At 43.3% G+C, this 60,854-nt stretch overlaps 1 protein-coding gene across 1 annotated transcript; it reads left to right on the plus strand.

Moving 5' to 3' along the window:
• Nucleotides 1-33,407: 33,407 nt before the first annotated feature.
• On the plus strand, nt 33,408-58,571 carry LOC147895402 (defective in cullin neddylation protein (DUF298)). Its single transcript, XM_087383807.1, has 9 exons — nt 33,408-33,657; nt 33,866-33,956; nt 34,111-34,185; nt 34,275-34,311; nt 36,461-36,544; nt 36,722-36,782; nt 37,039-37,139; nt 57,697-57,762; nt 57,930-58,571. Exons 1-9 carry the CDS (start codon nt 33,606-33,608, stop codon nt 58,023-58,025), a joined length of 663 nt encoding a protein of 220 aa, XP_087239933.1. The 5' UTR covers nt 33,408-33,605; the 3' UTR covers nt 58,026-58,571.
• The last annotated feature ends 2,283 nt before the right edge of the window (nt 58,572-60,854 follow it).

The following is a 60,854-nucleotide window of genomic DNA, read 5'->3' on the forward strand; positions in this document are numbered from 1 at the left end:
GTTGGATTCTCTTACGCATTGCATATATCAGGTGTCCAGGATAAGATGCTTATGATTACTAAGCAGCCATTAGTTAGTTTATGGTATGCCAGACTTGGACATATGTCTACTGTAGGTATGGAAGCCCTTACAACATTAAGATACATTCCTGTTATGGATGTCTCTCAAATTTTATGTCATGATTGTGATAATGGTCAACAGTCAAGATCCTCTTTTGTGAGGAAGATAGTCAGTGAGAGGTATGTTGAGCCATTGCAGTTGGTTCATAGTGTAGTTTGTGGGCCTATGCCTACCGTTTCACTAGGTGGTGCCTCTCACTTTGTGACATTTATTGATGCTACTACAAAGTACATATGGGTATATATGATTCGACAGAAGCATCATGTATATGATACATTTCAGTGCTTCTTGGGTAATGCTAAAAATCAATCAGGAAAAAAGCTATTGAGCTTGATGACTGATGGTGATGCAGAGTTTACCTCTTCTAGATTTCAGCATCTATGTGATACACTTGGTATCAAGAGGGTGTTGACCACTCCTCATCTTTCTGCTCACAATGCCTTGGCAGAGGGCATAAATCAGATTCTATTGGATAAGATTGGTAGCATGCTACGGTATGCAAGTCTTACCGAATGCTATTGGGCTGAGGCATGTAACATAGCTGCATACTTGCTTAACAGGTCACTCAGGAGATCTCTAAATGGTAGAGTGCCATTTGACTTCTTGACAGCCAGGCTACCATGTTATGAGCATTTACGTGTGTTTGGCTACGAGGCTTATGCTCATGGTTCACGATCGAGGAGGTGTATCTTCCTTGAATACAGTGAGTCCAGTAGGGACTACAGGTTATGGGATTCTTCAACTAGATTTGATACATAGCCATAATATCTATTTCAGAGAGGATGCTATGTTTAGATAGCCCAGGACTGTGGATAGCAGGAGAGTGGTGCTCTAGGAGGGTGTAAGTGCACTGATACCTCCGAATTCTATGCAGGGACAGCCCATATCCCTTGGAGTGGGAGGTTTTTCCCATGGTGAGCAAGTTATAAAGTTGGGACAACCACAATTACTTCCTGATTTTGGTTAGAGACAGTCAGATGTCTCGAGTATTCCACAGGTTTATACTCCTATGGAGATTGTTGATGCATCTTCTATGGATAGTTACAGTTTACTCCCAAGATGCAGAGTGCCTCTTGTAGATGAGGATGAGGCTATGCATGGTGAGGAGGATACCTTGTCTAATGATGCCCAGTATGATCCATTGGCTAGTTATGCCAGGACAGATGTGGTTTCTGCAGTTATTGACTCGGGTCATATTGCACATGGGTAGGAATCATTGATGTGTTTGCTTTGTAAGTGCCTCCATGAATAGAAGCAGTCCCCTCAAGCTTGGCTTCATAGGTTTGATACCGTTATGAGAGCTCAGGATGTGATGCATAGTGAGACAAGTTATGGTCTTACTATTCAAGAGGTTGCTATCCTTCTGAGGTTACTTGCCATATGGTTCTTTATGGACAGGGATGCTTTGCAGTGGGAGCTGCATGGTCTTGATGATGTTTGTCAGATACTTGGTTGTTTCAGTATGGAGAGGAAGAAGTTACTGAGTACTCCATTGCCTGTATTGGCTCCATACTTGAAACACTGTAGGTTTGACGATCATAGATCAGTTGAGTAGCAAGTTATGGTTGATATGGTAGCCATAGTAGTTCATGCATCCATGACTGTGTTGAGACTTGGTTCTCACATGTTTGCCATTGGGGCTACACTTCCGGTTCTTGCTTCCATTGCAATGGGAGTTGGTAGCATGATTATGGCAAATTTTGGCAGTAGGGAAGCGGTTGTGGACATCAGGTCCTTATGCTTCCAGGAGCAGCATGCAGGTGATGTAGGTTGGGTAGACCAATAGAGGTCTATTGTAGGTCATGTGCTTATGGTCACAAGTGGTATAGAGACATTTTTTCTACACAGTGATAGTTCGAGTGCTATGGACTTAGCACAGGAGCACATGGTGGTGAGAGTTCACTCTCCCAGTGAGATCTAGCATGAGATCTTGGTTGACAGGCATCTACAGCTTGTCATTTTCTATCCTACAAACCTGATATCTACTAGCAGCTTATCCTCTATGCACTTTGCACATTGTAAAGTGCCGATGGGCATAGGATGAGGGTCTAGTTATCTTGTTTTTCAGCCTATGGCTAATTGTATTATGTGTACTATACTCCCTTAAAGGCACACTACCTTTAAGTGGGAGGTTTTTGGGGTAAAGGGTAGTGTGCCCACCCACTTATACAGTGCCCATGTATACTCATATATATATAAAGGAGGAATAAGCTAGAGTAGCTTTTGCTCCACCACTTTTGTTGTCTCCTTATCCCTTTGTGTGTGCTCTCCTCTCCCACACATTGATGGAATCATTAATGGTGTCTTCCATTGAAAACTCAAGGGAGATTAGAGGAACATGTGGTCTTGGGGGAGAGGAAGAGGTTATAGGGGAAAAGATTGAGGTCAAAGCAAGTAGTGAATTTGAGAAGGTAGAAGTAGGAATGTTGGTGGAAAGTGGAGGGAGAGTAGGGCAAATTGATTTAGCAACTTGATAATCCTCAACGGATGGATTGTCAAGTGTTGGAAAAAAGTTAGGTGTAACTGGATGATAGGAGTTAGATTCTTGGATTAGGCGATAGTGTTGAGAGGCATGGGCAAAGACGCATGGCAAGGAATATGGATTAGCATGGATTTCTAGAAAGGTATGGAGGATAGTACTGCAGTTAGGGAGGGATGTGAGGAGATTAAAATAGAGAGTGGCAAGATAGGGGAGATTAGATTGAAGGTAGACCACATATTCCTCTTGCAAATCCTTGTCACTTTTGGTAGGCATTGATAGCTTTAATTTTGGAACTTTGTGGGAGTTATATTTCATGGAAGTTGTTGGTGATTATTGCAGTAAAGGTAGGAGTCCGACTACTACCCAAAGAGGGGGGCTTCCCATCAAACATTCATATAGTAGTATTGCATTAGTTGTATGGCTTGGAATGTGCTATGGCCTTGCTTGTATTGGACATACAATTGACTCCCATGTGCCCATGTGGAATTTTGACCTATTTCTTGAACAACTGTCTGTTGTATGGTGCCACTAGAGACATTTGGGGGTTGTGACTCTAGAGTCGTGGAGTCATCTCAATGTTGGTGACTTGTGATTCTTAGAGAGGCATGCTATTTGGCTCTCTTGCAAAGTCATTATGTGGCATGGTATCCTCTTGGATTTCCGTGCTCAAGTCCTTCTGTTGCGAGAGCAAGACTGGAGCTGTAGTATTCTTTGGCAAAATTCCACATTGTCATTCTTTGGAATCTGTTCGGATTGTTGCCCTTCCATGCTATCCGCATTGAGAGTAGGTGGAGGGTCTAATTCCCATTCTGGCAACAATGTTTCAAAGTCCTCTATATCTTGTGTTAAGAGGGGTGTAGAGTCATCCTCTTGCTCTATTACAAACCCAATTATTATGGCCCCAATAGATGGGCAATATAACTTTTGCCATCATTATGTGTAGTGGATACATAATTGGTTAGCTACTGCTACTGCAAGGATATGTGTTGAGCCCAGTCTTGGAGTTTTGCTCTACCAAGGAGTGTAATAGTTTTTACTAACATATAGTTTTTTTTCACTCCTGTATGATTGAAAATGTCCTTTTACTGCTAACCTCTAGGTTGTTGGACCGTGTCCTTCTTCAGGTTGGTGATTTGAAGAGGGCTGTTGAGGTTGAGGCTTGGGCCGTTTGGCATGGTGTCGCTTTGCCAATGGCATTGTAGGCCTTATTGGACTGTCTTCACCCTAGCATTGCACACATGAATCACGTCCCAGTTTGATAGTGCCAATATAGTGCCATGTGCTAAGAGTGCATGTTTCTTTTGTGAGTGGCTAATGCATTTCACTCTTTTTGTGATGAGGGTACGTGTGTGTGGATCAAAACAAGTATCTCTTGCGGCTTTTATTTGTGCAATTTATTCGTGGTACTCAAAACGTGTGGGTGTCCTCCTATATGCTTAATTTGCTAAGGGAATCATAGGGCACCTCTGAGCCCTAGGTTGAAATTGATTGAGCCCTAGGTTGAAATTGATTGAAACTACCTATATGAGCTAGGACTCAATCATCACCTCTGAGCCCTAGGTTGAAATTGATTGAAACTACCTATATGTGCAAAGGCATACATATGCTAGTGAGTGCTCATGATACAATCTAGTCCTAACTATGGAAGACTTGGGGCCCCCAAATCTCCAATATTGTTGGGGATGGCTTGCATGTTGATGTTACAGCGCTTCAGTCGACTCCTGTTTATTGTTGTTGTGAACTGGACTCCATCTAGTGTTTCTAGCAGCAAAGCTCCGATGTGATTCATTTTTTTGACTCTATAAGGTCCTTGACCTAGAAATTTGAGCTTGCCCTTATGGACTTTGGTATTGTACAGCAAAACCAGGTCACCTTCCTTGATGTCTTTATCTTTGAGGTTTCTATCAAACCATGCCTTTCTTCTTCGTTTTTCTGTTGTCATGGCATGCTAGGCAACTAATCTGATCTCTGTAAGCTTCTCTAATTGGTAGAGTCTTTCTTTCAGCGATGCATGATCTCCCATATATATCCTTGTACTACTATGCGTAGACTAGGTATTACAAATTCTAGTGGGACCACAGCTTCAAGGCTGTACACCAATTGAAAAGGTGTATTTCTTGTACTGACCTTGAGTGTGGCTCTGTATGCCCATAAGGCTGCATTTAGTTTCTCTGCCCAATCATAACGCTTTGATTCTACTACCTTGGTGAGGACAATACATAGAATTTTTTTGGTGGATTCGGCTTGTCCATTCCCTTGGGGGTAGTAAGGTGTGCTCTTTCTATGGATCACCATAAAGCTAGACAAGAGTTCTTGGATGACCTCATTGACAAAATGTGTACCTCTATCTGACACAATTTCAATGGCACATCCAAATTGGGTGATCACATTCTTGTACAAGAACCTTGTTGTGATTCTGGCATCTACCTTTTTAAGACAGCATTAGCTTCAGCCCACTTAGTAAAGTAATCAGTGGCCACAATGATGTAGCATGCCTATGTTCGTTTTGTTGTTGGTGGATGGATGGGACCCACAAAATCAAACCCCCATTTTTCAAAGGGCTTCTCTGCAATGACTGTTATTAGGGGATTGAACTCTTTGTGTTGTGGTTTAATAGTCTATTTTGGCATACATCACAGCTTTTGACATATTCATAGGCATCTGACCAAAGTGTTGGCTAGCACTATCCTACAAGAAGGACTTTCCTTGCTGTTGCTCCCCTTGGAAATGTCACCTTGCAATTCCTTCATGTGCTTCACTGAGGATTGGAATGATATCATGTGACATAATACATCTCCTTAAAACTTGGTCCTTGTCCATCTTGTATAGTGTCATACAATGAGTTGATAGGGTGCAGCTTTTAGAATTAGCATCCACTACTTTCATTCAAGAGGTGGTCTTCCTGCCATTAAGTACCCAATGATGTTTGCATGCCAATCAAGCATAGGGTCTATTTGAAATAATGAGGCATCTAGTAGGTCATCTTCTATTCCTTCTGGCTCTTCTTCTGTCCTCAATCGTGACATGTGATCGGCAATGAAATGTTGAGCTCCTTTTCTCACCATGATTTTGAAATTCAATTCTTGTAGCAGTAGAAGCCATCGAGTGATTTGGCCTATCGTACATGGCCAATTCACGAGATATAATAAGGCTTGATGATCTGTGTAGAATCCTTGTCTTGGCTGGTCCTTCATAAACTGGGGTATCCTCAATATTCTCTATTTCTTTGAGCTCTAATTTCATGACTGACCTAGGCATTGCTATTGTTGCTTCTCCTCTAGTGTAGTTTTTGAAGTAATCGATGCTTGCTTGGTTGCTAGATCCACTGGAAGATATTTGGTCCAATTCACATGTGTTGCCTTGTTCTTCTTTTTTGTTACTATTCACCATTTCACTCTTCATTTTCACATTGGGTTTGAACTTTCTAAGCTTTTTGCTTTGTGAGACTAGTGATGGATTTTCAATAGGAGTCTCACTCCCAAGGAGTGGTTCTTCGGCCATACAAACACCTTCAAGCCCTTTAGGATCCCATTTAAAATTTTGGGACTCAGGTGCTTTTGTGGGCTTAGTTAAGTACAATTCAACCACTCTGGTCTGCATTCTTTCAAATTCGTTGAAGTGCTCTATCTTGGCCATTTGGTGCTGTACACCCTCCTTTTTTTTCCTGGTCATTTTAAAAAATATGGCCTTCCAAGGTTGCATTATCAACTTTTGTTTCCAGATCCCAATCTATATCGGCACTGTAGCCTTCTATTATGGACTCTTTAAGGTCACTATCCCATTCAACACCTATCATGAAGATTGGCATTTCCACTACTTTTGATTCATCATCCCAGATTGGTGCTTCTAGTTGTATCATTTGGGCATCCACATCTGGAAACATTAGATGTGTTATTTTACAATTATCTATTGTAGCCAACGTTTGTATCCAATTATTGATGTCAATTTGTGTATCCCCCTTTATGGGCTTTAGTGCATTGGTAGGTACATGATTGTTGGCTATAGTGGAAGAAGTGTCTTCAACAAGGGATGCGCATTGGTAGGTATAGGGGATGCATGACTGGTGGCTGTAGTGGAAGAAGTGTCTAACATTTCTAGGAATAGTGGGTTTGATTTCCCATGTTCCTAGATTTATCTTGATAGCAGTTTCTCTATTTTGGATAGTGATTCTATCGATGCCCCAATCATGGAGTACCGATGCTTCTCGAGGCCATTGTCTGATATGCTGTGGCACCCTTGGGAAGATCCAAGATAGTAAACTAGAGCATGAATCTTACTCCATCAATTTTTGTTGACACATTGTCAATGACATGCAATGGCTTCATTTTTGTGTGGTCAGCTAGGCGGATGTTAAATGTGGCCTACTGCATTGGAGGTAGGCCCCATTCTTCATATAGCTCTCTCACCAGAATGTTTACTCTGGCTCCTCCATCCACTAATTCTGGGTATTGACCAAAGGCTTTATGCTCCAACAAGATGGTTACATTTTCTGTTTCATACTCATAATGAGGTTCTAGCTCTTCAGGTTGGAGTTGTTGCACCGAAACTACTGGAGCAAGATTGGGAGCCCATGGGTATTGCGAAGGATTTGGATTCCTCATTAGTTGAGGCACTTGTGTTCTCAGTGGGAGTGGGTTGAGACGTGGCACTTATGCAGTAGGTGCCAGTGCCAGTTGTCTGTACACTGGGATTGGCAGCTATTGGTATTGTTGTTGGCTAGGGTTGTGCTACCCTCATATTGTAGAAACAAGCATTTACATCATGCCCTACAGCATTACAAATGGGACACCATAATCGTGGGGGCTGAGCCACTTTTGGTGGGTTTAGTATGTTCCTCAAGATTGGGCATTCATTGGCTATATGGTTGGCCATACAGTGTGGGCATCAAACATTTTCTCTCCTTGGCTACTGTGGTGGGACTGAGAGACATGCAGCTTTTTCTCAATGGCCTGCATCATTTCATCTTTTACTCTTAGGGCCATGGCTTCCACTCTATCCTCGGTGGTGCGATCTTTGTTGGAAGTGCTTCCCTTCTTCGAAGATTTCTTGTCACATTGACTTGATTTATAGTAGCCATCACTGTCACTGTCAAAACGGTCATGCAGTCCTCAATGTCAATTATAGCTTCACGAGCGTCGTTGAAATGTGCATAGCTGCTGGTGAGCTACTAACTTTTATCATGTCCTTGTGAATGGATTTTTTCAAGCTAGAGATGAACCGTGCTATGAGGTACTTGTCCTCCGGATGGGAATCACACTTTGCTATTAATCTTTTCATTCTTCCTAAGTATGTTCTGACCTTTTCTTCCTTGCACATATCTATATTGCCTAGTTGTATAATGCGGGGTCATCTTGCAGCCTTTCTGTTTGGAATCTTCTTTTGAACTGGTCAAATAGCAGTGCCCATGTGGCTCTTTCTTCTATGAGAAGGTCGAGGTACCATTCCGAAGCCTCATCAGTTAGGGCCATCGGGAACCAAGCAGCTTTGGTTTCATTTGATTGGTCGCCTCCATCACAACATGCTGCATCGAAGAGTTAAAGGAACCTGGCGGGATCCCCTCGTCCATTGTACTTTGGCATTTCTAATTTACCAAAGTGTCATCTGCCATTGTTGTTGTTGCGATTACTTTGTTCTTGAAGGTGTTCTGAAGGATTTTGGTCGTCGCTACTTAGTGCTTCTTCGATTGTTATTTCCTCTATGCTGCTTGTCGATGGTGAGAGGTTGAATTCTTGAAGGGTGTTGAGGGCCAAATAAAGCTCACGAAAGTATGTAGGGGCTAGTCTTCATCCAAATCTGAGGTGCATACACAATGCTTAACTGTATCCTTCTGATAATGGTAAAAAATATGCAATCGACTAGCTGAAATCAGTGCCTATGTAATGGCAACTACCGAGTTTGAAAATGATGTAAAAAGACTTGAAAATTTCAGGGGGGTTAGAGATGCATTAGTCTTATAGTGACCACCATGTTAAAAACGTGCCTAGGATTATTCCACGTGAGTGGGAAAATGTGCCGATGCAGATGGTTTGTCAATCGGAGGTCACGGTGGAATCTTATGAGCGAAATAGTGCAAAAAAGAGGCCCACACAAGGGTGCAAATTGACAAGTGTTATGGATGCCTAAATAGTGTGGGATTGGTTGGAAAGAGTTATCGTAGCTCAATGTTTCGTGTGTGAAGTTGTTGTTCAATCCAATTCGGGTCCCAAATGAGCAAGATATGGAGGGTTAAATTGGGGTGAAATGTGGTCTTTTTTTAGGGAGTTTTGGGGGGGGGGGTCCCTTGGTCAAAACTTTGACGTGAATAGACTTAAAGTCAAACTGAAGGGGAGGAATTGACCCAGCTCAGTTGACCTAACTGGTTCAATCTAATTCTAACCAAATAATAGCTAACCTAACCTACCTCTAATTCTAACTAACTATAGTTAGTATACTAAGTGGGTTAGAATTAAATTTTCTATTTTTTTTAAATTATTTTTTAAGCGACGGAGGGGGGCGGGCGGTGGAGAAGGAGGGGGGGTGTTTTTTTTAAAAAAAGAGATGTAGCAAGCAAGGGGGGTGCTTAGTAGGAGGCCTTCAAGGCATTGGGTGGCTAAGGCGCCGAGCAAGCATGCCTGGTAAGCACCGTCACGTGGCGCACGGGCGATGCAGGTTGGCTGCCCATGTATAGCAAGGCCAAGGCCCTTAGGGCCTTGCCTTCTTAGGTAATGTTAGGGAGAGGGGGGTGAAAGGGGAGGGGGGGGTGAGAGAGAGAGAGAGAGAGAGAGAGAGAGAGAGAGAGGGAAGGGGGGAGAGAGAGAGAGAGAGAGAGAGAGAGAGAGAGAGAGGAGGGGCGTGGGGTGGGGTGGGGGACGGGAGGGAATGGGGGGTGGAGGTGGAGATGGGGGGGGGAAAGGGTAGGGGGGTGGTGGAGATGGGAGGGTGGTGGGGGTGGAAGGGGGGGAGGGGGAGATGGGAGATGGAGGTGGAGGTGGAGGTGGAGGGGGGGAAGGGAATGGTGAGAGTGCTCTCAACGAAAGCAAGAACGGAAGAGGTAGAGAGAGAAACAGAGAGCCACACAAGTTTTGGTGGGTGCAGAACACCCTAATCTTCTTTTTCATTCATTTATATATGTGTTTGAGTATTGTACATAACCGGGGTAAAGGCACAGTGACCTTTAACCCCCACAACCTCCCACTTAAAGGACAATGTGCCTTTAAGGGAGAACAACCAGTGAGCATACTATCCAATGCCCATCAATACATGACAATACTCAAACCACTAACTAGGTAGACTCTTCATCAGCATATCTGCAGGGTTATCATCTGTATGAACCTTAACAAGCTCTATGTGCTTGTCCTCAAGTACCTCCCTGATGAAATGGTACCTGTCAATGTGTTTGGTGTTTGCATGAAAGACCGGATTCCGTGCTAGCTGGATAGCACTCATGGAATCACTATGCAATGTCGGTACACCTGTATGAATCCCCAAATCTCCCACTAGCCGATCAAGCCATATAGCCTCCTTGCAACCCTCTGTGGCTGCAACATACTCAGCCTCTGTGGTAGACAAAGCAACACACTTTTGTGCGTGAGACATCCACGGCACTACACCACCTACAAAGGTGAACACATAACTAGAAGTGGATCTCCTACTATCCACATGCCCTGCATAGTCTGAATCTATGTACCCAAGTACATGCATGTCTCCTCTACTAAAGTAGATACACATCTCCTTGGTACCCTTCATGTACCTCATGATGCACTTAACTGCCTCCCAATGCCTCTTTCCTGGATTAGCCATATACCGGCTAACAACTCCCATTGCAAATGCAATGTTTGGTCTAGTAGCTATGATAGCATACATAAGACTCCCAACCACTGATGCATAAGGAACCTTGGCCATCATGGCCCTCTCCTCATCTGATTTGAGACTATCTATATGACTTAGTTTCACATATGGAGGCAATTGAGTACTCACTGCCTTCCCCCCCTCCATATTGAAATGCTGCAATACTTTTGTAACATACTCCTTTTGTGAAAGCCAAAGGAGTTTCCTACTCTGATCACACGTGATGCGCATACCAAGAATATGACCATGCAAGTCCCAAATCCTTCATATCAAAGGCCTCATGCAACTTGGCCTTTAATGCATCTAGCTCATAAGTATTCTTGCTAGCCAATAGCATATCATCCACATATAGTGCCAGGATTATCAAGCTATTATCCTTAGCCCTTTTAGTGTAGAGGCTTTGATCGATTTCACTCCTAAAACCTTGGGACCACCGGAATGAAAGCATCAAACTTTTGATACCATTCTCTAGGCACTTGCTTAAGCCCATAGAGACTCTTCTTCATCTTACAAACTAAATGCTCTTTGCCCTTTTCTTCAAAGCCTTCCGGCTGCACCATGTAAATTTCCTCATGCAAATCCCCATGCAAGAAAGTTGTCTTGACATCCATCTGCATAAGCTCCATATCCTCTGATGCCACTAGTCCAAGCATGCATCTAAGTGTGGTCATCTTCACAACCGGAGAGAATACCTCATCAAAGTCCACACCCTTCTCTTGCTTGAAGCCTCTAGCAACCAAATGGGCGTTGTACCTAGGCACATCATCACCTGTGATTTTCATCTTGTAGACCCATTTACACGGCAATGCTTTCTTTCCATGTGGCAAAGAAACCAAGTCCAAAGTCTTATTCTTCATAAGTGAACTCATCTTTGATTACATAGCATACGCCCACTTGCATTGATCCTCGCGCATCATAGCTTCTTTGTAGCAAGAAGGCTCCCCGTAATCAGTAAGCATCACATAGTCTACCCCTAGAACAAACCTATCAGGTGGTCTAGACACTCTAGATGATCTTCTCAAAGGCATTTCAGCTTGTTGTCCCACCTGCATATCAGCCACATTTGGCTCATCATTTCCACCAATAGATGATCCATCATCTACCCTTGATTGTATACCTGTGGGAGTATTTGTTGGTACCATTTCTTGCACATTTGGTGCATGGACAGCTTGCTATCTATCAACATATGTAGGTGGATTCACATCCTGGAAAGTGATTCTCCTCATTTAAACATCCCTCATGGGTGCCTTATGCATCTTTTTCTCATTGAAGACTACATCATGGCTGTGTATGATCTTCTTTGCTTCTGGATCCCAGAGACGATAGCCCATCTCTCCACTTTCACCATAACCCAGAAAGATGCATTTCCTAGACTTAGGATCTAGCTTCTTTCGAAACTCTTTTGGCACATGTGCATATGCCTCACACCCAAATATACGGAAATGAGAGTAAGAGGGCTTCTTGCCACTCCATGCCTCTTCAGGAATACCACCATCCAAACTCTTACTAGGTGATCTATTGATCACATGCACTGCAGTCTTCATTGCCTCAGCACAAAAACCACCAGAAAGTCTTGCATTGGAAAGCATGCATTGCAACCTTTCTTGAATGGTACGGTTCATCTTTTCTGCAATTGGATTTTGCTCTGGAGTATGAGGGGATGTGAGCTCCCTCTTAATCCCACGTGTATCATAGAAATGCTGAAAGTCATGAGAGAGATACTCTCCACCATTGTCAGTCTGTAGGCATTTAAGCGTTCTACCTGACTGATTCTCAACCAAGGCCAGCCATTTCTGAAATACCTGGAACACATCACTCTTCCAAGCTATAGCATAAGCCCACACTTTCCTAGTTGCATCTGTGGGGGTTAAAGGTCACTGTGCCTTAACCCCAGTTATGTACAATACTCAAACACATATATAAATGAATGAAAAAGAAGATAAGGGTGGTTCTGCACCCACCAAACTTGTGTGGCTCTCTGTCTCTCTCTCTCCTTCTTCCGTTCTTGCTTCCGTTGAGAGCACTCTCAACTGGTATCAGAGCCCGAGTGATCTAGCTGAGTGTGCGTGAATGCTTGGAAGCTCAGCAGCTCTGTGGGAGGAAGGAGAAGCTCTGTGGGAAGCTTTGTGGGTGACTTTACTTGCATCCGAGTGTGCAGAGACCTTGAAGGAACCTTTGGAAAAGTTACTTTGGCTTTGCGAAGTGGTTTTGAGAGCCTGTTAAGAGCTTTCAAAGAAAAAGTCGTTTTTTGAGCTTTTCCCTGTTCCGTTCGATGACAGAGACTCCGTATTGACTTGTAGAGGCAACTATTGCTTGCTTTTGGTGTCCACATTACTTCAGGAGCTTGGAAACACCTTCATTCTTGAATCTGAGATCATTTCAGTGGATTTCTGACTCACTGTGTCAATTCCTGCGTTTTTTGCCCGGGTGTTGGAACTCAAGTTTGGAGCAACCATTTGCAGATCTATCAGTTCCGGTGGACTCAGGAGGTCCTAAAACTTCTATGTTGCTCATCATTCGCACTCCGGTGGAGTTTACAGATAGCTCTGTTTCCAAAAACGTTTTTCAGTCCGTGTGTTGGACCCAGTGATTGAGGCCACGGTTTCCAAAACCGTCTGTCCCATTGCGTTCCGGACGCCCAAAAACCCCTACCTATCAGTTCTTGCGTGATTTGGTGGAGGATTTTCAGAGTTATAAATCTCTGTGTATTCGATTTCGTCTCTCTGTTATGCATTTTTCATACTAAGGTTTTGAAACCTTAGATTTATGCCACATGGCAGTGGATAAGTGTTGACTCCCATTTCTCATTTATCGGTTGGGATTTTGGAGTTCTGGCAGAAGAGAGATATTTGCAGATTTTCTTGCTGAGTCCGATTATGCAATGGCGCCCATGTTTTGAAGCATCTCAGGTTCTACACCCACCAAACTTGTGTGGCTCTCTGTCTCTCTCTCTCCTTCTTCCGTTCTTGCTTCCGTTGAGAGCACTCTCAACTGGTTCTATTTTCAGTAGCGCTCATTACCGTGGGACTATGATTTCTTGAGCATACCTTATGCAGATCACTCTGGTTGCGCTCATTCGTGGTATGCATTGGGTTGCAGTGGATGATTTATAGGCCATTTGGATGCATTGCGGTCCTTGTTGGATGCGCTGATAGGCCCAAATTGCCTTGTGGGATGCTATTTTTTATGGATGCTTTGCACATGGATGCTATTTTATGCTGAGGGACAGCTTTGAAACATTGCAGGTGATGCACTGATAGTGCTATGCTCTCTTGGATGAGACATTATTGATGCATATGCCAGTGGACAGTGTTTATGCTTGAGTCATTTGGCACTTATTGGCATTTTCTTTTGGGCCAGATTTGCTCATATGGATGCATAGTATATGCACATGAGTCAGATGCATCTTTTGATGCTTTGAGCTTTGAATTTTGGTGATATTTCACTCTATTGTGGCATACACATTTGGGTGCACCTGGTATTTGGTGTGATTCTCTCTTGCAGGCACTAGCATTTGGGATTTTGCTTTATTTGCATCATGGCATCCTCTTCCATGCCTGAAAAGGAGTTTTTCAGCATTAAAAAGTTTGATGGGACAAACTTTTCTTTGTGGAAAGAACAGATAAGGGATGTGCTTATTCAAAAGAAGCAGATTAAACCCTTGGCAGGGATTGAAGCTAAGCCTGCAAATATGTCTGAGGATGATTGGAATGAGTTGGATGCATTAGCAAAGTCTACTATTAGACTTCATCTTGCAGAGTCAGTTTATTTCACAGTAGTAAATGAGCAGACTACGGAAGATTTGTGGAAGAAACTGTGTGCCACTTATGAAAAGGAAACTGCCTCTAATAAAGTTTACCTCATGAAGAGGTTGTTTGAGCTGCAGATGAAGGAAGGGGTCTCCATTGCTTCTCACTTGAATGAATTCAATATTATTTTCAGCCAGCTTCAGGCTCAGAAAATGAATTTTGATGCGGAGACTAAGGCAATATTTCTCTTATGTTCATTGCCATCCTCATGGGATACCTTCCGTACAGCTGTCAGTAACTCTACACCTGGTGGAGTACTGAAATTTGATGATGTTGTGGGTAGCTTGTTGGCCGAGGAGATTAGACGGAAGTCTATGGATGGCAACAAGCAGGATGCAGCCTTAAATGTGCAAAGGGGCAGATCACAGTTCAGGGGGAAGTCCCAAGAAAGAGGGAAGTCTCGTAGCAAATCCAGGGCACGGAACATTGAGTGTTACCATTGTGGCAAGAAGGGCCATATGAAAAAGGATTGCTACAAGCTGAAAAGAGAGCAAAAGGATAAGAAAAAGAATGCAAATTGGGGTGCAAATCAAAAGGAAGAGAGTCCAAGGGAGGACAAAGGAAAAGTGAAGATCGAGGAGATCAATGCAGTCACACGTGATAGTGACAATGATGTTCTCTTCATGTCTAGTTTATCTGCAGAGTTGCTTACCACTTCAGATGATGCATATTCCCAGGATTGGATTTTGGATTCTGGTGCTTCATTCCATGTTACTCCCCATAGGGAATGGTTCTCCACTTATGATAGTGGAAAGACAGGTTGTGTGCATCTTGGAAATGACTATGCATGTGACATAGTGGGAGCAGGTGACAAAGTTTTCTTTTGCAAATGGGTCTGCATTTGTTTTGAAACATGTGAGACATGTGCCTAAGCTGACCAAGAGTCTTATTTCAGTGGGTCAGCTAGATGATGCTGGTATTCACACCACTTTTGGCTTTCAGAGTTGGAAAATTCAGAAGGGCTCTATACTTTTGGCCAGGGGTGCCAAGTGTGGGACTTTGTATCCCTTACATGTATCAGGGGTATTTGATCATGTTGTTGCAATAACCGAGCAGCCAAGCACTTCTTTGTGGCATTGCAGGTTGGGGCACATGAGCCAGAATGGAATGAAACTCTTATGCCGTTTGGGTTATGTACCGCATTTGAGTTTCTCTGATTTTGAATTTTGTGAGCACTGTCTCTATGGGAAGCAGACTAAATCAGCCCATAAAAGAAGGGGAAAGAAAGAGTTTGAAATGCTTGATTTGGTGCATTCAGACGTATGTGGTCCCATGCCTACACGGTCATTAGGCGGGGCTGAATACTATGTGACATTCATTGATGATGCAACTAGGAAAGTGTGGGCTTATGCTATAGCTCGGAAGAGTGATGTGTTCCAGGTATTTCAGAAATGGCTGGCCTTGGTTGAGAATCAGTCAGGTAGAATGCTTAAATGCCTACGAACTGACAATGGTGGAGAGTATCTCTCTCATGACTTTCAGCATTTCTGTGATACACGTGGGATTAAGAGGGAGCTCACATCCCCTCGTACTCCAGAGCAAAATCCAGTTGCAGAAAAGATGAATCGTACCATTCAAGAAAGGTTGCAATGCATGCTTTCCAATGCAAGTCTTTCTGGTGGTTTTTGGGCTGAGGCAATGAAGACTGCAGTGCATGTGATCAATAGATCACCTAGTAAGAGTTTGGATGGTGGTATTCCTGAAGAGGCATGGAGTGGAAAGAAGCCCTCTTACTCTCATTTGCGTATATTTGGGTGTGAGGCATATGCACATGTGCCAAAAGAGCTTCGAAAGAAGCTAGATCCTAAGTCTAGGAAATGCATCTTTCTGGGTTATGGTGAAAGTGGAGAGATGGGCTATTGTCTCTGGGATCCAGAAGCAAAGAAGATCATACGTAGCCATGATGTGGTCTTCAATGAGAAGAAGATGCATAAGGCACCCATGAGGGATGTGGAAATGAGGAGAATCACTTTCCAGGATGTGAATCCACCTGCATATGTTGATAGGCAGCAAGCTGTCCATGCACCAAATGTGCAAGAAATGGTACAACCAAGTACTCCCACAGGTATACAATCAAGGGTAGATGATGGATCATCTATTGGTGGAAATGATGAGCCAAATGTGGCTGATATGCAAGTGGGACAGCAAGCTGAAATGCCCTTGAGAAGATCATCTAGAGTGTCTAGACCGCCTGATAGATTTGTTCCAAGGGTAGACTATGTGATGCTTACTGATTGCGGGGAGCCTTCTTGCTACAAAGAGGCTATGATGCGTGAGGATCAACACAAGTGGGAGTATGCTATGCAATCAGAGATGAGTTCACTTATGAAGAATAAGACTTGGGACTTGGTTTCTTTGCCACATGGAAAGAAAGCATTGCCATGTAAATGGGTCTACAAAATGAAGGTCACAGGTGATGATGTGCCTAGATACAAGGCCCGTTTGGTTGCTAAAGGGTTCAAGCAAGAGAAGGGTGTGGACTTTGATGAGATATTCTCTCCAGTTGTGAAGATGACCACACTTAGATGCATGCTTGGACTAGTGGCAGTAGAGGATATGGAGCTTATGCAAATGGATGTCAAGACAGCTTTCTTGCATGGGGATTTGCATGAGGAAATTTACATGGTGCAGCCGGAAGGCTTTGAAGAAAAGGGCAAAGAGCATTTAGTTTGTAAGATGAAGAAGAGTCTCTATGGGCTTAAGCAAGTGCCTAGAGAATGGTATCAGAAGTTTGATGCTTTCATTCAGTCCCAGGGTTTTAGAAGGAGTGAAATTGATCACTGCCTATACACTAAAAGGGCTAAGGATAGTAGCCTGATAATCCTGGCACTATATGTGGATGATATGCTATTGGCTAGCAAGAATACTTATGAGCTAGATGCATTAAAGGCCAAGTTGCATGAGGCCTTTGATATGAAGGATTTGGGATTTGCAGGTCATATTCTTGGTATGCGCATCACGCGTGATCGGAGTAGGAAACTCCTTTGGCTTTCACAAAAAGAGTATGTTACAAAAGTATTGCAGCGTTTCAATATGGAGGGGGGGAAGGCAGTGAGTACTCCATTGCCTCCATATGTGAAACTGAGTCATATAGATAGTCCCAAATCAGATGAGGAGAGGGCCATGATGGCCAAGGTTCCTTATGCATCAGCAGTTGGGAGTCTTATGTATGCTATGATAGCTACTAGACAAGACATTGCATTTGTAGTGGGAGTTGTTAGCCGGTATATGGCGAATCCAAGAAAGAGGCATTGGGAGGCAGTTAAGTGCATCATGAGGTACATAAAGGGTACCAAGGAGATGTGCATCTGCTTTGGTAGAGGAGACATGCGTGTACTTGGGTACACAGATTCAGACTATGCAAGGCATGTGGATAGTAGGAGATCCCCCACTTCTGGTTATGTGCTCACCTTTGCAGGTGGTGTAGTGTCGTGGATGTCTCGCGCACAGAAGTGCATTGCTTTGTCTACCACAGAGGCTGAGTATGTTGCAGCCATAGAGGGTTGCAAGGAGGCTATATGGCTTGATCGGCTAGTGGGAGATTTGGGGATTCATACAAGTGTACCGACATTGCATAGTGATTCTATGAGTGCTATTCAGCTAGCACGGAATCCGGTCTTTCATGCAAAGACCAAACACATTGAGGTCAGGTACCATTTCATCAGGGAGGTACTTGAGGACAAGCGCATAGATCTTGTCAAGGTTCATACAGATGATAACCCTGCAGATATGCTGACGAAGAGTCTACCTAGTCAGCGGTTTGAGTATTGTCGTGTATTGATGGGCTGTATTGATGGGCATTGGATAGTATGCTCACTGGTTGTTCTCCCTTAAAGGCACATTGTCCTTTAAGTGGGAGGTTGTGGGGGTTAAAGGTCACTGTGCCTTAACCCCAGTTATGTACAATACTCAAACACATATATAAATGAATGCAAAAGAAGATTAGGGTGGTTCTGCACCCACCAAACTTGTGTGGCTCTCTGTCTCTCTCTCTCCTTCTTCCGTTCTTGCTTCCGTTGAGAGCACTCTTAGCATCATCAATGAATGTCACATAGTATTCAGCCCTGCCTAATGACCGTGTAGGCATGGGACCACATACGTCTAAATGCACCAAATCAAGCTTTTCAAACTCTTTCTTTCCCCTTCTTTTATGGGCTGATTTAGTCTGCTTCCCATAGAGACAATGCTCACAAAATTCAAAATAAGAGAAACTCAAATGCGGTACATAACCCAAACGGCATAAGAGTTTCATTCCATTCTGGCTCATGTGCCCCAACTTGCAATGCCACAAAGAAGTGCTTGGCTACTCGGTTATTGCAACAACATGATCAAATACCCCTGATACATGTAAGGGATACAAAGTCCCACACTTGGCACCACTGGCCAAAAGCATAGAGCCCTTCTGAATTTTCCAACTCTGAAAGCCAAAAGTGGTGTGAAAACCAGCATCATCTAGCTGACCCACTGAAATAAGACTCTTGGTCAACTTAGGCACATGTCTCACATGTTTCAAAATAAATGCAGACCCATTTGCAAAAGAAAACTTTATGTCATCTACTCCCACTATGAGGGAGGAGGAGGAGGGAGGAGGAGGAGGAGGGATGGAGGAAGGAGGAGGAGGAGGGAGTACAACAATAGAGAGTGCAAGGGTAATGGTATGCTAGAACACGATAGTGTAAGAGAGCATGGATGCAATGGAGATCAATCGCATGAGCACAATAGTGAGCTTGAACACTAAACCCCAAAAAGTGGGTGCTTCATTCCATTGAGAGATATTTATACATGTTGGTGTTTACACAATCCGTTAGGTACCTCCGTGGTGGGACCTCTTTTGTAGGAGACCTTTTGGACCGGGAGTCCCTACACTTTCGAGGGGGACCTTTTGGGTCTCTACACAAAGTGGGGGGACCTTTTGGGTCTCTACACAAAGTGGAGGGACATCCGAAAGTGTAGGCTTTTAGTATTTCTCTCTCTAGATTTAGTATTTCTCTCTCTAGATCCTAATTTTGCAAGTATGATTGGATCTTTTCTAGAGAGGATTTTGGCTATCCTCATCCTTTAAGATTTATCATACCATCTTTTAGGCTCAAGATATTACAAGCAGAGCTTTGCCGCTACTCTACACACACAATGCTCTCATAGTTGTTGTCCTAGACTACACTTCTGGCCCTTGTTGCCACAGGGTTAACAACATCCAACCATGTTAAATCCTTTCCAATATATAAGAGAAATGTCCCCTTTCCACTAGGTGTCCCCTTTCCATAAGTGAAATCCTTCCCATTACTAAATCCTAATCTTGATTGGATAGTTTAAACTCCCTTCTAATTTTAGGCTAGGATTTTATCTAAAGTTTTAAGACCCAAAGATGGCCCCAATGTTGGAGCCCTTTTTTGAACAATAGGTTGGCTATTCCTAATAATAACTGACACTTGTATTGAATCAATTTTCATAAAAGCTCCTATTCCTAATAATATAATCTAAATTTTGATGGCTTCAAAAGAGGACCACGGGGATTTCCATAGGTTGCTTCCTATAGCTGAGAGCAAGTTCTAGGATTACATAGGCTTGATCTTGCAAAAAATGCATCTAATGCATATCAAACCTAAAACTACCTCAAATGACAAAATACATGCATTTTTTATTCTCTTGGTCATTTTCTCGTGTTTTGATTATTGTTTCATGATTTTTGAATTCTATGAATGCTATAGTTGATGTTAAGATGCCCTTGTAAACTTCAAAAGTTGAAGCTCTCATTCGATTTGATATGACTGGCTTGAATGAAATAGACATGTGTGGTGTCATTATCCAATTACAATTTTAATTATGAATGAAATTGACCAATGTTGAATTTAAAAATGAGTCTTAATAGAGCAAGAACTTCTTAAGTACTACGAATATCAATGGAAGATATTAGACTAAATCTATCTCACTTTGATTTGAAGTCAATGATCTTTTTAAACAAATGTTGAGTTGAAGAATCCTAGACCTTTGATTTTGATAGATCCAGAACTCTTGATACTCCTCGTGATGTTAAATAGGAACTCAAAGTGACCCAATTTTGATTTTAGGAGTGAAAAGACATTCGATGTCAAAAAGCTAGAAAATCAACCCAAGTTTGATTTCAAAAAAAAAATTCTTGGAATTCTTGGTGAGGCTTATTGAGGCTTGATGAGGCTTGACAAGACTTGACAAGCTTGATAAGGCTTGTCAAAATCAACCCAAGTCCAATTTCAAAGATTTTGAACTCAATATATAATGATGCTCATGCTTGGAAAATCAAATTTAGTTTGGATTTCAAAATATCAATGAAGCATATGGCTTATGTTTATCTTATGTGTTGAAATGAACCCAAGTATGATTTCAAGAGACTTGGGAAATTAATGCAAAACACCTTCTCTCCCAAATGCATGTTTCTCCTTACACTTTGGTTTGTTTTGAGAACCAACTTTTAAATCATAAGCTTCAAACTAAGTCTAACATCTAAACTATACATAATTTACATTTTTGCTCCATAGAACTTGATGCTCGCTCTCTACATGTGTCACCTTCAAAAAGCCCCAAAAATAAAGTTTTTTAAAAATGGAGAAATTTCAAGTTGTGTAAGGAGAGGTGAATGAACACACGTCTGCCATGTGGTGGTTTAGTTGTGCATAGGAACCAGAGCAAAATAAAACACTCGTGCACACTTGCCATGGGCTGCATGTTGCCCATCAAAATTTAACCACCACAAGGCTAACAAGCTAATTAATACCACATCAACTATAACTTAAGATTATTCCTTCATTTTGTACATGCTTCACTGCTTGCCAAAAACTCCACTAGCAACTAGGTACTGTGCCATAGGAGCACTATGTGGATCCCCTTCTAGTACATAATTGATGTTCTTGTTGAGAGTTGTGGTGCCATGAGCACATAATTAGAGGCTAAGGTATGTGCTAAGGAAAGAATCAAAGTAGCCACCCTAGAATGTGGTCTACATGATGTGGAGATGTGGATCAAGGACATCCACAAGGAGAGATGTGGATGAGAGGATCCCACAAGTGTTGACTATTCAAAGGGCACTCTCTATATAAGAGGCCTATCATGTATTTTTGAGTTCAAGAGAGAAATGGACACTCACTCAAGATTCTGTTTATGAGTCCAAGCGAATCTATCTTGGAACCTAATTGACTTGATGTACATGTCATGAGCACTCTCTTCATCATGATTGCACTTAGATTACATCCTCCTTAGATTAGTGTTTCATTAGGATGTTGTCTCATGACTAGGATAGCCCGATCCCTCTCTTTGACATGGTATCAGAGCCTAAGGTCTAGCTCTCAAGGATTAGTTCTAGTTTAGATTGAGATTTGTTTAAAAGAAATTTCTGTCGTGCATTTCCATTCATTGAGGGACTCTTCTTGAGTGTTTGTGAGAGATAACATTCTTTTCTTGAAAGATTTATGAGAGAGAGAGAAGGACGTCTTGTCATTTTTTGGGGCTGGTTCATTATTAAAATCCAATCCTATTGTTGCTAGGCTTCCATGAGGAAAGAAAATCCTCATCAAGCTCCTTGCCAAGCTTAGTGTAGTGATAGAGTCAGAGATTCCTCAAAGTTCCATGCTCACAGCAAGCGGCCATAGAGCCAGTAGCTACATAACATGCCTTCCATCTGCAAGTCAACAATCTCCTATGTTGGCACCCATAGCTTTTGCAACATGATCAAGCATCGCCAACTACAACTACAAAGTAGCAAGAGTGGTTCTTGATAGCCAGCAACCTCCAGCATCGAGCTCCTGCCAGCAACCATCGCCTCGGCTCTTCCGTCACTCCAAGCTTCCATTGAACGGCTTCCATGAGCTTTTTCTAAAGCATGACTGCAAGCTCCAATAGCCTTAATGTCTACGCTTTTGCCTCATAGAGCTCACAGCCTGCATCCTCGCCAACCAATACCCCTGCAGCACCGTCAAAGCCATGAAACACTGCGCCATCTATGACTGGTAGCTTCCACAACCTCAAAGTAGACTCCCGCATCAATCGGCTCCTCTAAGTCTCCTACATCAAACAGCCCACAGAGCCACAACACAGCAGCAACAGGCGCTGCCTTCATCAACGACCATCAGTGCCAAAGTGGCTCTCCAGATGGTTGGTTGCGTGCAATACTTGCAACTTTTAAGACCACAACTCCAGCAGTCGCACATGCTCAAATGCCAAACTCCATTGAAGACTCTCGCTACACAAACGACTAGACCGTGACTCCTGCCTCACGAAGCGCACAAATGGGTCTACAACAACCTGAACGACCTCCTGCTCTACAAGCCTTGTAGCTCACAGACCAGCCCAACACCTTCACCCTGTGATAGCACCAAACGATGCCCTACGACTCTCAAACCAGCTTCATTGAACAAGCCTTTCCATTCGATGCCAGTCCCTGAGCAGCTTGTCTCATTTAGTGACTCCGGGTCTCCAAACAACTTCAACATCTTCTTCACCGCGTAGCAGAGAAGCTCCTTTGTTTCCTCTTCTAAGGTCCAACCTTAGGACACGTGGCAACCAAAGGTAATGACACATGGTAGATAGCCTTTGACCTGGGTTAGTTCACAGTAACCCTGTGTTAGTTTTGGTTTGGTCAGCAAGTAGATAGGGTTGGTCAAGCCAAACTGAGAGTGCTCTCAACGGAAGCAATAACGAAAGAGGGAGAGAGAGAAACTGAGAGCCACACAAGTTTTGGTGGGTGCTGAACACCCTAATCTTCTTTTTCATTCGTTTATATATGTGTTTGAGTATTGTACATAACCGGGGTAAAGGCACAGTGACCTTCAACCCCCACAACCTGCCACTTAAAGGACAATGTGCCTTTAAGGGAGAACAACCAGTGAGCATACTACCCAATGCCCATCAATACACGACAATACTCAAACTGCTGACTAGGTAACTCTTCGTCAGCATATCTGCAGGGTTATCATCTGTATGAACCTTGACAAGCTCTATGCGCTTGTCCTCAAGTACTTCCCTGATGAAATGGTACCTAACCTCAATGTGTTTGGTCTTTGGATGAAAGACCGGATTCCGTGCTAGCTAAATAGCACTCATGCAATCACTATGCAATGTTGGTACACCTGTATGAATCCCCAAATCTCCCACTAGCCGATCAAGCCATATAGCCTCCTTGCAACCCTCTATGGCTGCAACATACTCAGCCTCTGTGGTAGACAAAGCAATGCACTTCTGTGCGCGAGACATCCACGACACTACACCACCTGCAAAGGTGAGCACATAACCAGAAGTGGGGGATCTCCTACTATCCACATGCCTTGCATAGTCTGAATCTGTGTACCCAAGTACACGCATGTCTCCTCTACCAAAGCAGATGCACATCTCCTTGGTACCCTTTATGTACCTCATGATGCACTTAACTGCCTCCCAATGCCTCTTTCTTGGATTCGCCATATACCGGCTAACAACTCCCACTACAAATGCAATGTCTTGTCTAGTAGCTATCATAGCATACATAAGACTCCCAACTGTTGATGCATAAGGAACCTTGGCAATCATGGCCCTTTCCTCATCTGATTTGGGACTATCTGTATGACTCAGTTTCACATATGGAGGCAATGGAGTACTCACTGCCTTCCCCCCTCCATATTGAACGTTGCAATACTTTTGTAACATACTCTTTTTGTGAAAGCCAAAGGAGTTTCCTACTCCGATCACGCGTAATGCGCATACCAAGAATATGACCTACAAGTCCCAAATCCTTCATATCAAAGGCCTCATGCAACTTGGCCTTTAATGCATCTAGCTCATAAGTATTCTTGCTAGCTAATAGCATATCATCCACATATAGTGCAAAGATTATCAGGCTATTATCCTTAGCCCTTTTAGTGTAGAAGCAGTGATCAATTTCACTCCTTCTAAAACCTTGGACCAAATGAAAGCATCAAACTTCTGATACCATTCGCTAGGCACTTGCTTAAGACCATAGAGACTCTTCTTCAGCTTGCAAACTAAATGCTCTTTGCCCTTTTCTTCAAAGCCTTCCGGCTGCACCATGTAAATTTCCTCATGCAAATCCCCATGCAAGAAAGCTGTCTTGACATCCATTTGCATAAGCTCCATATCCTCTGATGCCACTAGTCCAAGCATGCATCTAAGTGTGGTCATCTTCACAACCGGAGCGAATATCTCATCAAAGTCCACACCCTTCTCTTGCTTGAACCATTTAGCAACTAAACAGGCCTTGTACCTAGGCACATCATCACCTGTGACCTTCATTTTGTAGACCCATTTACATGGCAATGCTTTCTTTCCATGTGGCAAAGAAACCAAGTCCCAAGTCTTATTCTTCATAAGTGAACTCATCTCTGATTGCATAGCATACTCCCACTTGCATTGATCCTCATGCATCATAGCCTCTCTGTAGCAAGAAGGCTCCTCGCAATCAGTAAGCATCACATAGTCTACCCCTAGAACAAACCTATCAGGCGGTCTAGACACTCTAGATGATCTTCTCAAGGGCATTTCAGCTTGTTGTCCCACCTGCATTATCAGACAGATTTGGCTCATCATTTCCACCAATAGATGATCCATCATCTACCCTTGATTGTATACCTGTGGGAGTACTTGGTGGTACCATTTCTTACACATTTGGTGCATGGACAGCTTGCTATCTATCAACATATGTAGGTGGATTCATATTCTGGAAAGTGATTCTCCTCATTTCCACATCCCTCATGGGTGCCTTATGCATCTTCTTCTCATTGAAGACTACATCATGGCTGTGTATGATCTTCTTTGCTTCTGGATCCCAAAGACGAAAGCCCATCTCTCCACTTTCACCATAACCCAAAAAGATGCATTTCCTAGACTTAGGATCTAGCTTCTTTTGAAGCTCTTTCGGCACATGTGCATATGCCTCACACCCAAATATACGCAAATGAGAGTAAGAGGGCTTCTTACCACTCCATGCCTCTTCAGGAATACCACCATTTAAACTCTTACTAGGTGATATATTGATCACATGCACTACAGTCTTCATTGCCTCAGCCCAAAAACCACCAGAAAGACTTGCATTGGAAAGCATGCATTGCAACCTTTCTTGAATGGTATGGTTCATCTTTTCTGCAACTAGATTTTGCTCTGAAGTACGAGGGGATGTGAGCTCCCTCTTAATCCCATGTGTATCACAGAAATGCTAAAAGTCATGAGAGAGATACTCTCCACCATTGTCAGTCCGTAGGCATTTAAGCATTCCACCTGATTGATTCTCAACCAAGGCGAGCCATTTCTGAAATACCTGGAACACATCACTCTTCCGAGCTATAGCATAAGCCCACACTTTTCTAGTTGCATCATCAATGAATGTCACATAGTATTCAGCCCCGCCTAATGACCGTGTAGGCATGGGACCACATACGTCTGAATGCACCAAATCAAGCTTTTCAAACTCTTTCTTTCCCCTTCTTTCATGGGCTGATTTAGTCTGCTTCCCATAGAGACAATGCTCACAAAATTCAAAATCAGAGAAACCCAAATGCGGTACATAACCCAAACGACATAAGGGTTTCATTCCATTCTGGCTCATGTGCCCCAACTTGCAATGCCACAAAGAAGTGCTTGGCTGCTCGGTTATTGCAACAACATGATCAAATACCCCTGATACATGTAAGGGATACAAAGTCCCACACTTGGCACCACTGGCCAAAAGCATAAAGCCCTTCTGAATTTTCCAACTCTGAAAGCCAAAAGTGGTGTGAAAACCAGCATCATCTAGCTGACCCACTGAAATAAGACTCTTGGTCAACTTAGGCACATGTCTCACATGTTTCAAAATAAATGCAGACCCATTTGCAAAAGAAAACTTCATGTCACCTACTCCCACTATGTCACATGCATAGTCATTTCCAAGATGCACACAACCTGTCTTTCCACTATCATAAGTGGAGAACCATTCCCTATGGGGAGTAACATGGAATGAAGCACCAGAATCCAAAATCCAATCCTGGGAATATGCATCATCTGAAGTGGTAAGCAACTCTACAGATAAACTAGACATGAAGAGAACGTCATTGTCACTATCATATGTGACTGCATTGATCTCCTCAATCTTCACTTTTCCTTTGTCCTCCCTTGGACTCTCTTCCTTTTGATTTGCACCCCAATTTGCATTCTTTTTCTTATCCTTTTGCTCTCTTTTCAGCTTGTAGCAATCCTTTTTCATATTGCCCTTCTTGCCACAGTGGTAACACTTAATGTTTTGTGCCTTGGATTTGCTACGAGACTTCCCTCTTTCTTGGGACTTCCCCCTGAACTGTGATCTGCCCCTTTGCACATTTAAGGCTGCATCCTGCTTGTTGCCGTCCATAGACTTCCGTCTAATCTTCTCGGCCAACAAGCTACCCACAACATCATCAAATTTCAGTACTCCACCAGGTGCTAAGTTACTGACAGCTGTACGGAAGGTATCCCATGAGGATGGCAATGAACATAAGAGAAATATTGTCTTAGTCTCTGCATCAAAATTCTTCATCTGCAGCTCAAACAACCTCTTCATGAGGTAAACTTTATTAGAGGTAGTTTCCTTCTCATAAGTGGCACATAGTTTCGTCCACAAATCTTCCGTAGTCTGCTCATTTACTACTATGAAATAAACTGACTCTGCAAGATGAAGTCTAATAGTAGATTTTGCTAATGCATCCAACGCATTCCAATCATCCTCAAACATATTTGCAGGCTTAGCTTCAATCCCTGTCAAGGGTTTAATTTGCTTCTTTTGAATAAGCACATCCCTTATTTGTTCTTTCCACAAAGAAAAGTTTGTCCCATCAAACTTTTTAATGCTAAAAATCTCCTTTTCAGACATGGAAGAGGATGCCATGATGCAAATGAAGCAAAAATTCCAAATGCTAGTGCCTGCAAGAGAGAATCACAGCAAATACCAGGTGCACCCAAATGTGTATGCCACAATAGAGTGAAATATCACCAAAACTCATGTCTCAAAGCATCTGACTCATGTGCATATACTATGCATCCATATGAGCAAATCTAGCCCAAAAGAAAATGCCAACTGCAATGGCAATCCAAAATGCCAATAAGTGCCAAATGACTCACGCATAAACACCGTCCACTAGCATATGCATTAATAATATCTCATCCAAGAGAGCATAGCATTATCAGTGCATCACCTGCAATGTGTCAAAGCTGTCCCTCAGCATAAAATAGCATCCATGTGCAAAGCGTCCATAAAAATAGCATCCCACAAGGCAATTTGGGCCTATCAGCGCATCCAATAAGGACCGTAATGCATCCAAATGGCCTATAAATCATCCACTACAACCCAATGAACACCACGAATGAGCACACACTGCTCAAACTGCAACCAGAGTGATCTGCATAAGGTATGCTCAAGAAATCATAGTCCCACGATAATGACCGCTTCTGAAAATAGAACATGAGATGCCTCAAAACATGGGCGCCATTGCATAATCGGACTCAGCAAGAAAATCTACAAATATCTCTCTTCTGCTAGAACTCCAAAATCCTAACCGATGAGTGAGAAATGGGAGTCAACACTTATCCACTGCCATGTGGCATAAATCTAAGGTTTCAAAACCTTAGAATGAAAAATGCATAACAGAGAGATGAAATCGAATACACAGAGATCTATAACTCTGAAAATCCTCCACTGAATCGTGTAAGAACTGATAGGTAGGGGTTTTTGGGCGTCCGGAACGCAATGGGACAGACGGTTTTGGAAACCGTGGTCTCAATCACTGGGTCCAACACACGAACTGAAAAACGTTTTTGGAAACAGAGCTATTTGTAAACTCCACCGGAGTGCAAATGATGAGCAACATAGAAGTTTTAGGATCTTCTGAGTCCATCGGAACTGACAGATCTGCAAATGGTTGCTCCAAACTTGAGTTCCAACACCCAAGCAGAAAAATGCAGAAACTGACACAGTGAGTCAGAAATCCAATGAAATGATCCCAGATTCAAGAATGAAGGTGTTTCCAAGCTCTTGAAGTGAAGTGGACACCAAAAGCAAGCAATAGTTGCCTCTACAAGTCAATACGGAGTCTCTATCATCGAACGAAACAGGAAAAAGCTCAAAAAACGACTTTTTCTTTGAAAACACTTAACTGGCTCTCAAAACCACTTCGCAAAACCAAAGTGACTTTTCCAAAGGTTCCTCCAAGGTCTCTACACACTCGGATGCAAGTACAGTCACCCACAAAGCTTCCCACAGAGCTTCTCCTTCCTCCCGCAGAGCTACTGAGCTTCAAGCATTCATGCACGCTCAGCTAGATCACTTGGACTCTGATACCAGTTGAGAGTGCTCTCAACGGAATCAAGAATGGAAGAGGGAGAGAGAGAAACAGAGAGCCACACAAGTTTTGGTGGGTGCAAAACACCCTAATCTTCTTTTTCATTCATTTATATATGTGTTTGAGTATTGTACATAACCGGGGTAAAGGCAAAGTGATCTTTAACCCCCACACAAACCCCAATCAGGTCAACCCACTATACCATAGTTAAGGTTAGGGTTGGTTAATATGCCATCTAAGCACATAACCCCTTGTTAAGCATAGTTTCGAATTCTGCATATGAATCCCTGTGCCACATCATCAAGGACCATTTCTTGATCAAAACTTCAACAAGCCATAACTTCCAATCCCGTAAGAATTCACACATGCTCCAAAAAGAAAAAGTGATCGCCTTTTCGAGCTCTACACACTTGTTAGATCAGAATCATTGCTAGCAATTAGACACTACCAATATTGAAATAAATCAATTGATAAGGCCTTTGCAACAAATGGAAAAGTGATGCATGACTGCACAAAGCATGCCAAAAGCACAAGTGCATGAGATGACCATAGCACAAAACATGGCATCCACACATAAAGCATTAAGGCAAACGAAAGAACAAAGCATCATGCATCAAGTGACATCAAGCAAAGAAGATGACATCGACAATATATATTGAGAAGCAAAACCTTGCCACCTTTAGCCCACACGTTTGTAAATCAAGCCTGACCACCTGAGAGTAGCTATGAAAGCACCCAAGGGAGGTATTGACATGTAACTCACATCTGACCACCTTGCAGTAGCCAAAAGATCATGGCACCAAGGGGAGGTGTTGAGAGTTGTGGTGCCATGAGCACATAATTAGAGGCTAAGGTATGTGCTAAGGAAAGAATCAAAGTAGCCACCCTAGGATGTGGTCTACATGATGTGGAGATGTGGATCAAGGACATCCACAAGGAGAGATGTGGATGAGAGGATCCCACAAGTGTTGACTATTCAAAGGGCACTCTCTATATAAGAGGCCTATCATGTATTGTTAAGTACAAGAGAGAAATGGACACTCACTCAAGATTCTATTTATGAGTCCAAGCGAATCTATCTTGGAACCTAATTGACTTGATGTACATGTCATGAGCACTCTCTTCATCACGTTTGCACTTAGATTGCATCCTCCTTAGATTAGTGTTTCATTAGGATGTTGTCTCATGATTAGGAGAGCTCGATCCCTCTCTTTGACAGTTCTCTCTCTAGAACTAGAAGCTCTCTTTACATGCATATCAACTTTAGAAAGCTCCCAAAAATGAGGTTTAGAAAAAGGAAAGGGGAGGGTTGTAAAGAGGGGAGTGAATAATGAGGACATCCTTTTTTAATGAGCTAAGCGGCTCCCTCCCTCCCTCTTATTTGTGAGAGTAAGAATTAAAAACCTTTTAACCATAATTTCTTCACAACATCTTATGTATCTAGGTAGAAATGACCTATTAATGGGTAAAATATGTCTAGACTTCAAATCCACCCTTTGCATGGAGGTTTGAAGTTATCCCTTTGACCTTAGCTTAATTCGGATATCTCCACCTAAGAATATAAATTGAATTTCTCCATTGAAAAATAAACTAAATTTCTCCCGTTGATCTTAGCTTTATTTGGATATCCTCAATTTTTCACCCAAAATATAAATTGAATTTCTCTGTTGAAAAATAAAGGCCCTTTAAAGTAGGGTTTGCCTCAAGTCAAGTTATATGTATGGAACAATTTGCTGAGATGAAGGGCCGTAAGAATAGATAAATGGGAATTATAGGACAACAAACTAATGGAGGAATCAGGTGAGAGCCATTGGGAGGTATGAGCATGTTGAATTCTTACATTGTATGTAATAGTTGGGTTCAAGGGAAAAGTTCAAACAATTGTTCATTAGATAGTTACCAGTTGGAAACCTCTTCTAAGGTGCACAAAGAATTAAAATTGGCATGATCTTCTAGCCCTCTTGGCTTTTAATTGGATCAAAGAGGTCTTAAATTAGATACTAGTATAGGCCCCAATGACTTACAAAGATATCCCTTGCTTTTCAACAAACTCTTAAACCAAACCAATTGGTAAACCTTAGTGGCGAGTAGTCATATTGTTGTACAATAATGGAGTACGATGGTAGCCAATATTGACTTCACTTTGCTTTTTTTGATGTACTTGCTAATTGTAATGGTGGTGGGTTATTGTATTAATGTTTTTGGCCGTGCTTTGGACCCAAGTGTGCTTATACCCATTCCATGAATGGGGGATAGGGTTGGGTCATCGTCACCCCAAGATGTCTCTAGGGGGTTCCAAGGCGGACCGACGACATGCATTAGGACACCCTTGGTGGCGGTTGGGGGCAGTGCCCCTCAAGCCAAAAATGCATGAAAATTAGTGCATGAGTTGCTTATGAGTTGTGTGATCAAATTTGTAAGATAAGTGTGTGGCTCACATAGTAGGAAAGTAGTGGATATACTACTTGTATTTTGCATCTTCTCACTTATTGGATAAGAAAGACGTAGGACTGGCTGTTTCTCCATGGACATAGCCCCACATTGAATACAAATCTTTCTTGATGGTTTGACCATTTGGTTATATCTCACACATAAAAATATTGTGACCTTTCCATACATGAAGAACCGAACTCAATAGCATTTCTAATTCGGTACAGTTTACATAAAGAGTTATATGCCTATTTTTATATTGGGGCATTCAAAGAAAAACTAATATTATCTAATTGGGAAGCCCCCAAAAACTTAAAGGCTAGATAGGAGAGATGAGGCTTGGCACTATAGCAAAGCTAAGAAGATTCATCTTTGCAACCTCATTGAGTCATGATGAAAACAACAACAGCTCAAGGAATGTCTAAAGTAGGCTAAGTAAAGTTAGGCCAACATGATCAGTTGAATGTTGAGGCCCATTTATTACTACTTAGTTATACAAGGGAAGATAAGCTTATGTATCACATGATTGTGCCATCTTTTGCTGGGTCCATTGTCTTATCCAAATAGATTTAAAAGTTCGATTTCCAAATTATTGTATCTTAAAATATCTCAATGTATGCTTCATACAAAGAGAATGGAAGACCTTATTCACACACAATAATAGCACTCTAAGTAAGAGAAACACACACCCTGTACAAAAGATGACAAAATAAAAATGCATACTCAATTATGTAGTAGAGTAGTTTTGCCAAAGTGTCAAGAATAAGACACACCAACTCTAAAGCATTTGATCTAGGATTTGTCTAGCGACTGGCCTCATGTAGTTGAGAACAAGGAATTCCATAAAATTTTGAACGCCCAAAAAGGCAATTAAAGTCCAAGATGAGGTCACTTGATAGGACACTTTGTGTACAGTTGAAATTTCCCCACAAATTAAACAATCTAAACTCATATTCTTTAGGGTAAAATCTTAAGGGACCTATAACTTGGCCACTTGCTCTAGGAAAGGAGTAAGAGCATGTGCCTATGCGAGGTGCATTTCGTTTTCAACTAGATTTCAATTCCATGTTACTCTAAGATGAGATAGAGGGATCCAATATCCTAGAGGTACTTTTGAAAGCCAAAAATTATGGTTGTATCTCATCCAAAGCCTGTAAAAGTGACAACGATAGGGGTTTGATTATGTACAATGAGTATGAGTAGATATCTAGGTGGGGTACAATCCAATGTACCTATCAAAAAGGGACTCATCATCGATATGCGTGTAAGGCTAGTTTTCATATAAATGCTTTACTCTGCAAGAGCACATAAACTTATACATACAAAAGCATACCCATACATACGAAGAAAGTAGCACCACAACAGTTTTAAAGTTTGCTTTCAAAATCCAAAAAAAGGTACCAAACACAATTTTGTATCCTTAAGCACTCGATTATCATAATCCTAGAGAAAGACCCTCGTTGAATGCAAAGCTTAAAACCATGTATATGGCATATAGTTATACACCAAAATTTGAATATCTTGGTGTCAAAAATGTAAGTTTGTAGCATAAATTATTAATGACTTTGTGAGAAGCAAACATAATTCACAATAACAATAAAGAACACTTTAATGCAACGAGGCATGGATTACATGAATCCAGTCTTTTACTGCCCTAGGTTACCACATTCTCTCCTCTACCTGCTAAGATATATAATTGTAATATTAGCGTGCATGTGTGTGTAAGAAACCAAGAGCTCTTATGTAACAACCCACTGGTACTCACCGGAACTCTTTTAGATTACTTTTCTTGAATTTGCATCATCGTGAGCATAAGAATCCTCACGAATCTGATGAACTTTTTATCTCCAAGTGCCCACTCTCTCTCTCTCTCTCTCTTTTTCTCTCTCTTTCTCTCTCTGGGCATCCATGCCCACTTATGATGCATTGAATGTCGTGGGCTAGACGTGGACATGTGATCTTGCCGATCCACGATTCGGATTCCGTAGGCATGCCCACATTGGGCTAAGAGCAGCTCCTCGCGTCCACAATGGTGTTGGGGAGGCTGCTGGCTGGGCTGGGTTGAGGAGGTGCTGCATTGTGTCCCCCCGTTTCGTATTGCTAGCCTTTAGTTGTATGGACTCCCTATCCACCGTCTGCACCAGTCATTTCCAGCTTCAGAGAGCCTGCAATGGAGGTAGGCAGTTCAGAGATAAATGCCCAAGCCAGTAGTTTGAGCCAGTCCAGCAGCGGAATGCTGGGCTAGAATTGGGAAATTCGAGGCAGCTAGACTAGCAGTTGACCGCCAGGAAAAATGCGAGACTAAGCATTTTCCAGCTACCGCGGGGATGCAAAAGCAGGCGCGGGGAGGCACTCTAAGCCCTATAAAAAAAGCCAAGTCATCACCAGAGAAAGCTTGGCAGGCAAGGCAACAACTCATGATGATGATATGTGCATTCATCATGAGCATAATCATGATCATGAATATGATCTCTCTCTCTCCAAGAGCCCACTCTCTGTCTCGGTGTCTGTCTTGTCTCTGTCTCCATATATGTGTTCTTAGTGTATACTTAACACCCAAAAACGCGTAGTGAGCAAGCCACCTTGTCCATAGCTTCCTCCTTGAATTTGCTGCCCTCCAGGCTCATCAGCATGATGCGTAGATCCTCCACCCGTAAGCCTGGAGTCGTCGCTAATTCTAATGGTAATCCCTCCTTTATCTCCTCATTCGCATCCCTTCGTTGCCTGGAATGAGAACCGCCGCTAATTTCAACACACCATTAAAAAAAAACGGTCCCTTTGAACTGGAGCTCAAGGTTTTGGCACATGAAAAGCCTCGGCTGACGTATTTTACGCAAAGCAGGCAGCCTGTATAGCCACGGCCTTACTGTATGCGATTTGCACCTGTGTAGCTGCTGGAACGAAAGCTGCAGCAAAGGAGCTGGAACGAATCGACCTTTTCTTTGGGCAATACGCCGACAAGAATGAAGACCTTTTGATTGGGTGAGGCAAATTAGTTGGATTGCTTTTGTCTCTAAGCCTCACAGATATAAAGGACAAAAAACAGAGGAGCAGATTAGAGTATTATGAATCGGCAGCTGGCACTTGGGACATTTCGTGTCTCACGGCTATGTAATCGCGCTTATTGTCCGAACAGGCCCGAAGGCATTGAACAACTTTGTCACGATCTTGGAGTTGACCCAACAGACATCCGAGTTCTTTTGTTAGCCTGGTAAAACATGCGGTTTCTATGTCCAATTTGTAACGCAAATTTCAAAAGGTGGCGATCAGAGCTTCTAATTCCAAACATTTTCTTGTCAGGAAACTTCAGGCTGCAAGACAAGGCTACTTCAGTCTGGTGAGCAGCTAAAAGCGTCTGATTAAGTCTAACAAATAGGTTTGGTAGGGTTACATTGTAAAATTTGTGTTCCTCAGATCGCCCATATGTCAAGCTAATTGTTGTAGAAGCCCTCGGGCACTTGTAGCTTGGATGAAGAGAACTTGGACGACTTTTTGACCAGCCTTCCCCTTTTAAAAACCATAAACTGCATCACACATAGGAGGGACTAGCTACCATGACATCCCCACCATAGTCATCAGAGCCCACCGGGTGGGTGTAGAAACATATGCTCTTACACATAAATATATCCATATCCCAACAAAACACACAACATCCATTTACACAACGGTCTTCATATTGGGTTTCTGTCAACATGGCAGACTCGGACTGTGAGAAAGGCTGGCACTACCTTGTGGGTCACTGCCATTAGCTTAAATCCACACTGCTTCTTTTGTTTTTAAAGGATGAGTTTGGGCATGGCATGTTCCTGGATTCGTCTAGAGATACATGTGCGTGCACCCGCGCGCACACTTTTTTTGGTGGAAACCTCAAAGAAGGTAAAAGCCCACCATGAAGTACAAAAATAAACAAAGCACACCTGTCAAAAAAGACAGGAGATCAAGAAAAAAGTAGCAAAACGGAAAGGAGGAGAATACAAAATTACATGCCAAGCAGGCGGCGACATAAAGATAATATCCTCCATCGTAATCCCCTGTTGTACCAGAAAACCATTGAGCGAAGTAGTGGTGCCATCAATAGAAAGAAATTTCTTTTGACCCTTGCGATTCTTCTTGAGATAGGCAGGAAGATGAAACCTTTGAGTCACTGGGTCAAAAATTTGTTGCGCTCCTACACATGCACACACACACCCCCCTTTGGGTTCACGAACACACACACCCCCCTTTGGGTTCAAGAGACTCAAATGAATTTTTTAACTTGATTGTCTCCTTTTTTTCCAGTGTGCTCGAAGGTTGTAGGCATTTATATGGGTATCAGTCATGATTTACCGTTGTCATTTCGAAGTCCTTTTTGGCAGTTATGCGTTGTTTTCACCATAAGTGCATGATCAACAAGTTCACGATTTCAAAAGATTTCATGGTATTGTTAGCTCACTAGACTTTCTGCGACTGGTTATTGTGTAAGTTTTAAGTTAACTCTTTGCCCTTTGGCTGCTGTTCCAGTCTTTATATTAATGTGAGTCTCGGCCACATGAAGTTAGCATTCTTGATACTGCGCTCTGGAGTTTTTCTTATCTTAAACAGTCGATTTTAACATCAGTGGAGCCTTGTCAAGGGCATGTTCTGATATTTACCCATGATTACACCCATGATATTCATTAGGTCATGTAAAGTTAGCATTCTTGAAGCTGAGCTCTACAGTCTTTTTTATCTTATGTGGTGAGCCTTGTCAAGGACATTTTCTGATATTTCAATAGTACACCCAGAATATGGATGCTTACAAAAGTAGAGCATTCACAGATCCTGAGAAAAATGCCTGGCAGAGTTATGACTTTCTAAAACAGCAAGATAAGGTTAGGATTCCTTGAGATTTGAAGGGCTGAAGGATTGAAATAACTGAACTGAAATTTCATACAAGGTCTAAACCATTAGGTGCTAAGTGAAATCGAGGAATTGAAATTTCATTCATATCCCCAGATATCAGAGGGGAACAGTTCAAATACAGGAGGCTGTTTTTCTTTGGTTGCTTTGAAGGGCTTTTCTCTGGCGAATGAAGGTGGACTCGCTTGTTTGCTGCTAACAACGTCAAATGATTTGTGAAGTGCATAAGAGAGTCTATCTGAGCTGAGTAAGGCAATTCGGTAGGAATTTGTAATGTTCTAGGTACGCTACTGCAAATCCTCTCCCCATATTTACTTTAAATTTAGGCTTCGGCTGGCGTGCATGTAAGAAAGTCTTGATGAGTTTGCTCCAGATCAATTCTATTTCCAAATAAATGGGTCTTGTGCAACTTTTTGAGCATGAATGCAACTAAAAGAAATAATCATTTTTCACTAAACAGATCCGATTGTGGCTTTTCTCCATGGAAGACGAAAAAGGGGGGAGGGGGACATTTGTAAAAAATGAGTGAGCATATATCACCATTTTGACCTAACGGGATTAAAGGTTAATATAGTCCTGAAATGTAGTTGTTGCTGGTGGAATTGCAGGATGAATGGCGCAAAGGACTTAAGGCAATGCGAGTGGATACCATAGACAAGCTGAAGAAAGCTTTTCCTGGGTTACAACAAGAGGTATAGCATGCATTTAAGGCAACACAAATAATAATCTTGTTTGACCGTCAGAGGGCACAGCTTTGAATGCAAAAATAATATATTTGGTAAGACAGTTCTTAACAAGGATCTTTTTCTTCTCGGGAGTGGGGATGACTAAAGCATAACCTTTTGTTTATTGTTATTCCTGCACAATAGGTGGCAAATCCTGATGTGTTCAGGGACTTCTACACATTTTCATTTCAATATTGCTTGACAGGTGAGTTCTGCTATGGATGGGCGTCATGTGGACCCCTTAGCCATCTTATAATTTTGGGATGGGCTTGTGCACGATCAAATGGTTTCTTAGGAAATTGATAAAAGATGCTTTATGGATATGTGCATAAGGTGGATATGGCTAATGTGTATGCTTCGAGCATGGATTTTCCACATTCTTACCACCATAAAGTTTTCCTTTCAAAAGCTTGAATACGAGAGCAATAGACGCGTGTTGATTGTGAATTTATTCATTTCAGAGCCTCGCCAGAAGACATTGGATCTGGAGACAGCTTGCCAGATGCTGGAATTGATCTTGGCAAGCCAACGTCACGTGCCATCTTTTATCCAGTTTCTACAGGTATCATCTTGAGCTCAAATATGCTTTATGTTGATCGGAGATTTTGCATGATAAATAGGCTGGCTGTGAATCACCACTATTGTTGAAGTATTAACATTTCACAACCGTGAGCTGATCAGCTGCTATGCAGGGAAATTGAAGCCAGTCATTTCCTTCATTATCTTATCAGGATTTCCATTGTAGCCTCTTGATTATATGCCTTAGTGCCCTGTCTTGTATTTCAAGGTATTTGTAACAAGAGTATGCTCTATAAAGAAAGTTCTTGGAGACAAATGAAACAACACTGAAGACTAATGATAGCTGAAGAAGACATATATATCACCAAAGGAACTTAATACAAGAGAAGGTATCAGAGAGAAGCTTTGGAGGGAGCAAACATCAGTCCTCCATGGCAGCCAACTGTAGTGGACTTCTGCACTAGCTCCACAAGTTGGAACTGAACCAGATCTGGGACAGCAAACTGATGCAAGGTTTGCTGCAGATCTGGAGCAAAAAGAACAGTAGATGGAGAAGAAGTTGTGGCTGATTTGGAGCAGAAGTAGGAGCAGAAGTTGGGGCAGATCTGGAGGAGAAGTTGGGGCAGATCTGGAGGAGAAGATGGAGCAGCCAGGAGGCAGGAAGGAGAGGCAGAGAGAAGGCAGCCAGGAGGCAGGAAGCAGAGGCAGAGAGGAGGCAGCCAGGAGGCAGGAAGGAGGCAGGAGCTCAAGGTGTGCAAGGACCTCAGGAGCAGAAGCTGTAAATGAGCACCTAGGCCCCCCCCCTTTAAGTAGGGAAGGGCCAGTCGGTCAACCAGCTGGTCGGCCAGCTGGTCGGCCCAGATCTGGCTGACCTGGCGAGTCTAGTCGGCCAGATTTTGGCCGACCTGGCTAGTCTGGTCGGCTAGTTTTTTGGTCGGCCAGATTTTGGCCAGTTTTAGCCTCCGATTCTGGGCTATTCTGGTGCCTGTTTTGATGAGGTTTTAACGGAGTATTTTGGCTTTGATTTTCGTCTTGACAGAGATTCACCTGTGGCCTTTTACCTGTATTTTATCTGACCTTTGTGCCAGTTTGGCCTTTGATTATCCTGTCCAATGTAGAAGGGAGAAGCAAAGAGTTGTTCCAGGGGTGAAATAGTTCTAGGGGTGATCTATCTTCTTCATCAGCCTTTAAAAAAAAAAAAAAAAACAAGAGGGTTTTCATTTAGATGGAGATGCCTACAAAGTAGGTTTTCATCTTCACTAAATGCCCAGTAATGATGGTACAATCAGAAAGTACAAAAAAGAGGTACTTCAGGAGTGCCCTCGTAGGGGATTTATTCACTTTCTTAAGCACAAGTACACAAATACTGCTAAGGAGAAGGAGGCGGTACACCAATCCCAAGCCGTGGGCTAAGATGCTTAAGAATAGGTCGGTTAACCGGCTTGGTAAGAATGTCAGCATGATTATCGGCAGCTGGAACATATACCAATCGAATAGTACCCAATTTCACTTGCTTGCGAGTAAAATGAAAGTGTACACCATGTTTGGTGCGGTTGGAAAAAATGGGATTGCTGGCGAGAGCGATGGCACTTTTGTTATCGACGTAGAGGATCGTTGGTTCAGTACAAGGAAAGTGTAGCTCTGCCAAAAACTGCCGGAGATATATGGCCTTTGTGGTACAATCATACAAGGCCCGGTATTCAGCCTCAGTAGAAGATCCAGCAACAGTTTCTTGTTTATGACTGGACTAAGAAACAGGTGTCGAGCCGAACGAGAAAATGTAGCCGCCATGAGAATGGCGATTGTCCGGGTTGCCAGCCGAGTCGAAATCAGTGTATCCCTGTAGTGTTAGTCCTGGTCTGAAATGTAAATCATAAGAGTAAGTACCACGTATGAACCGCAAGATACGAATACATGCATGCCAATGAGTGTGCTTGGGTTCATTAAAGTACTGACTGAGAATGGAAACTGAGTAAGAAAGATCCGGACGAGTGTGAATGAGCCAGAGCAGCTTGCCAACAACCTGACGATAGAGATGTTCATCAACGGGAGGAGACTCCAAGTCTTTTGAGAGCTTGACTGTGGGATCCAAGGGAGTGGCAGCTAGCTTAGGCTCGTGGGGAATGATCTAATCAAGGAGTTGAAGAGCATATTTCTGTTGAGAAACAAAGATACCACCAGAATGTTGAACAACTTCCATGCCCAAGAAATAGGAGAGAAGACCGAGATCGGTCATCTCGAATGTGGTGCTGAGTTGAGTTTTAATGAATTGAAGTGTGGTGATGGTAGAGCCCAAAAGCAAAAGATCATTTACATAAAGTAAGATAAAGCAGACCCCCTCTGAAGATTGATGTATATATAAATTCGGATCAAAAGGAGTGGAATGAAACCCTTTAGTTTTGAGGAAGGTGTCTATTCGGTGGAACTAGGACCGAGGTGCTTGTTTAAGCCCATAAAGAGCTTTGCGGAGACGGAATACTTTATTTTCATGGCCAGGAGGAGAAAAACCTGGTGGGGGAGCCACATAGACTTCCTCATCGAGGTAGCCATTGAGAAAGGCACTCTTGACATCCATCTGATAGATAGACCAGCTGTGATGAGCGGCTAGGGCGAGAAGAAGGCGAAAGGATGTTAATCGAGCAGTAGGTGCAAAGGTTTTCTCATAATCGATACCATGTTTTTGGCGAAATCCTTGCACTACTAAGCGAGCTTTGTACTTGTCTAGTGTTTCATCTGCTTTGAGTTTTGTTCAGAAGATCCACTTGGTTCCTATGACCTTTTTGTGAGTGGGTCGATCGACCAAAATCCAGGTCTCATTGCGATCAATGCTCTCAAGCTCCTGTTCCATAGCACGATGCCACTCAGGATGTTGAACTGCCTCCTGCCAAGTGGCAGGTTCAGAATGTATGATATAGGCTGTGGTAAAAATGGAGGCAGTGGTAGTGGAAGAAGTTGACCGAGTAGAGCGTCGAGGACCGGAAGGAGGAAGTTCTAAGGGAACAATCTTGGAATCCTTCATAGTTTGTCGATACCAGCGTGGCAGCGGGTCGTGAGAAGAGGATCGAGGAACGAGAGAAGCAATGGGTGGAGAGAAAGCAGTTTCGGGGAGAGAGAGAAAAGTTTCGGGGAGAGAGAGAGAAGTTTCGGATGGAGAGAGAGAGATTTCGGAGGGAACGGGAGTAGGTACGTCATCAGCAGGGAGAATAAAGGAATTTTTGGAACATCTCTTTCATCGAAGACCACATCACGGCGAACCAAAACTTTGTTTGTGCGAGGATCAAATAAGCGATAAGCTTTGGCTTCCGCTGAGTAGCCAACGAGAAATAGAAGTTCAGCACGAGGTTCTAGTTTACTGCGAGTATCGTTGGGAGTATGAGTGTACGCGTGGCATCCTCCTACAAATATGCAATGTACCCCCTTCAGCTTAGCCTTTTGGGTGGAGACAGTGATGCCAATATGAGAAATAGAGGGTCGGTAGCCATAGAAGGCCTCAAAAGGCGTCATGTTCGGGATGGGCTGAGTAGGGCAACGATTAAGGAGATAGACAGAAGTATTCACAGCTTCTGGCCAGAGACGTTCAGGCAACTCGGCTACAAAAAGCATGGAACGTGCCATGTTCATGATTGTGCGTTGTCTCCATTCGACACGAGCATTTTGGGAGGGCGAATTGGGAGATGTAAGATGGCGTTGGATACCATGCTTGTGAAGGAAGTGAGTGAATTCATGGGAAATGAATTCACCACCATTATCACTATGAGCAATCTCAATAGGCTTTCCCGTTTGATTCATGACCAATCGAGCCCAAGTAGCAAAGAAGGAAAAAGTGTCAGATTTCTCTTTCATGAAGAACACCCATTGATATCGAGAGTCATCATCCACAATTAAGAAGAAATATTGTGAGCCATTCAATGAAGGAACATGAGATTTGCCACTAATATCGAGGTGGATTAGACGCAATATCTCACTGGCTGGAGAAGTGGAATGAGAAGGAAAAGGAGTTCGGCTTTGTTTGCCTAATTGGCATGGACGGCAAATATCTTTGGCTTGCGATAATTTAGGTAGGCCATCAACCAGATGATCCCGAGACATTTCATATAAAGAGTCATAGGACAAATGTCCCAGACGATAATGCCACAATCGTTCTGTGTCAGTTGGATCTTTCAGGGTAGCAAGACCATGAAGCCGATGAAACTCAGAGCCGGTATTGGAGGGAGTCTCAAGAAATTGTGTTATGAGGTACAGACCATGAGGTTGGGCTTCGCCCCGAGCTAAAAGGAGTTCCGATGTCTCATCTATGATTTCGACATGCATCTTTGTAAATAGCACCGCGTGACCAAGAAGGCAAAGTTGATGGACGGAAAGAAGATTGACCCCTAATTGGGGGACATAAAACACTTGATCCAATTGAGCAAGATTGGGGCCTTTGTCGGTATCAAATATGATTGAACCAACGCCATGAATAGTAGCGACAGAGTTATTGCCACAACGGACTCCCCCTATTGCCGGTTGGCGAGAAATGAAGAGATCATGATGAGGGGTCATATGATGAGTGGCTCCACTATCCACAATCCAAGGGGCTTTAGAGCCACATGGAAGAGTATGAAATGCTGATCCAGATATGGATGGGGAGGAGTCAAGCTCGGTGATATGGATCAAGGCTTGAGAAGTAAAGTCTAGAGAATCTCCAGTGGACCAGTCAGACAGGCCTTCGGGAGTTATGAAAGGAGGGGATGGGGTGAAATGATTAGTGACATGGCCCTGTGGTCTCCAAAGACCAGCGTTGGGTGGAGGAGGACCACTCCTAGGGCGCCAACGAGGTGGCAGAGGAGTCGTGGTGGGGGGCTGTGGGAGAATGCCTTTGGCTTTGGAGCGACATTTGTCATCAACATGCCCAACTTTCTGGCAATGCTGACAAAACCGATTCTTTTTGGGAAGGTTGTGCCAGGCGGGTTTAATACTAGAGGAGTTATTGGAGTTAGGAGTGGGAGAGGGCTTCTCGGAGCTGAGTTGATCTCTTTGAATCCCGGAGAGAAGAGCCCCCTCTGAAGCAGGAACACTGTGTTTTTGGTGGACCTGAGAGCAGAGATGAGCATAACGCACAAGTTGACATTCGAACTCATAAAAAGTAGGAAGGGAGGGTTGAGAAATGATTTGCTGCATAAAACTAAAATACCTGGGCGGGAGTTTGTTCAAAAAGAAAGTAACTCGGTCATCCTCGGATTTGGGAGGACCAGTTGTGGCAAATTCAGCAACTAACCGCCGGTAGTCTGCGAGTTTGACCTTGAGATCATCGTCAGCAGTAATCTGGAATTGATGGAGATCGTGGTCAAGATTGATGCGACGAGTACGATCTCGGGCTGCATAGCGGTTAGTGAGATGTGCCCATCGCTCAGAGGCAAGGGCAAAATGTTGTAATTGAGAGTGAAATTCAGGCAAAAGACCTTGCATGATTTCGACAATGGCAGTGGCATTATGATGTCGCGACGAGCGAACTACCTGATAAGGATAAACATGAGGATTAGGTTGCGGTTCAGTACCTTGAACGAGTTCCCATAGGTCTTGAGAATCAAGCACATGGCGCATGAGATTTGACCATGTGGTATAATTAGACCCGTTAAAACGAGTCATATCAGTAAAAGCATATTTGGCTGTTGCAGAGATAGGGTGAGAGAAAGAAAGGGAATGATAGGGAGAAGCAACCGGTGGAGGCATGAGAGAATTCAGAACAGGAGCGGAGTGAGAAGAAGGGAGAGGCGGCACCACCGGAGGAACAAAAGGATTCGGAGAAGGTCCTGAGGGGGAGGGATAAACATGAGAGGCGGGATACGACATGAGAGGGGAAAAAGGGGCAGCGGGAGAGATAGAGGGAAATAAACTATAGGAGCTCAGTGGCATGGGAGAAGATGGAGGATGAGAAGCCACTGGAGGAAAGATGGTAGCGGAAGATATGAGAGGGATGGGAGGGAAGGAAGAATGAGAACCGAAAGCAAACTCATTGTCTGACGCATTTGTCCTTTCTCGTCTACGAGTGTTCACATGCATGTATGGATCTGTGTCCTTGTGATTACTCGTTCCTATGCCTTGCATAACAGATGGAGTTGCACCAAGGGAATAGGGCAACATACCTTGCACTGATTCTTGTGGGATAGGCATTGTCGAATAACCCATTGTCCTCATGCCGGCCTGTCCTCTTTCGTCAGGGTATACTTGTTCTTCGTCGGCATCGAACTTAAGATGTTGCTCTGCTTCTTCTGAGTTGAATAGAGGTCCTTGTTGACGTATCGGAGAAAAACGTGGAGAAGAAGAAGCACGAGGTGTGCGGGTACCTGCTTCAAGTTCCTTCCATTTCTGAAATTCAGCAAATTCTTTCAAGAGTTTGGAGAGGTATTCATCACCTTCGATCCTTGCAGACTCTCTCTCGACATATGACGAGGGTGGTGGTTGAATAGAGGTCGATTCAGGCTGAGATCGCTTCGGGGAAGAAGGAGAAGACATCTTCAGTTGATGATCTATCTTCCAAGCTTTCCAGGTCAAGGCTCAGGTGTCGATAGGCACACCTTGCTCTGATACCATATAAAGAAAGTTCTTGGAGACAAATAAAACAACATTGAAGACTAATGATAGCTGAAGAAGAAATATATATCACCAAAGGAACTTAATACAAGAGAAGGTATCAGAGAGAAGCTTTGGAGGGAGCAAACATCAGTCCTCCACGGCAGCCAACTGTAGTGGACTTCTGCACTAGCTCCACAAGTTGGAACTGAACCAGATTTGGGACAGCAAACTGATGCAAGGTTCGCTGCAGATCTGGAGCAAAAAGAACAGTAGATGGAGAAGAAGTTGTGGCTGATTTGGAGCAGAAGTAGGCGCAGAAGTTTGGGCAGATCAGGAGGAGAAGTTGGGGCAGATCTGGAGGAGAAGATGGAGCAGCCAGGAGGCAGGAAGGAGAGGCAGAGAGAAGGCAGCCAGGAGGCAGGAAGGAGAGGCAGAGAGGAGGCAGCCAGGAGGCAGGAGCTCAGGGTGTGCAGGGACCTCAGGAGCAGAAGCTGTAAATGAGCACCTAGGCCCCCCCCCTTTAAGTAGGGAAGGGCCAGTCGGTCAACCAGCTGGTCGGCCAGCTGGTCGGCCCAGATCTGGCAGACCTGGCCAGTCTGGTCGGCCAGATTTTGGCCGACCTGGCCAGTCTAGTTGGCCAGTTTTTTGGTAGGCCAGATTTTGGCCAGTTTTGGCCTCCGATTCTGGGCTCTTTTGGTGCCTGTTTTGACGAGGTTTTAACAGAGTATTTTGGCTTTGATTTTCGTCTTGACAGAGATTCACCTGTGGCCTTTTACCTGTATTTTATCTGACCTTTGTGCCAGTTTGGCCTTTGATTATCCTGTCCTCTAGAGTTGGAGATTGCTTGGCTTAACATGCTCAACTTGCAGCCAAATTTAGAAGATTTAGAAGTGCCACATGAAGGTCCAGCTAAGGAGATTGGAAAATCCCTTCTGGGAATGAAAGGTGACATCAACCCTCAACGCAGGAAAGATCTCTCCAGCCCTTTAGAAAAATGGCTATAACAGGCTAGGGGACTATTTTTGAATCTTGAAAGACATGGTCTAACATAGGGTAAAGGGTTGGGACTAGAGCAAGCATGGTCTAACATAGGGTAAAGGGTTGGGACTAGGAAACTGAGCGAGTGAAAAGGGGGGCTGAAGGCCCCTTATATAGGGCTGGGAACCAGCCAACCTTGGGCCAGCCCAACCGACTGGCTGGTCGGTTTTGACCGACCAGGCTGCCTATAAAACCAGGTCCTTTTGGGCCATTTTAGGCAGGCTAGACAGCTAGTTGTCACTGCCACTTGGGCTTGACCCTGGTGCATGTGACATTCCCCTCTTTTGAACTTGTTGCTAGGTGGATACCTCGCAACACTTTGCCTGGCGACCCGAACTGCTCCGTTGTGGCTGGTGACTTTGAGAACTGGGAACAGACCCCCGTAGCTTATGCCTGACTTGTCCCTCGACTAGGGCTCACAACGGGGTCATGGCATACGACAACTGGGTCATATTGTGTCACCATGCTCCCTAGTGTAGGGGTGCATGTGACACCCAAACTTAAAATCATGGAGGTTGAGGAGGCCAAAGAGTCTGAGGAGTTAGAGGAACAATAGGAATCACCAAAGCCATCTCCAAAGATGCCATTGATGGAGAGGAGACCCTAGTGCTATTTGAGGACCTTGTGAGAGTCTCGGATAACAAATATACTCGAGTCTAGGTCCAGGGTATGGATACTTCAAGGAATGCGAAGACTCCTTCCGTGAACTATGCCTTAGTGGCTCAGATCGATGAGGCTCATCCTGTGAGGAGGCAAAGGATGTACCAGAATGGCAGGCTGCCATAAGGTGGAGATGGACACCATTTTGAAGAACGTCACCTGGGATTTGGTGCAGAGGCCTCTCAAGCAGAAGGTGATTGGTACAAAATGGGTGTACAAGTTGAAGCCGAATCTGATGGGAGTTTGGACAAGTGAAAACCCAGGTTGGTGGTGGTAAAGGGGTATGCTCAGTTAGGAGGTCTTGATTTTGATGAGACTTTGCTCCTACGGCTTGGATGGTGACCATTCGAACAGTGATAGCCTTGGTTGCCCATCACAGGTGGTCCATTCTCCAAATGTTTGTGAAATCTGCATTTTTGAACGGGAACTTGGAGGAGGTATATGTGCATCAGCCATCAAGCTTTCACAGATTAAAGAAGGCTTTGTATGGGCTGAAATAGGCCCCTAGAGCATGGTACCAACACATCTATGATTTCTTTATAAAAATTGGGCTGAATTGAAGTCCATCAGATGCCAATCTCTACCTCTTTTGTGAGGGGGGAACATGCTTACTAATCTTGTATGTTGATGACTTGATACTTATAGGTGATCATATATGAGGAAGATCTTTCAGGTCAAGAAGCTTTTGATTGCCATGAGCTACGGAAGCTGTTCCCGATGGAGGACTGCAAGGAGGTAGTGACACTGATGGAGATCGGGTAGAATGCAAGCAAGTATTGAAGGTTGGTAGGCAGCTTGCTTACTTGACCTACAGTAGGCCAGAGATTTCCTATACCATTGGGCCGCTGTGCCAATTTTCTGCACAACCCAAGGAGAATCATTGGAACACAGTCTACAAGTGTTGAGGTACCTGAAGGGCACTTGCACTTATGGTATTACATATACCACAGGAGTGGAGTTGGGTGGTTTCTAGAGCTGTCTTTTGATTCCATGTTTCTTACAAAAAGTATTGCATCCAGTGGAAGTAAACACCCACCCCCTAAAATCAGTAAGGAAAGATTTGGCACACTTCCTTGTCTCCTTTTCTACCTTGGCCTTCCATTCCCTAAACTTTGTCAAATGCTTGAGACTTCTTGGCCAAGTAGTGTACCCAAACCAAGCGGCTGTACTCATCAACAAAGATAAAGAACCTGCAAATGAGTTTGTAGACATATGTCAATGTGAACCAATTCCAGCAGCGCCCTTGGTGGGAATCCCTCCCGATGTATCAAGCCAGGCTTGCAGACATCATCCAGTTGTGCAATTGATGGAAGTCCATCCACCATGTTCGACTTCTGCATCTGTGACAAAGTGCCGTAATTGACGTGTCCGTATCTTTTGTGCTAGAGCTTGGAGCTTCCATGATTCCCTCCAACCTATAAAGTATTGATCCAATACAACCCGTTCTCTTCAACTCCTCGAGCCACAATATCTCCAGTTTGTTTGGATTTGGCAACAACTCCCTTGTCATTGTCGACTATTAGTGTCATCTTGTTCTTCAACATTGGGCTTACAGAAAGCAAGTTCTTGCAAATCTTTGGAACATAGAGAACACCAAATGCTGCCAATACCTTTGACAGGGCATGTCCCATTGTCCCCCACTGTTACTTTAGAGTTTGGATGTGTATCTTCCATAGTCTTGAGCCATTCCTTGTATCACCTAAAACCCTAAAAATTCAAAGTGGTCATAATTGAATTCCTTCTTCACCAATGGGTTCTTGGCAGGTAGTCCTAGACATTAATCTATTCTTAAGTCATATTTTAGTTTGATTGACCTCAGCTAAGTGGTTTATTCATTTGTATCTCCATGCCTCTTGGCATGTATCCTGGCTCACACCCAAGGCCCTGAGACATTGTCTTGAATGGTTGCTAGGTCGGTTTGCAATCTGTGCATTTTATTGGTCATAGAAATGGGTACTCAGGTTGGGCGTGATTTCTTGATGTCCCTCTGAAAAAGAGGGCATCACTTTTGTGGGTCACTAATGCCCATAACCCCAAGCAAGGGGGTCCACCCTCAAATGCTAGACCTAGTCCCCATGACCTAACTGAACCGTAGGAAATCATTTTCATCCTCTTGCAAAGCATGTTGTTTTTAATATAAAAAAATACAAAATAAAAATTACCAAGCAAGGGAATACATGTTGAAGTAGAGTGACATTCTGGCAGTTCTAGCATAGTGACCGCCTCAATGCTTTTAGCTCGGGGCACCACTTGTCTTGTGCTTTTCCCCTTAAAAAGTGGGGAATTTAGTACTCTCCAAAGTCCTGCATCTTGCACAAATAATATCCAACCATTAGAGCAATAAAAGAGATTGCCTTGTCATTTTGAGCCTGCCATCGGAGAAGCTTCTCTTCATTTTTGCCAGAAGTACCAACTTGTGACATCCCCTCGGCTTCTAAAGAGTCGACCTCAACTAAAAAGCTCCTTGCTAGAACTTGGGGATACTCGAAGAACTCCTAATCCACCCTCTTGGCATCAAGTGTCGAATAAATCTTCAAATCGACATTTAGTCAAGTGCGATATATATTTAACCAGCCTTGAGGGGGCTATTGGGGAGGCGTTGGCCACAAGAAGCGGGGGGTTTGCCTCTAGGTCTTTTTTCTATGCGTGATACACAATCTCCATTTCTTTCACTTCTAGTTGGTTCTTCTTGAATTGGTTCAGTGGATCCTGGTCCTTGATATTTCTGTAGAAGACACACATGGAAAGCATTGTGCATCTTTTAATTCTCTGGCAAGTCTAGTCGATAAGTGACTCCCTTTATTGGCTCACTGACTCGAAAAGGTCCATAATACCCGCCTTTGGATAAACCTTTTCTTTCCTTTCAATGAATACGCAATTCCCTTCTTGAAGGTTTGGTTCCTTTCTATGCATATCTGTTGCTCTTATATGCTTTTCTTGAGATCTTTGGATGGCTGTCTGTACTTGAGAAAAAGCTGTCTCATGGTCCCGGACATATTGATCGGCCACAAAATCTCATCATTCGTCCCGAGAATAGGTGGCAAATCACCTTCTCATAATCACTTCAAAAGGGGCTTTTCTTGTGGAACTATGAGTGGTGTTGTTATATGCAATCTCATTTGGGGTGAAAAGAAGAAAAAAATCTAAGAGAGAGAGAGAGAGAGAGAGAGAGAGAGAGAGAGAGAGAGAGGGAGGGAGGGGCATTAATGTTCGTGGGAGGCCTCGCGGCCTTATGGGAGAAAGTTCAAAGTACACCAAAAAGGAAAAACTCATATAAGCCTCAATGGGCTGGGGCAAAGGGCGCGCTAGGGCCCTTACTGAGTGCGAAATTGATGTAAAGGGCTCAATAGCTCAAGCAAAATCAAGTATAAATTAGATTCTAACTAAAGTAGGCCGAGAGTTGAAACTCAGAAACCGAAGCCCAGCACCGTGGTGGCTTGTCTGTGAGCGTTTAAAATATCTTGGATCTGTGTCTATTGGCCTGTCTCACGCTGTGGTGGCGGGGGAGGGTGTAGTTTCCTCGATCTCTGAACCTGCTGGGCTATATTCAGAGTGACCCCTCGTCTCCTAAGGAAAGCTGTGATAGGCCAGACCTCAATAGAGTGTGATCTAGTCGCTCTATGTCTCGTAGGTGGTCTCTGCGTCCCTCTCTCAATGAAGCTGCTCCTCCACCCCGCTGTGTTGTGGAGTTGACTCAAATGCATAAAAGTGTTTGACGTGTCGCTGTGCCTTGTCAGTCTATATATCTTGTGGTCTGGTTGCCTCTGGCTACTCTCTAATCTGTCGTAGTAGAGTCTCCCAGTGTCATCTCAAGCAGATAGAGGCTAATGCAGACCTAGTCATGGAAGTGGATCAGTCGTGAGAGTGGGCCGATGCCACTTTCCTCTTGGCAGAGGCAGTGGTATCGTCCCCTGATCTCATACTAGGCAGGCACATAGAAAATGCTCCTCTGTCTCAACCACTCCCAATGCGCATAGCATACAGATCCGTTGCTCTTCGGGTATACTTGCTGCTCTCCCCGCCTCAATCCTTAACTAATGGCATCAAACCCGCATTTGTCCAATGGCGATCCTCAATGCATGCGAGACTCCTCTGTCCTCGAGATATAGGGGTCTTATGATGAAACCCTCCTCCGATACTCTCAGGAAGTGGTTGCGATTGAACTAGGATGGTGGGGAGCTCCTGATCCCCCCCTAAGTCCGTGATGTATGGAGCGCGAGGAGATCTAACCGTATGGTACAGTTAATCTCATCTCGCGGGATCAACTCAGGTAGGTATTGAAGACCATAACCTTGGGAAGCTTCCCAAGGTTGATTGTCAAGGGCCTCTAGATGTCTCTATAGCCCCTCCGCTAAAGATGATATAAGAACTATGTCATCAGCATATAGCAATATCTGTATCATGAGGTCGGCCAAGAGGCAGTCGATTAAGCGAGCGATGTCAAGCGAGCATAACCAAATAAGCGAGCGAGAAAAAGCGAGCAAAGCAGAAATGGTTGGGCTCCCAACACATAATCTCATTGTATGTATGTGCTCATCATTAATAAAGATTTATAGTGCTTTCTCAACAATGAACATGATTATAACATAATATTGCAAGTGCACATTAGTAAAAGTGTTCTATATTCTATGAGACGAGCTTAAATAGAAATACTTTGGCTATCAACAACAGGTACTATATAGTTGAAGTGCATCACTTGAGAAAAAGATAGCCTCACTATATGTATGTATTAATCGGTAATAAAGCTTTATAGTATCACCATAATTTTAAAGATGATTATAACATAAGCTTATAAGTCTACATTAGTGATAGTGTTATTTATTCGCATGAGATGAGCTTGCATAGAAATTCTTTGGCTACCAACAAGTAGTATATAGTTTAAGTGCATCATTCAATAAAAACTTCAACATCGAACATGATCATAACATGTTATTACGAGCGGCCTTGCTCTAAATCTAGTGCAAGAAACTAGCAAATTCTATCAAATTCACATTTTGATGCATGAATTTTTACTAAATGATGCAAAAGGTCATGATAATCATCTAAATCATGCCTTGCCATTCGTTTTGATATGTAACATGACCCCATTTGGATTTGTGAATCAAAAGATAGAGGACGTCAAAATTCTCCTTTTTTGGAAAAAGAGGAAGCGCGTTAAGCCAAAAGAGGGAGCGCGTTAACGCGCTCTGGCCCAAAAGAGGAGAATTTCGACGTCCCACATCTTTTGATTCACAAATCCAAATGGGGTCATGTTACATATCAAAACGAATGGCAAGGCATGATTTAGATGATTATCATGACCTTTTGCACCATTTTGTAAAACTTCATGCATCAAAATGTGAATTTAATAAACAATTAGCCGTTTTCTTGCATCGGATCTAGAGGAAAGTTTACCCAATAGGGATTGTCTATTTTGGCTTTTACCATTGATTTGTTTTGAAATTTAATTTATTTTAAAGAAATGGATGTACTCTCTATAGATTTTGTTGGATTGGTGGGATGTAAGAGTGATTCATTAGGGAGGGTTTTTTTGCAAACAGAAAAACATGCGTTTTGTTCCAAGAGTGAATAGAGTTTCAAAAACCAAGAATTTGCACATGCATGTAATGTGAACTATTCCATTCAAGAAGTCCTACGAAACTTTTGACTTCTGTGAAAGATTTCATTGGTGATCTCACTTATGTTGGTGGTGGAGAGAGAGAACTTGATTGTGGAGGATTACAAAAAAATGAATGAGTAAAAGTGAGTGAAGATAGGGTGCGTCTTTACTAATGATGCCTTGGCAATGACATAGGTCCAACTCTCTCATGGATTTTTAAAGAACTTAGACAGTTGCTAAAATAAGGATTTGTCAATGTATTATTGTTTTATTTTGATTTTTTTTTTGGCTCGCTTACTTTTTCTTGCTCACTTTTTTTGGTTTGCTCACTTTTCCTCGCTCGCTTTTTGGTAATCCTCGTCGGCCAACAGTTGCCCCCTAGGCAGTCTATGAAGGACGTGATCTCATTGATGAAAGTCCAAAGATGGTCGGTGAGACTGGGCAGCCCTGCTTCACCCCAATCGTGCTCTCGACCCAATCCGATAGACCACTTGGCTCTGACCAGTAGAGAGATGAGAGAAACTGCAAGTGATCTTAGGGAGAACCCCCAAAACGGTGGGGAAAACCTTTGCTATAGATGGCTGAACTGCTCCACACAAGAGATGCGCAACCCTGCTCAAGGGCACCACACTGAGATGGAAAAAATCAATGAGGGGGGCCCCTATATATAGCCCCAGCCTCCCCTAGTTGGTCTGTAGACTAGGGAGCCGACCAGCCTGCAACCGACCAGGCCATATGACCAACCCACACCCTGCATTTAGGGGCTGCTGTGCAGCCTTTTAGGGGCTGCCTGACTGCCATTAAACAGGCCGACTAGGGGGCCGATCCCTTGCCCTGGGGGCTCATGTGAGGCCTGCCCTCCTGCCTATACCTCCGACCAGCAGGCTCTAGAAGAGGGCTGCTGCAAAGCCTACCTCCACGCTCCAGGGAGCCCAAACAGCAGGCCTAGCTGGCCAACCCATAGGTCGGCCCACCTCTGCCCATGCAAAGAAGCTGCTGAAGATGGGGCTCCAGCACAAGGAGATGGCCAGGCAGGCCCTCCACCTCTCTTGCCTCACAATGGGCCTGTCAAGTGAATCCGGAAGGACCTCTAGGTGGGGCCCTCTCTAGTCTATCCTCACAATGGGTGGGCACACCCCCAACAAGGCCCTCTCTTTGTACCCTTATCCTAACCTCTCTCTGGGCGGGCACACCCACCCATAAGCAAGGCCCTCTCTCACTAGAGTGACATCAGGAGATGTTGACCTCTAACGGATTCGACATCCAGGAGCTGAGAGGTGGTGTTAAAGTTAATCATCTCGTGTATGTATAGTAGTGAGTGAGGGCTGTTATGTGGTGTGCTCGTGTAGAGAGGGGCATAGGATATTCATCCTTTCTCAGGGTATATTCACAAGTTAGGAGGGAGACGAGCCAGGGCATGTATGCCAAGGTTCCCTCCTGGAAATTGGGCTTCGCCAGGCTAGTTTGGAGGCAAGGGCCACATTTGGCCGCCTCACTAGCTGGAGTTGGGGGCCACGTTTGGCCACCCAACCAGGTTGGTTAACCTTGACCAGCTTGGTCGGGTAGATACGACCAGACCCGATCCATGTGCGTTGAGTTAGATCGACTAGCAGGTCGGACAGTCGTGGGAGGTTCACCCCCTTCGAGAGATGCAGTGGGATCTGAGTGAGTGGTTTTGGCCTTGTTGAGTAGGGCACCCGAAGAGAATTTATAGAGGTGCCCTTCTTCTTGTACACCACACACTTTGGTCATTGTCTTCAGCTTGAAGCGGTCGCTTGGACACCTTGGAGATAGCTGCATTGGATAGAGCAGTGCCCTAGGCAGTCATTTCCGGATTTTGGTCGTCGCATCTGTAGACTAGCCTTTGCCCACAGAAGATTTCATTTTGAATGTTGTCCACAGGGATTTTGTCCATTGGCTCATGGTTGGAGCAGACGAGAGCGGATGGGAGCTATCACCAACACGCGGATAGAGACCTCGAGACGATTCCATACTGCCTGTGGAGTTGCCCCACAACACAAGCATCTGGCAAGTTGCCCTCAAGATTGTGGCTAGGATGCAGAGGATGCAGTGATGACTCCTTCCCACCAGCGGCCCGCATCCTCACCAGAGGAAGTATTTGGGAGATGGTGTCCAGCATTGAAACATATGGGTAGCTTGTTGCAGGGTGGTGATAGGAGGACAGTAGGTTTCTCAAGCACCCACCGCTGGATATCATGTATGCCTTGCATGCCATATAGGAGTAGGGACGATCGGATCTTGGATGACCACTGAAATTCTGCAAGGCTTGGCCTGTAGGTGTCTTTTATATATACATGGAGTGAGGCATTCGCTGGTTGTATCGCCCCCATTGGCCCTTGTTTTAGAGGCTCCTTAGGCAGTGAGCTGGGTTTTCTGGAAACAGGCTGGCCAGCAGCTATTTTTTCTTTCATTATATTTCTTCCACGATCAACACCACATGGATAGCTGATTTGTGTAGTTGGTCCTTTTTCAAGCTTTAATAGAAAGTTATTTTCTTGGGGGAGGAAGGGGGGGGGGCGGGGGGTGCACGGGGACGTTTACATTGGTCATGGGATAGTGGCTAAGTCCTGCAGAAATTCGTCATAATCATTGTGTTGGAAAGGTCACCTCCCCATCTGTAAGCCCCCAAATGAGGAGTGCGTGGGGGAGGGAGACCTAGGGTAGGATGTGCCCAAGAGAGAAGAAAGAGAGGGGGCTGCCACATGGGCAGCACCTCACAGGATTGCGACCTGCAGATGGCGTCAGCATGGCAAGCCATATGGCGAGGGTAGTGGACAGGTGAAGGGCCTGCAACAGACCCTGATGATGGCGCGGTACAGGCAGGTCAGGACAGCAGGATGTACGAGGCAGTACGGCGCAGGACACGTGGCTGGGAAGAGCCTGGCAGAGGGCAGTACCAGCAGGCCTGGTGGAGCAGCAAGTTGGGGCTGTCAGTGGGCAGTAGGCATGCCTTATATAGGCTGGGCCCCTGCCTTGAATGGAGGGCCAAAGGCCCTAGAAGTGTGGGGCAAGAGGCCCCGGTTTTGGAGCCCTCAAAGGGCTGGTTGGGCTGAGCCAACCTGGTCTGTCCAGTCGGCCAGATTGGGACAGACTGGTCGGTATTTTTGCCATGCCTTGGGGCCTATAAATGCAGAGGCTCTTGCCTCATTTCAGCATCCAGCACACAGAGGAGCAGCAGGAGCAGCAAAAGCCTGATCTTTGGGCCTACATCCAGGAGGCAAAGCAGGGCCAGAGTTGTTGCAGACTGAGCTCACTTGGGGCTGAGCCTAGGCTGTCTACTAGGGCAGCAAGGTGCTGAGATCTTTGGACGGAAAGTCTACTTATGTTCGAGGTGGAGCACACGGGCTCGAGTCTAGAGATAGCCAGCAGATAAGAGAAGGACCTTGTGGTAAGATCAGAGGACTACATCATTGGTGGGACTCTGGATTTGTCTCTTTTGTATTGTGTCCATAGTTGTGGACGGAAATATATATTTTGGTGGTTTCTCTATTTGGTTTGGTTCATTGTCTATTGATGAGTCTGCACACCTATTGAATGCACATAAGTCAAGAAGTTTGTGATTCCACACCCACACTGCACACTGTGTGAGCTCCTGGGCATTACTGTAAGTCTTCCGCTGCGTGTACCCTCTGTTGGGTATTTTCTAACACATTGGAATGCTATCTTTGAGCCCTTTATGGTTGTAAAATGAAGTTTCCATCCACTGTTATTGACAAGCAGCTTTCAAATCAAAGTGTCGTGGGTGTTTGAGAAGGATAAAGGACAATATGGGCAAGGCTCCCAGGATAAGCAGCCGAAGGAATTTTTTGTCAGTAACCTGATGCAGCTATTTTTCATATTCAGCCAATTAATATTAATGATCAAATGTTGTTTTCCTCATTGAAGGCCTGTTTCTTGAAAACATGTCCAGGGATCAGAGGAGAAAGTTAGCCCTGAAGAGCAAGTTCTTCTTGGTGATTGTGGGTGTTTTATATAAAAGGGGAATTGATCATTGTATTCCACTTTCTATGCTTATGTCTTTTCATGCATTGCGTGATGGCACCTAGATGATGGCACCTCTAGGTGTCATCTTATACATGGAGGTGAGATGGGACTCTTCCTTTTGTCAGGGAAATTGAGGAGTCATCTTATACATGGAGGTGAGATGGGACTCTTCCTTCTGTCAGGCATAGTAGGCGAGGAGTTTCAAAACGCGAAGTTTCGAAACGGGTTTCAGGGTTTCGGAAACGTTTCGGTGCAAACTTGAAACGTCTGTAAAAACGTTTCATGCATAATAGGATATTTAAATATCCATTTTTTTCCAAAAAATATTAAAACATTTTAGATTATTACCACCAGAAGTCCAATACTTGAAAAAAACTCATGAAACAGTGTGCACAGGCATTTGATATGTCACTTAGAACTTGAAATTGGATGGTTGAAACATATTACTAATTTCTAATTCAGATAATTAACAACACATCATTGTAGATTCAAGCATCAATGGTCATATTTCAGAATTGAGAAAGATACATGGAATCATGAAACATAATTCATGTCCGTGCTGCACTTGGATGGGCTAAAGGTATTTAAATATACGGCTGAAGATCGATTTCAGCATATGGGTGACGTATGGGTGGCGCTTTGACACGTACGGGCGGCAGAAATGCAATGAAACACCATATTTTCCAAAATCGGGGGCAAATTAGAGTTTTTTGAACATTGCGGCTTTTTTGAGGGCCCCGAAATGCGGGTTTCAGATGCGAAACGTTTTTGAAACGTTTCGTACATTTCGGGCTGTCCCGAAATGGGTATTGGGCCTACTATGCTGTCAGGGAAATTGAGGAGTAAGGTGAGCAACAGAGAGCAAGAGAGAGAAAGAGAAAAATGTATGTCATGCCTCCAATGAGCTACTAAAAAAACAAGTGTCAGGTTGGATCCAGTCATGTCATGCCGTGTGTCCTGTATCATATGTCCTGTCTGGGTCCACAACTGGGGTCCCACTGAGAGTCATGGTGTCTCTGGAACAAATCTGGTCTGCTGCTGGCGTCACGACTCCTCTACTACTATCATGCTGCCACCGCCCTGATTGTCCCTCTTTCACGGTCCCCCTTGTGCCCCTGTTTCGGTTTACAGGTGAAGATCACAACATTTTTGCAGGACATTCTTGGGAAGCTCTATACATTTGACTCTCACCTCATTGGTTTCACCTAATGTGTTCCAGCCTTCAGTCCTTAGATTTCTTTGCCTGAGAACTTATCGGAAGCTTCATTTTATTCAGGTTCTTTTTAGGAGTCTATGGCCTGATCAGGAGGGCCATCTTGTTACTCTAGGAGTTCATGATCTTTGAATTCCTCTCTGTCAGTCTGCAGAGTAGGTCTACTGTTGGTGGTGAGATCTGGCTAGTGCAGAGGTTGGAAATGGATATCTTCTCACAAAGCAGCTCTATCTTGAGGAGATTAACCATACAATTGGCTTGGTCACACCTTCATAGCTTCATTTTGCCATACTGCTTGGGGTTTGGACCTCTTGACTCTTCTTCTTTTTTTGGTTTCCGATGATTTGGGACATCCCGTTCTCTTGAGCTAAACTTCCTTTATTCCACTCAGGTATGAACTGGAGTCCTCTATTTTGCTCTACCTTCAGACATATTGGCAAAAGATGAGGCATATTTTACTATTTGCCCCCCTCACGCCTCTACCTTTATTTAAGTTTCTCATGTCCTCATATTTTCAAATGCCAAACAGCTTAAGAAGAAAGCTATAAGAGGGTCCAAGCAGCAGGTCGTAGAAGGAGCCTGGAGAGGATTACCAAGGCTTACGCACATTCAAAGCAACTTCCCAAAGCTGAGGGGGATATAGAATTTATTGGCTCCACAAGGGTATTTAGACTGGGTGTGTGTGCTGGCCCCCCCGGGGGGGGGGGGGGGGGGAGCGGGGTTTTCACCCCGGGGGGGAAGCGGGGTTTTCAACATGCTTGTATTCCCCGAAGTGAAACTGGGAGGTGTAGCACTGTGACATACCAGACTTATCTCTAGGAGAGCTCGAGAGGATTCTTCTAGCTACAGGTTGAGGCCTGCCAATTTGCTACAGAATAGCAGTGCAGCAGGGCTAGGGGAGCTTTGATTAAATCCTGGTAAATCTACAGAAGAGCAGCCTGGAGGACATGCAGGAGAGGTCGTGCGGACGAGCTTCAAAGCTGAATGTCCAGTACACAAGCAAAGGTAGGTCGTGAATCTCCCGTGCATTCGCATTGTGATACGTACAAATGTCCATCCTAGGCATCTGAGACGCTACATCTGAGCCTCCTAGAGCACACTAATAGGCTGGGTTTTATTTGGATTTCAATAGTATTGTCCTGAACATCCTCTGTGAGTACTCATGTATGTCTGGTGTCAGAAATGAAAAGGCGAATCTTCTTTAAAAATCTCAGTTTTGTTGGCAAACAAAATTCTAAAATGCTTGTCATTTCAGGACTGCTTTCAATGTAACTATGCTGAAGCTGTTTCCATTTTTCAGCCTCGGCCTCTTTCTAAAAAGTTGTATTTAATACATGAATATATAAATATATAAATTCTTATTTTTATCATGTGCTTGCTTGGAGACAACATACGTGTCTTGTGGTATCAGCGTCTTGGTTTATGTGGTATATTATCTAGTAAAGTGAAAACAACTTTTGAATATGTATGCTGTATGTCCTGTCGTCATATTTTCTTGTTATTTATTCTCTGTTTCAAAAAACGATGCAGGAGCAAAAAGAGTACAAAGTTATGAACCTAGACCAGTGGACAGCCTTCTTAAGGTTTTGTGATGAGGTGAAGTTCCATTTGGGCATTGTTTTTCAGATCGTCGGATATTTGCGCATGTTGTTCTGGTTTATTGTGTGGGATTGGATCAGAATCCAGAAGTCACCTTAGCCACTGACACAGAAAAACATTAAACCTGGTTTAAACTTCTTTTAATGTTCTATTGATGGTTGCAGATAGATCATGATCTGAATAACTATGATGAAAGTCAAGCCTGGCCATTGCTCTTGGATAACTATGTTGAGTGGGCTAGAAAACGACAAAGTACTTAAGCCCATACCCTCTTTGAAATCGCCAATTCTTTTTGGTAAAATATATGCAATTGATCAGAGTTTAGCAGGCTATGCCATTTATCTGGTCGTTCCACAAGATTCTACTTTCCACCTGCAAAGGACAGTTGTACCTCACCATAAATGTTATATCTGAATAGAGAACAATTGGATCAGGTGTGAATTTATCGGGTTTGCTGGTCTTTCATATCACTCATGTCACTCATTACGATTTGTTCTCTGGTCTGAGGAGTTCCAAAATCACATGAAGCTACCAGGATATTTATAGATTTTTCTTATCCGTTGTTTGTCCTTATTTTTTTTGGGCATCAAGTGGGTGAGTCAAACTTTTCATATGCCAAGGAAAGAGATCTGGGTCTTTCAATCAGTTTTTCTATGCAACATTTCCAATGAGATAGTCAGAATGAGGACAAGTAGTTTTCTTGTTATAAATCGGTGCTTTCTATGACTTGCGTAAGTCAGTTTCTTTTTTAGTTTTTCCTATTGACATGACAATGTTGTAACAAGGTGGCCAAAGGCATTGTGCTACTGTTGAGCATGCATGTATCCTACAAAGGGTATTGAGGAACCACAAGAAGCAAGCGAATGTAAAGCAAGCTTGTTGCTTGTGTGTTTCATGGCTTGTTGGGCTCTCTTGGTCGGGTGTGATCTTTACTTTGTGTTGTGATTTGTGAAATCTTTGTTATGTTTGTTGGATAAGTCAATGGTGTTGTTTCTTGGTGATTGTGTAAGTGGTTGCAAGCTTTATAATCACAAGTAGCTAAAGTAGATTGTGAAGGACAATAATGAACACACTCCAGACAAGTTCACATGTGAGAGAGATGAGAAGAGCTCAAGAAACTAGAAAAAGGAACATTAAGAAACGAGTTATCGTCATAGTCAACTCAAGCACATACTGGGGAGAGGCATCATGCACAAATATTGCAATAGCTCCCACTACTTCCAAGATGTATATTTGAATTTTAAATATGCACCTTGACTATTAGGGTAGAGGGTACTCGTGTGACTGGAGGAGGAAAAAAAACATCACCTAGGATCGAAATGCATGCTAATTAATTTGGAGTGCTTGAATTAATTCAGAGGAAGGAATGTTATACTAGATGGTTGGTCTAGTAAGATTGCAAAGGCCATATCCTCTCATATTAAGAGCTTAAAAACATGTCTTTTTGTGGTAGTAAAGGTTAAAGCCCCACTTTTTAAACTTATTGATGTCGATAAAGCTAGGCATGTACTCAATTTGGGCATACTTGATTTAGTCAATGAGAACTAGCATGTATGTAATACACTATACAAAGGATGGAGAGTCTAAAGAATTGGAATTGAAAGTCAATAACAACTTTGATGGATGTTCGAAGAGTTCTGCAAGCCATGGTGAAGTTTTTTGATATGCCTATGGAGGAATGCAATGGTACTCTAAAGATTGTACTAAATTTTGATGAAAGTGAGGTATTCAAAGGTAAAAAATTAGAAAGAGTTAGTTTGACAATGATGAACATGCAAGGGAGATGTTGAACCTATGGAAATTACTTATATATAGAGAAGATTAGCATGTTGCACGAGGCTTGTGCATGTAGAAAGATTCATCCAACATTTGTGCATATAGAACCATGCAAATGCAAGATAGACACAAAATGAGCTCCATTTATTGATTGTAAGATGTTCACCTTCAACTCAGTAGGAATGACAATCATTCATGCAATGGATACCACTTACAAGTTTGTCACTCATCTTCAACCTAGTGTTAACAAGCTTTGATAGTGATTGGAAGGTAGCTCGCTAAGTAGCACATTTGTAAGGTTGTTGAATTTTTTTGGGGGTCAAGATTGATTTGTGTATCCAATTATTATGGTTGATCATAAGCACAAAGAGCAAAACATAACTTATTTTGGCAATTCCTATAAATGAATTAAGAATCTATTGTCTTTCTTTTCTTTTATGGTCGAGGTTACCTCCTCTTGGATATTCTTGCTCTCTTGCAATAAAGTTTCTAATGGCAAGTATAACTTGTTGATTTAGGTGATGATTGTATAGCTTCCATGTTGATCCAATCTCTATATTTGACACCGAAGGTTATGTATATCCAATGTTCCACCACTTTTGTGTTTTCGAGGTGATATGCTATGCTTTACTTTTTTGCAAAATAAATTTGCTTGGGTGCACAATCATGAAATAGAGCTTATTAGTTTGAAGTAGAACTAATTATGGCAACTCAAAAGAATTAGCTAGAAGATAGATAGCCTATTAACATATAAAACATTAATATCGATGCTGCAATTTCGATCAAGACCTCTATACCATTGTTTGACTAGATTGGAGCTAACCTAACTCCTTTGTTTATAATTGGTTGTATAAAGGGAAGCAGTTTGTGTAGAAGCTTTGAGGTGCTTTGGAAAACAACTTTCACCTGCATTGAGTTTAGCGATGCATCTTGCAGAGAATCGCTTATTGTATTACATAAAAGAACCAAAATGCGAAGGGCTATACACAAGAGCATCGGATTGATTGATGAGACATACGCTCTAGTTGTAAAAATGACGATAGTCTCCACAATGATTACCATAGCTACTCAATACTTTACCAGATGTATGTCAAGACTAGTTTATTGACTGATGAAATCGATGAGGAGATTTATATGGATAAGCTAGTATGCTATGTGATTCTTGGAAAGCAAATGCAACTAATCAAGTCACTTTATGGATTAAAACAAACTCTTAAACAATGCTTAGTGATGCACTATCATGTTTTAAAAGCTATGTTATAATGGATTGGTAAACTAAGTATCCCTATGTGTTTAAATGGATGTGTCCTTAT

Source organism: Dipteris shenzhenensis, chromosome 13 (genome assembly GCF_047967505.1).
Source record: "Dipteris shenzhenensis isolate YYH24624 ecotype China chromosome 13, Dip_SZ_1.0, whole genome shotgun sequence".
In the NCBI taxonomy this organism is placed as follows: Eukaryota; Viridiplantae; Streptophyta; class Polypodiopsida; order Gleicheniales; family Dipteridaceae; genus Dipteris; species Dipteris shenzhenensis.

Coding starts and splice junctions, on each gene's coding strand:
- LOC147895402 (XM_087383807.1), top strand. CDS start 33,606: ATGATGCGTAGATCCTCCACCCGTAAGCCTGGAGTCGTCGCTAATTCT. Junction 33,658..33,865: donor AGTCGTCGCTAATTCTAATG/GTAATCCCTCCT, acceptor GCACCTGTGTAG/CTGCTGGAACGAAAGCTGCA. Junction 36,545..36,721: donor TTCCTGGGTTACAACAAGAG/GTATAGCATGCA, acceptor CCTGCACAATAG/GTGGCAAATCCTGATGTGTT.